The sequence below is a fragment of the Rhamphochromis sp. 'chilingali' genome, assembly GCF_963969265.1.
Source record: "Rhamphochromis sp. 'chilingali' genome assembly, chromosome: 7".
Lineage (NCBI taxonomy): Eukaryota > Metazoa > Chordata > Actinopteri > Cichliformes > Cichlidae > Rhamphochromis > Rhamphochromis sp. 'chilingali'.
In genome coordinates, this window is record NC_137934.1 from 41090665 (window position 1) to 41161470 (window position 70806).

The 70806-nt window shown below is 44.8% G+C and overlaps 4 protein-coding genes across 9 annotated transcripts in view; 2 read left to right on the forward strand and 2 right to left on the reverse strand.

Annotated features, from left to right (window-relative positions):
• Positions 1-3361, forward strand: part of sbf1 (SET binding factor 1) — a 56219-nt gene extending 52858 nt beyond the window's left edge. For all 4 annotated transcript variants that reach the window (XM_080886713.1, XM_080886714.1, XM_080886715.1 and 1 more), the window contains 4 exons: positions 223-428; positions 573-660; positions 738-869; positions 1246-3361. In XM_080886713.1, coding sequence (XP_080742839.1) covers positions 223-428; positions 573-660; positions 738-869; positions 1246-1344 — 525 coding nt within the window. In that variant the 3' untranslated portion in view covers positions 1345-3361. The remainder of the gene's footprint in view (positions 1-222; positions 429-572; positions 661-737; positions 870-1245) is intronic.
• Positions 3362-8659: 5298 nt separating this feature from the next.
• ppp6r2a (protein phosphatase 6, regulatory subunit 2a) lies at positions 8660-27503 on the reverse strand. Of its 2 annotated transcripts, none has more exons than XM_080886871.1 (24): positions 27061-27503; positions 23564-23733; positions 22753-23007; positions 21998-22184; positions 21543-21680; positions 21390-21455; positions 21171-21283; positions 20701-20814; positions 20392-20518; positions 19776-19928; positions 19257-19481; positions 19099-19163; positions 18895-19010; positions 18730-18815; positions 17024-17104; positions 16821-16918; positions 16493-16550; positions 16191-16318; positions 15966-16090; positions 15741-15885; positions 15572-15660; positions 15263-15437; positions 14586-14693; positions 8660-10028 (listed from the first exon to the last, which is right to left on the reverse strand). In XM_080886871.1, exons 3-24 carry the CDS (start codon positions 22977-22979, stop codon positions 9980-9982), a joined length of 2673 nt encoding a protein of 890 aa, XP_080742997.1. In that variant the 5' UTR covers positions 22980-23007; positions 23564-23733; positions 27061-27503; the 3' UTR covers positions 8660-9979. The 2 variants fall into 2 exon arrangements, with proteins under 2 accessions (XP_080742997.1, XP_080742998.1); XM_080886872.1 differs by having other exon boundaries at positions 15263-15434; positions 27061-27502.
• Positions 27504-30478: 2975 nt separating this feature from the next.
• On the forward strand, positions 30479-39140 carry cbll1 (Cbl proto-oncogene-like 1, E3 ubiquitin protein ligase). The gene is made up of 7 exons (XM_080886873.1): positions 30479-31476; positions 31853-32017; positions 34043-34075; positions 34274-34380; positions 34552-34635; positions 34716-34789; positions 37684-39140. Exons 1-7 carry the CDS (start codon positions 31365-31367, stop codon positions 38690-38692), a joined length of 1584 nt encoding a protein of 527 aa, XP_080742999.1. The 5' UTR covers positions 30479-31364; the 3' UTR covers positions 38693-39140.
• Positions 39141-53711: 14571 nt separating this feature from the next.
• LOC308399625 (chloride anion exchanger-like) lies at positions 53712-69098 on the reverse strand. 2 transcript variants are annotated; one of them, XM_080886991.1, is made up of 21 exons: positions 69051-69098; positions 68606-68768; positions 66679-66818; positions 66079-66189; positions 65835-65995; positions 64239-64403; positions 64014-64166; positions 63639-63721; positions 62634-62781; positions 62438-62551; positions 61770-61847; positions 61599-61694; positions 61385-61491; positions 61070-61139; positions 59497-59589; positions 59218-59313; positions 55593-55820; positions 55468-55522; positions 55201-55346; positions 54949-55008; positions 53712-54002 (listed from the first exon to the last, which is right to left on the reverse strand). In XM_080886991.1, the coding sequence occupies exons 2-21, from the start codon at positions 68737-68739 to the stop codon at positions 53976-53978; spliced, it is 2265 nt and encodes a 754-aa protein (XP_080743117.1). In that variant the 5' UTR covers positions 68740-68768; positions 69051-69098; the 3' UTR covers positions 53712-53975. The 2 variants fall into 2 exon arrangements, with proteins under 2 accessions (XP_080743117.1, XP_080743116.1); XM_080886990.1 differs by lacking the exons at positions 53712-54002; positions 54949-55008 and having other exon boundaries at positions 55029-55346.
• Positions 69099-70806: the final 1708 nt, after the last annotated feature.

Here is a 70806-nt window from a genome sequence, read left to right on the forward strand (position 1 = left end):
CACGCACACACACACACACAGACACACACAGACACACACACGCACACACACACACAGACACACACACAGACACACACACGCACAGACACACACGCACGCACACAGACGCACGCACACACACACAGACACACACACAGACACGCACACACACACACGCACGCACACAGACGCACGCACACAGGTAGCTCAGTGTGTGTGCACTGATGTTTTCTGCCTCTGCAGCCTTCCTTCTCCAGCTCCCTGCTGATGTCATCCAACCTGAGCCATCAGCGGCGTTCTCAGGGCGTTTACCTTCAGGAGAGCGGTGTAGGATCCTCCATCAACCTGGCTCTGGACTGCGAAGCCAGCGCCACGTCTACGCCCGTCCCCGGTCGGCCGAGCACCAGCACCCTCTACAGCCAGTTCCAGAGCAGCGAGAGCGAGAACAGGTCTGTACCTGCCAGCGGGGCGTCGTACTGAACAGCGACTCCTCCCAGCTCTGCTGCCGTGTCACAGGCCTGTAGATAAACTGTGCAGCGTAGTGGTGGCAGAGAACAGCTCAAGCATGTCTCTACTTGTGTTTTGGCCTCCAGGAGTTTTGAAGGCATTCTCTTCAAGAGAGGGGCGTTGTTGAAACCATGGAAACCGCGGTGGTTTGTGCTGGATAAGACCAAACACCAGGTAAGACGGAGCAGAGGAGGCTTTGTCTCCAGGAGACCGTTGCTGGTTTAATGGCGCCTCTCTCCCTCCCTCTGCAGCTCAGATACTACGAGAGCAGGCAGGACAAGGAGTGCAAAGGAGTGATCGATCTGGCTGAGGTGGAGTCTGTCACCGCGGGAACGCCCACCATGGGAGCGCCAAAAAACATTGACGAGAAAGCCTTCTTTGATGTGAGTGAGCTCCCTCGCCGCGTTGCTCCAGGATCGTTTCTGACAGGAAGTGAGCCTGGATTGGCTGAAGCTCCCCCGTAGCGTTCATGGGGAGGCAGAGACCACACCCTCCCTAAGCGCTGGTGCACACACAGTAGTTTAAACAGACACACACTCCTCCCAGGAGGCTTTCAAGGCTAAAGAGTCAGAGACGATTCTCTTCTTGGCCTTAGTTTCAGCATTACATGAAACTGTAGGTTATAGCAGCGAGCTGAGCGCCGACTGCAGAGAGCCCCTCCCCCTGCTCCTGCAGCCTTTCTGAGTCCGTGCACGAACGAGACCCCGCTGTTATCAGTCTATGTTTAACGATCCTGATTCGTCTCTCTGCTTCTTTCAGCTCAAGACGACCAAACGAGTGTACAACTTCTGTGCCCAGGACAGCCTGAACGCACAGCTGTGGATGGACAGTGTTCAGAGCTGCCTGTCAGACGCGTAGAGGCGAGCGGCGAAGGGAGGAGCCTGTGACCACCGTGCTCTGTTCTGTGTTGAACGTTTCCATGTTTTTGTTATGAAAAGAAAAAACCACAAAGTCGCTGTCGTAGCTGCAGCATGAAGATCCTTCCAGCCCTGTAAACCGCCCTCCTCCCCTCCTACTAACCTCACTGCCCGGCCGCACACTCGGGGGAGGAATGACGGAGGAGCTGCAGTCGGCCCGGCCTCGTTCAGACTTCGAGGGTCCGACGGCTCGTCGGTCGGCAGACGTTCTTCCTCTTTGCCTTCCACTGCCCGACGCAGCGCTCACGGCGCGTTCAAAGGAAGTTCAAGAGGAAGCGGCTGCAACGAGGGGGCTCGTCAGCGGTTCATGAAGGATTTCCTTTCAGTTTTTTTTGTTTTTGCTTTTTAAAAATCTCAAATTTGTTCCAGGAGGAGGTCAGCGCTCCTCCACGTGTGGCAACGACACACTGCGAACGCCATGAACCGCTCGCAGAGATCAAAGAGCCCAGCAGGTGTTGAGAGTGTCGGTGGACTCGTCGCCGACAGTGTTTACAGAGGACCCTCACTACGCTGTGCGCTAACATTCACACTCTGAAGGACAGGCACTGCTGTATGAAACGGGGAGGAGACCCCGGTGTGTAGAGGCACACCGAGTGTGGGAGAGGAAAACTCCGTATTTCTTTAACCGCTCAAATGGTCTCGTTTCGCCATGAGTCGCTTTGTTCTCTGATTCCCATCCTAGTTTACGTATCGAGCTTCCTCCGCTACGACTGAGCGAAGCAGGTAAATGCAGACGCGGTGACATCGCCGCCTGCAGGTGCAGGCTTTGAAATGACTCGTGTGGCGTACGCCAGGACCGATTCAACTGAACATTGTTAAAAGACCACAACTTTTTCTCCATGTTGTTGTTGGCAGAAGTTCCAAATTTAAAACGTCAGCAGACACGAGACCGTAAGAGCTGTAAGTGAAATACTGTCGTTTCCTCCGACGACGGCGGGGTGGTGAAGGTCACACAGGCGTGTGTGAGCGCTGCTCGCGAGTTTCCACGCTGTTGTGTTTAGACGTGAACGATGCAGCACGAGCGGCGTGGCCCTGGGAGCGCGGGCGGAGGTTTCAAACATCTGTGTCTGTCCTCCACGAGCACCCGAACCCTGCTCTGTAAATTATGTCCTCCTGCTGTCTTTGAACACAGGCTTTTGTGCTGATAACTCTTTTGTACATACTACTCCAGATTTGTATGTAATGTTTATGCTAGTAATTTATTTAACTTGTCTCCTCAGTAAAGTTCCTCAAGCACCACTTTATTTTGAAATTAGGAATTCAACGTGCCATTTGTTTCTGTATTAATGTGACTAATGCTTCTTGCAAATGTACACCCTTAGTGTCTTTTTTCTTTGTGTAAACACAGTTGTCCTTAAACATGAACCATTAACAGTAGAGTGGAAGGGGAAGCCTCTTCACCGCGCTGCTCGCCCACAGCGACGGGACGATGTGGACTAACAAAGGTCAGAGGTCAGGTGTTCCTGGTGCATCGTTGTGAGATTGACGATAACAAACACGTAGAAATATTCATACTGATTGACGCTGATCCTGTGAATAAATTATTCTAATAAAATCCTTTTTTTTTTTTTTCGTATCCAGTCTGTTTGGTTGCCGTCTTCTTGCTTAATATTCTGATGCTCAGTTCATTTCAGTAGGATTTGCTGGTATTAGCGGTGCGAGCATGATGAAACCTATAAACGTCTGCAGGCTCCTCACGGTCAAAGGTCAAACAACCTGATGGTTTGGGTGAGGAACAGAACGCTCGCTGCGTCCTCGGGTCAGCCCCGGCTCACCTTTTTCACTCTCGTTTACTCATCTCTCAACGGCTGCATCGCCCCAACAATATGACATAATCACTTTTATTTATTTGTTGTTTTTTATTAAATTAGAAACGACCTTCTGAGCCGGGTTATGTTGTCAATCATGTCGATATCGAGTTTTTAGAATCCAAATAAAAAACTGTGGGTTTAAAGGTTCACGTGTCCGTGTCTGTCTGCAAACTGCTGCACCACAGTCAACAGCTGCTCTGCAGCGCTCAACCTGCATCACCTGCATCACCTGTTTTCCTATAAGAAGAGCAAACCAAATACCTGCTGTTACCCTTGTGTTGTCCTTGGGACATTTTTGTCCTCTAAAGAAATCTTCTGCTATCAAAAATGTGTTTTTATTAATCAAATGGTCTGAAAACAAGTTGTTCAGTACTATGCTGTGCATGATTGGAATAAGTTTGAAGTAATTTGATGTATTTATGGGGTTTTATTGGACTTTATAACGTCTGTTGTCCTTGGGGACAAAAACGTCCACAAAGTGTTGCAAAGGGCCACATTTTCACACACTGCTGTCAAACATCTCAGATCACTGATGTGTGGGGTCAAGCAACGGTCATAACCACCACAACAGGCAGCACAAAGAGGAGGCAGGCGCTCCACATTCAACGGTATTTACACAGCGCCGAATCACAACAGTCGCATCAAGGTGCTTCGTATTGTAAGGTCGACCCTACGTACACAGAAAGCAGCTCACAGGCCTCCACTGCTCTGGAGGCTTGTGAGCTAATTTTTTTACCATGTTGTGCAAAGCAATGAGCAGTAGGACAAAGCACATATTGTCCTCTAGGTCAGCGGTCTCCAACCTCTTTTGCGCTACAGGCCGGTTTATGGCCGACAATGTTTTCACGGCCCGGCCTTTAAGGTGTCGCGGATAAATACAACAAAATAAAACCAGTACCGGTACCGAAAAGAAGATTTATTCATAACACACGTGAAAAGACCCAGGAAAACCGCGTAAACGATAAAAACGATAACAAAATAACACCGAAAACCGATAAAAACCCTGAAAACCAGACATTTCACACCTGAGCCTCAACTCTCGCGGCCCGGTACCGGTCCGAGGCCCGGGGGTTGGGGACCGCTGTCCTAGTATAATGAGGAGGGAGAATCAATGTTCAGGAAGATCCAGGGTTAGAAGATATAGAAAATATTGTCAATATTTAGAGCACATGCTACCCTTTCTCTGAAAAAGCACATCAGCCACCTGCAGAAGTGGAAGAAGGCTATGAAGTGAAGAAAAGTGATGAAGAATCTGAACTATGTTCAAGTAGGTTCTCAGGCATCCAGGACATGGTAGTCTGAGGAGCTTGGAGAGAAAGTGACTGGGCTTCTTGAAGTTTCTTGAATTTTCAGAATGTGAAACTGAAATAGAAGATGTGTCAGAGGACTACACATCATCCATTTCAATTATGATGAAGACAAAGAATCAAGCAGGAAAGAGGAATCAGCTGAGACAGAGGAATATTTGCAGTAACGTGAGGAAACACTGATCTGGTCTTCTAACCTTCCCAGTGACAGACGATGCATGACTCTCTCATGTGCCTCAGAGAAAGATGATCTACCACAGTCCAAGCACATGTGCCAGGTCCCATACTCCTTCAGTGGCTTTTCTACTCGAGTACTGAAAGCATTATACACAGTGTATTCTGCTTGTATTCTGCTTTTTAACGTTCACATGCCAATGGATGCATCAGAGACCAAGTTGGGGTTCAGTAACTTGCCCAAGGACACCTTGGTAAGAACTCCAGACTAGAGCACACAGAGATTGAACCAACAACCATCCAATTAGCAGATGACCTGCTCTACAGCCAACTCAATGATGAACAAGGAGGGACAACAAGAGAGGAAGAAAAATGGACCGAATGCAGCTGTAGGCATATGTGGGTGTGTTGATTCTTACTGCCGTGCATCCAGTAGAGTCGCTACGGCCAGTTTATGACATCCTGAGTCTGGTAGAGAAGTTTTCATGCTGACACAAGATTAAGCATAGAAGCACAAAAAGGACATAATTTCTTGATAAAGACACAATAGATGATCGTCGTTCATGACACAAACGTGCTCCCATTTGAGGTGTATGATGTGTGTTGGTGTTGACTTGACTTGAAACACAAGTGGGTGTTCCTCCTGCTGTGATGTAAGATCCTGGTACTGATGTGACTGTATGAGCACCAAGTCCCCTTCAGAGGACTCTGTCCCCTCCAACAGAACATCCAAGTAAACCAGGGAACTTTGAGACAAAAACATGGGCAGCATGTGATGCAGGTCCAGCTGTACATGGAACATGCTCGTGTGCGATGGCAAACCGTCTGTCCTGCAGTCAGGACACGAGTTGTCCCTAACATTGCAGGTTTCCAAAAGAAAACAATCACCTGTAACAGCTTGTTTACTGTATATGCCCCTTGGCCTGCAACTGCAGAAAGAATGCTGTCCATGATGGGACCAGTGCAGAGGAATAAACCTGAGCTTCCTCCTGCACTTGGGTCAAATATGGACACGCCTTTGTCCTCATGAAAGTTTGCCTTCACTCAGACTCATGCCCTCCTACCATGCCAAAATATAGAAAACTGTCAGGCAATGATAAATATAAACACTCAAACGAGACGGGGTCATTTTGGACCCCTGAGGACAACAGGTGTGATTATGTGCTGCCAGTAAAAAACTTGAAGTAGTTTAAAAACAGCTTTCTAAATTAACGTTGACATAAACCCGTCCGTGATCATCTGTTAAAGCAGCCGACTCTGGTTGAGAAACGATCCTCACGATAACTGATGATTTAATTTATTTTTTACCCGAAAACAAAGAAAAAATTCATTTTTATGAGGTTTTATCAGACTTAAATTTGAAATGGAAAAGAGAAATTGTGTCAAAATGTTTGAATTAAGTTTTAATTAAAAGTGGGGAAAAATCCACTTCATATTAATTATCAATCAAACCAGATGGGGACATTTTTGACCCCTGAGGACCACAGGTGTGATTATGTGCTGCCATTTAAAATTTATAAACGCTTGAAAACAAACAAAACAAAAAAAATTCTCACTAAAGTTCAACATACAGCACTCTGCAGTCAGATAGTCAAAATAATCTAAACATTTAAATATTTTATTGTCTCATTTTATTTCCGCTCAAAAACAGAGTGTACTTTATGTAAACAAGGGCTGGTGAAAGGTAGATTTTGTGGTAATATGCTAGTCTCAAGTAAACGTGGTGTAACACTGGATTGATGAAGAGTCGCAGCAGAACTCTGCACACATCAGAAGCCTGAACGAGGCTGTGAACTATTACTGAGCAAATACAGGGCCGTGTGCCGCGGTCTGAGGTGATCGTGGATTCACTGAATCACAATCCATCTTCATGACCACCTGTGATGGTTGATTTCCACTGAAGGTTAACCGAACATAACGAACATTTCTTGACAGGGCTGTCCTGGTTGACACGCCTCTGCAATGTTGCGTGGAGATCAGGGGCAGTACCTGTGGCCTGGCAGACCAGGGTGGTGGTCCCCATCTTTAAGAAGGGGGACCGGAGGGTGTGTTCCAACTACAGGGGGATCACACTCCTCAGCCTCCCTGGGAAAGTCTATGCCAGGGTGCTGGAAAGGAGAGTTCGTCCGTTAGTCGAACCTCGGATACAGGAGGAACAATGCGGTTTTTGTCCTGGTCGCGGAACACTGGACCAGCTCTTTATCCTCTCCAGGATACTTGAGGGTGCATGGGAGTTTGCCCAACCAGTCTACATGTGTTTTGTGGACTTGGAGAAGGCATTCGACCGTGTCCCTCGGGGTGTCCTGTGGGAGGTGTTGCGGGAATATGGGGTGTCTGGCCCATTGCTACGGGCCATTCGATCCCTATACAACCGTTGCAAGAGCTTGGTTCGCATTGCCGGCAATAAGTCGGACTCGTTCCCGGTGGGTGATGGGCTCCGCCAGGGCTGCCCTTTGTCTCCGGTTCTGTTCATAATTTTTATGGACAGGATTTCTAGGCGCAGCCAAGTGGCGGAGGGCTTTCGCTTTGGTGGCCTCAGAATCTCATCTCTGCTTTTTGCAGATGATGTGGTTCTGTTGGCTTCATCGGGTGAGGGCCTCCAGCTCGCACTGGAACGGTTCGCAGCCGAGTGTGAAGCAGCGGGAATGAGGATCAGCACCTCCAAATCTGAGGCCATGGTTCTCAGCCGGAAAAGGGTGGAGTGCCCACTCCGGGTCAGGGACGAGACCCTGTCCCAAGTGGAGGAGTTCAAGTATCTCGGGGTCTTGTTCGTGAGTGATGGGAGGAGGGAGCCGGAGATCAACAGACGATCTACATCCCTGCCCTCACCTATGGCCACGAGCTGTGGGTAGTGACCGAAAGAACGAGATCGTGGATACAAGCGGCGGAAATTAACTTCCTCCAAAGGGTGGCTGGCCTCTCCCTTAGAGATAGGGTGAGAAGTTCGAAAGGAGCCTCACCCAGGAGGCGCCCCCTGGGTGAGGGGGGTCTGGGCTTCTCTGCTTGGGCTGCTGAAGCTGAAGAAGATGGACGGATGGAGAGTTCCTGACATTTTGAAAGCACAGCCGGGCTTTCTAAGCATTAGCTGGTTGGACTAAACCTGCAGCCCTCAGAGACGCCCTCTCTGCTCACCAACAAAACTATTCTGCCCCGAACAACACAGATGAACGTTGCCTACTCCAAACAGAGATGACGAAAAAAAAAGATAAAATGCATTGTTTGGAAAATCATTTTCATGCAGAGTAACCTCAGTGCTGCTGTTGATTTCTAACATCACAGCTGCACATTAGAACCCTCAGAGTGGATCTGTCCCAGTGGGGCAACACTGCACTTTACATGCTGAAAAGAATGAATGAAAATCTTAAACCAACACACCTCTCATGACCAGGTTATTTAGGAAGGAAAAGACCAACAAAACCAAGCAGAGGGGGAGGAGCAAAGTGTGCACGCCACATGTGCAGCAGTGGTGTTTGCACAGACATGTCGGAGGGAAAACTGAAAACGAACGTGTTCAGGCCCTGAGTGGCTGCGGACTCCGAAGCAATTTTGGCCACATTGATGAGCTGATCACATGATTTCTGAACATCCCCTCATTGGAGGGAGTTTGTGCTCCCCCCATAAAGTCACGCTAGTGTTTCTACACCACTCTGCATTAGTTATTATTCATCTCTGGCTCTCTCCCACAGCGTGTCTTTTGTCCCGCGTCCTTCCCTTCAAACCCAACCGGTCGCAGCAGATGGCCCCGCCCCTCCCTGAGCCTGGTTCTGCTGGAGGTTACTTCCTGGTAAAAGAGTTTTTCCGTCCCAGTGTCGCTTGCTCATAGAGGTTGGTCTTTTTGTGGGGTCTTAACCCTGCACTATAAAACATCATGAGGTGTCGTGTGGAACTGCGTGTGGACGAGGTCTCTGAAAACAAAACGTACTGCACCAGTGCAAAGATGACACCAGACCAGCAAAGCAGAGCCTTTGGTATTAATGTGGTCAGCCAGACACTTTTAATTTGAATTTTTTAACAATAATCATAGAACCTGATCGCTGTCAAATGATTTAAGTACACCAAAGAGGCCTGTAGCTCTGCAGAACTCAGACCTGCTCTCCCTCCAATTCTGCTGCTCAGAAACAAAATAAAATTAACCTTAAAAAAAAATTAATAATAATAATAATAATAGGGGGGTGGGGGGCATACAGCGTCACTCTTACCAAATGTCACTCTCCCCCTGTGAGTAAGTGCTTGGTGGAAAGAGAGAAAAGGAACAGACAAAAATAGTAATCTCAAGGTTGCTTGTAAAATTACTTATAAATGTAGATAATATTTGTATATAGGTAGATAAAGTTTGGTTGATTTAAGGGGGATAGCAAGAACGTAAAGGTCAATACAATCAGAAGGTCTTAGCTCACTAGCTAGGTCAACAGAGAACCGGTTATACATGCACTAAAGTAAAAGAAGAGAAAATTGAGATCATATCCAAATCTGAAACTACCCAATGAGTCTCTGATGCCAGATTTTTTCTTTTTAAATAAAATGGCTAATTGACATTATTGCACATGAGCAAAAGACAGTAATACTATTAGAGCTCTGTTCATTGACCCGCTTCTCCTCCTCTTCAACAGAGCGTCCTGAAGCACTTCAAAACATTCAGAAACCTGGTGACGTACGATGGTGAGGATGTTTCATCAACAGCGACCAAAACCAAAAAAACCCAAACACTGGATAAAACCTTGATGTGAGGACAGAGGAGACAACCAGCAGAGATGAAGGTACAACACTTACATCATTGTGCTATAATGTACAGTAAATGGCTGCATAAGTGCTTTTTCTTAAGCTTGAAGGAAAAACAACGTATTTATTGTTGAGGCATCATTTAAAGTTGGCCTGTGCTATCCATTCGGGGTGCCCATGTAAAATCCCAAAGGGTGGGAAGCGGGAGAGTAATGTTTGAGGACATAAAAAAATAGCGGTGACGATGTTACCCCTCGGACTCTGTCGTTTCAAAGATCGCTGCTACATTAAAACTGCACGGGATCATGTGCAACATCAGGAAAAGGCTTTGAAGAAGATTCCTCTGCACTCTGCTCCGTCTCGCTTTTTCTTTTTTTGTGTGGGGGGGTTGTTTTTTTACATGTCCTGCCGCCTCGTTATTGGTGTCGATTGGCAGTGTCCAGGTCCAATAACATGGCAGAGTGATTCAGTAAAAACACCGTAGTTGCAGTGAGGTTATTTAGGGGAGTCACTCTGGAGGAGGCTGACAGTCTGCGTCTCTCAGGGGCTGCGGCGCCCATCGCGCTCACACGGGCCCGTTGACCGACACTTCCTGGGGCGGTGGCGTTTCCTCTCTGTTGGGACGACAAAGGAAACAGTCAGCTGCGTGCAGGAGACACGATGCACGTCCAGCACTACATGCTGTTAGACTGCAGTCTGTCTGCTGCCTCCGTATGGAACAGGCTGCTGCTGCTCCAAGTACAAAGTTTTGCCTCATTGTGTGAGTAGCATTTCCTCGTTTCCCATTTCAACCACAAAGCTGAACCGATAACCCCGAGCTCCACTTCTGAGAGTGGCGTCTCCCATTATTCCCCCAAATGCACAAACTTTGACACATTCACCTCCACTAACATGAATGCAGTGCTTTACATTTAGTGTGAATGCAGCAACTAAATATTCTCCTGGTATACAAACATACTTTAACAACTAAACGTACTTAACAAAGATGTGTTTTTAAATCAGAAAGTGTAACCCGAGTTAACTGATTTCATGATTCTATGAAGGCTATGTGTCTGCTTTAGACAACAACATGTTACAAGCAGCAGCAGTGGCCTCTGCAGGCACTCAGCAGACTCCTCCCCCCCGCTGGAGTCTACATGATTCAAAGTGTGCAGCCCACTGCTGAACAGCGTCAGCTCGTCTGTGAGCGTGTATGAGCGACTTGGCTTTCACATATACAATCATGCTGTGTGCTAAAGCATTATTTACTATTGCATATAGCACCATATTTACTGCATTTCTTTGCATTACATGCAAAGAAATGCACTAGGAGCCGTTTCATCTTTCTACCCCTCCTTGAATCGCTACCTTATCGTGGTGGAGGGGTTTGTGTGTCACAGGGATCCCAGGGGCTATGTTGTCTGGGGGCTTTTGCCCCCTGGTAGGGTCTCCCATGGCAAATTGGCCCTGGGTGAGGGACCAGACAAAGAGCGATTCATAAGACCCTTATGAAAAGGACATCGAGGGAACAGTTTACCCTGCCCGGGATAGGGTTACCGGGGCTCCGCCCTGGAGCCAGGCCCGGGGAGGGTGCCCGAGGGCGAGCGTCTGGTGGCCGGGCCTTAGTCCATGGGCCCATCCTCCCGCAGGCCCACCACCCGCAGGAGGCGCCATAGGGGTCGGGTGCATTGTGTGCCGGGTGGCGGCCAGGAGCGGAGGCCCTGGCGGACTGACCCCCGGCTGCCAAGACTGGCAATAGGGACATGGAATGTCACCTCTCTGGTGGGGAAGGAGCCTGAGTTAGTGCGTGAGGTTGAGAGGTACCGGCTAGATATAGTCGGGCTCACCTCTACACATGGCTTGGGCTCTGGAACCTGTCTCAGTCTGGAGTTGCCCCTGGTGAGAGGCGGCGGGCTGGGGTGGGTATTCTAATATCCCCTCGGCTTGCTGCCGGTACGTTGGGGTTTTTCCCGGTGGACGAGAGGGTTTGTTCCCTGAACGGGTCCTGACTGTCATCTGCGCTTATGCGCCGAGTGGCAGTTCAGAGTACCCAGCCTTCTTAGAGTCCCTGGGGGGGGGGGGGGGGGGGGGGGGGGTGCTGGAGGGGGGGGGGGGGGGGTGCTGGAGGGTGCTCCACCTGGAGACTCTGTTGTCCTGCTGGGAGACTTCAATGCTCACGTGGGTAATGACAGCGAGACCTGGAGGGGCGTGATTGGGAGGAACGGCCTCCCTGATCTGAACCCGAGCGGTGCTTTGTTATTGGACTTCTGTGCTAATCACAGTTTGGCCATAACGAACACCCTGTTCGAACATAAGAGTGTCCATAAGTGCACGTGGCACCAGGACGCTCTAGGCCGTAGGTCGATGATCGATTTTGTAATCGTATCAGCAGACCTGCGACCATATGTTCTGGACACTCGGGTAAAGAGAGGGGCTGAGCTGTCAACTGATCACCACCTGGTGGTGAGTTGGATCAGGTGGCGGGGGAGGACGCTGGACAGACCTGGTGCACCTAAACGCGTAGTGAGGGTGTGCTGGGAACGTCTAGCAGAGGCCCCAGTCCGCGAGATCTTCAACGCACACCTCCGGCAGAGCTTCAACAGCATTCCGAGGGAGACTGGGGACATTGAGTCCGAATGGACCATGTTCAGCGTCTCCATTGCCGAAGCTGCTGCATTGAGCTGCGGCCGCAAGGTGGTTGGTGCCTGCCGTGGTGGTAATCCCCGAACCAAATGGTGGACACCAGAGGTGAAGGGAGCCACCAGGCTGAAGAAGGAGTCCTATCGGGCTTGGTTAGCCTGTGGGACTCCGGAGGCAGCCGACAGGTATCGACAGGCCAAGCGGAATGCGGCTCGGGCAGTGGCTGAAGCAAAAACTCGGGTGTGGGAGGAGTTCGGAGAGGCCATGGAAAAAGACTTTCGGACTGCCTCGAAGAGATTCTAGCAAACCGTCAGACGTCTCAGGAGGAGAAAGCGGTGCTCTACCTGCACTGTGTATAGTGCTGGCGGAGCGCTGCTGACGTCGACTGAGAAAATTGTCGGGCGGTGGAAGGAATACTTCGAGGACCTCCTTAATCCCACTGACACGTCTTCCGAGGAGGAAGCAGAGTCTGGGGATGAGGGGAATGACCCGCCAATTTCCGGGGGGGAGGTCACTGAGGCAGTTAAACAACTCCTTGGTGGCAGAGCCCCTGGTGTTGATGAGGTCCGCCCCGAGTTCCTGAAGGCTCTGGACGTTGTAGGGCTGTCCTGGTTGACACGCCTCTGCAATGTTGCGTGGAGATCAGGGGCAGTACCTGTGGCCTGGCAGACCGGGGTGGTGGTCCCCATCTTTAAGAAAGGGGACCGGAGGGTGTGTTCCAACTACAGGGGGATCACACTCCTCAGCCTCCCTGGGAAAGTCTATGCCAGGGTGCTGGAAAGGAGAGTTCGTCCGTTAGTCGAACCTCGGATACAGGAGGAACAATGCGGTTTTCGTCCTGGTCGCGGAACACTGGACCAGCTCTTTATCCTCTCCAGGATACTTGAGGGTGCATGGGAGTTTGCCCAACCAGTCTACATGTGTTTTGTGGACTTGGAGAAGGCATTCGACCGTGTCGCTCGGGGTGTCCTGTGGGAGGTGTTGCGGGAATATGGGGTGTCTGGCCCATTGCTACGGGCCATTCGATCCCTATATAACCGTTGCAAGAGCTTGGTTCGCATTGCCGGCAATAAGTCGGACTCGTTCCCGGTGGGTGATGGGCTCCGCCAGGGCTGCCCTTTGTCTCCGGTTCTGTTCATAATTTTTATGGACAGGATTTCTAGGCGCAGCCAAGTGGCGGAGGGCTTTCGCTTTGGTGGCCTCAGAATCTCATCTCTGCTTTTTGCAGATGATGTGGTTCTGTTGGCTTCATCGGGTGAGGGCCTCCAGCTCGCACTGGAACGGTTCGCAGGCGAGTGTGAAGCAGCGGGAATTAGGATCAGCACCTCCAAATCTGAGGCCATGGTTCTCAGCCGGAAAAGGGTGGAGTGCCCACTCTGGGTCGGGGATGAGTTCCTGCCCCAAGTGGAGGAGTTCAAGTATCTCGGGGTCTTGTTCGCGAGTGATGGGAGAAGGGAGCCGGAGATCGACAGACGGATTGGGGCTGCAGCTGCAGTAATGCAGACGCTGCACCGGTCCGTCGTGGTGAAGAGGGAGCTGAGTGTAAAAGCGAAGCTCTCAATTTACCGGTCGATCTACGTCCCTACCCTCACCTATGGCCACGAGCTGTGGGTAGTGACCGAAAGAACGAGATCGCGGATACAAGCGGCAGAAATGAGCTTCCTCCAAAGGGTGGCTGGCCTCTCCCTTAGAGATAGGGTGAGAAGTTCGGCTATCCGGGAGGGGCTCAGAGTAGAGCAGCTGCTGCTCCACATTGAAAGGAGCCAGCTGAGGTGGTTCGGGCATCTGACAAGGATGCCCCCTGGGCGCCTCCTGGGTGAGGTGTTCCAGGCATGTCCCACCGGGAGGAGGCCCCGGGGCAGACCCAGGACACGCTGGAGAGATTATATCTCTCGGCTGGCCTGGGAACGCCTTGGTATTCCCCCGGATAAGCTGGAGGAGGTGGCTGGGGAGAGGGAGGTCTGGGCCTCTTTGCTTAGGCTGCTGCCCCCGCGACCCGGCCCTGGATAAAGCGGATGAAGATGGATGGATGGACCATATTTACTGACCTGCTTTACTTCGTGACTACTGTTGTGCAGCGTCACATTTTCTTAGCAAACCCATGATGCATTGCACTGCAAATGCAGGATAATTGTGCAGTTTTACATGCAAAGAAATGCACTAGGAGCCGTTTCATCTTTCTACCAAACTACATCTGCTAACACTGTGCAGAAGGAAGTGTGACGAGAGGCTGATGCTCGAGGCAGCAGGAAGGATGGAAATACTCATGTCTCTCCAGCTGAGCTGACATGCTTATTAATCTGTCTCTCTTCAACAGCATGTCTTTATCCTGTCTTCCTTCTCTCACCCCAACCAATCACAGCAGATGGCCCCGCCCCTCCCTGAGCCTGGTTCTGCTGGAGGTTTCTTCCTGTTAAAAGGGAGTTTTTCCTTCCCACTGTCACCAAAGTGCTGCTCACAGGGGGTCATATGATTGTTGTCTGCATGCATTATTGTAGGGTCTACCTTACAACATAAAGCACCTCGAGGTGCTTTACTTCCTGGCTACTTACTTCCTGTCAGTCTGCGTGTTTACAGGTAGATCCTCAGCAGGCTGCTGCTCTGAAGCTGTAGGAGGATCTGACAGGGAGAGCTTCTCCAGAGACACCGGACACTCCTCACTGCAGAACACACACACACGTATAAATGTAACATTTATTATGCTTTTAGTTGTAAAACCAACCTGGGAGACCAGCAGAGGGAAACAAGCTCAGAACAGCTACGCTCATGGACACTCGTGCAGAATGCATCATTTTTGAACGTGAAGACGGCCAGCTGTCCATTTAGTTTGGAGCATGTGGAAATGAAGGCTGAGTGGTCAGATCCACTAGTGGCATACAAAATGCTCATGATCTGTGTGGAGCTCAGCTGGCTCCGTGTTAACATGACAAACTTTAGCTCCGGGGTGAACTGTACTTAGAAAGGCGAAGCTCAACTGAATGCATGCAGCAATTTCAAATTCCAGCGCGCTCTATAATTACATCAATGTGGTAATTATGTTTCAAATATAGATGTTTGCACACACACAGAGGTTGTGTGTGTGCAGCGTGGACAGTCTCAGGACGTTACCCCAAAGTGACGTTTGTTTTTCGGCGCTCATGCTTTACTCGCCGGATACGTTTCACTGAGCTTTAAACGCCCAACTGCTTTCACTGATATGACACATTCTGAAAGACGTGACGACGCACACCTTTTGAGGTCCGCCGTCTTGTTGCCCGGGGCACTGGCTGTTTCTAAGGTGGGAGGAGCACCAGCATTTTTGTCATCCTCCTCGCTGTCAGAGCCTCCGGAGGAGCTGCTGTCTGAGGCCACGAGTGGAGCCTTTCTTCCTTCTCCTGCTGGACCAGGGGAGGTACTAACATCTGCTGACAGACACGTGCAGAAAAATACTGTTATTACACTTTTCTTCATTTATTGCTCCAATTAAGAACCGGTGTTCCTGAGTTGGACATGAGTTTAGGAGAGGATCTGCCGGCCGGAGCGGTGACGTGTGACTCACCGCTCTTCTCGTGGTTTTGTTTGGCTTGTTTATCGACATCACTGCTGCCCGTTTCCACAGGAGAGCTGCACCTGGGATCTGTCTTTGTACTGTGGGAAACCAGGAAGAGAGCATTGAGCATTGCGTTCCTATGAAAACCGTCACCAGTGCGGTCTGTGTGACTGCTCACCCAGAGAAAGGCTGGAACTCAGTGAAGTTAGCCCAGCCAGTCTGCTGTGTCTCGGTCGCGCTCCCTGCTGAGCTCTCCCACCCGGGGGAGGTTTGGGATGCTGCGTTCTCTCCAGAATCCCTGAAATTTGCTGTCCAGCCAGGACCTGGAGATGACACCAAACACTTTTAAGACCTGAGAGGCTGTTCACAGGTCAGTGCGACATTTGGCTGCATTCCCATCTACCCGAATCTGACGTGTTCTGCTCAGAGTCTTCGTCCTCATCCGATTCAGATGCACGGTCCCGCTCCCGACCTCCGTTTTCCATGCTGCTCCTGGAGCTTCCCTCTGAGGTTTGAGAGACCCCGAACCTGGAAGAAAGGGAGAAGCTCATTAAGTTAAAGGTTTAATGAAACAAATCCACGGCATGCAACAAAGTGCAGTGAGGATGAAACACGGCATCAGCTTGACCTTGTTCTGGATTTAGCTTGAGTTGCATAGTTGATCTCCTTATCGTCCCAGATATCCTCCTCCTCTTCAGCATCATCAAACTGGCGTATCCTCTCTTTGCAGCAGGCTTCAAATGCAGCTGCGTTGGCCTGTGAACAATGAAAGGAGAGCTTTCAGTGGGTTAAACATCGTAACATCGTGGACATATTTATGAAGGAGCGTGTTGTGACTAATTAGCAGTGATGCGGTCCTTTCACTGCACAGCAGAAACACGCAGCTCACGCCCATCACTGGACGAGTTTTAAAGAATCACACACACTTACACTGTTATCATCAGCATCTAGATTGAAGTTTATTTCGGCGATTCTGTCAAACGTAGCGCTGAGGAGGGAGAACACACACAGAAGCAACAACACACACATTACATGTTTGGGACATTTCGATAAACTCTGCGACAGCTCAAGCCGCCTCCTCCTGTGACACCTGGAGGGCCAAACTATCTGAACAAAGACACCAAAGCTATCCTATGTCGCTGTAAGCCAGCAGTCAAACATGCTGGCCGCTGTTGCACTACACACATGATGCCAAAAGAATCCCTGGGAACTACAGATCAGGATGAAAACTCTGAACTCCTTTCCTTAGAAGACTTACTTGATATTTTCATCATGTTCGCTAAACTCCTCGTCGTTGAAGCCAAACTGATCCACAAAGCTGGCAGTCATCTGTTGGATCTGATAGTCTGAGAAAGCCTGTGAAGTTCAAGCACAACTGGTGAGCTCATACTTTTGTTCCTGGTGTCATCGTGAGTGGTGCGGCAGCGTGTTAAGATTTGCTTCTGAGCGCGGCTGCGATACCTGTTGGAGCGACAGGTCGTTGGGGAAGGGGCTCTCCATGTCATCGTCCTCACTGGACGAGTGCATATTGTGAGTGCTTACCTGCAGGACAGAGTGCAGAACAAGCTCAGTGTAACAGCGCTATGAGGTGTGTCAGTGTATTGAATGTACATAGGTCATGTAGGTCAAGACACTTCGGAGTTGTTGCTGCTGATATTTTTTATTTATTCGATAAATCATCTCAAAGCCCAAATTTGCTGAGAAGGTTGTCTGCTCTGCTGTGGGCTGCACGCTCCTGTCCTGATTAACTGCTGCTGCAGGACGCAGAGCTGGACTTAACGTGGGGGAAGAAGAGGAAGAAGAGGAAATGAGACTTACAGCACTGTGCAAAAGTTTTAGGCGGGTGTGGAAAAAATGCTGCAAACACAGAAAGTTTCAGAAATATAAATGACTGTTTATTGGCCCCTAATGTATTCTGCAGCAGGACAACCAGACCAGACAGCCAAAGTGATGAAGAACTATCCTCAGCATAAAGAAGAACAAGTACTGAAGTGATGGTCCGGCCCCCACAGAGCCCTGATCAACATCGAGTGTGTCTGAGATTACATGAAGAGACAGAAGGATGTGCTTAGTTCACTGAGATGTTTGGAACGAGCTACCAGCCGAGTTCCTTCAACAACTGTGTGCACGTGTACGTAGCAGAAGGCAACGGCTGCTCACACCTAGCGATGGGCACCGGTATCGGTTCTGACATAAACGGTAGTAACGGTAGCTTTATTTTCCTGAGATGTCAGACACTTTGGATTCTAGCCAATCATTTTACCTTTGCGAGCGTAGTAGGCGGGGCCAGGTACGTAAGTTCTTTTAGAGCAGAGCTACAGATTAAAAATGCCCAAGGAGGACCGGTCAAATTCTTCACAGCAAAAGATGCAAACTCAGCAGCAACAAGTGCTTTAAGCTGATACTGTGATACTGTCAAAGGAGGTAACACCTCGAATCCGATGAAACACCTGGCGACGCATAGCGTTTTTTTTAAAAGCCGAGAAATGCGCCGTATTTGATAGCTTGCTGCGAGACCTCACACCGAGCACATCTACTGCGGGTGTGGTGCCTGTTATCGGACCCGGAGCAACATCCCCCAAAAACCCGAAGAGGAGAGTCCTGGCCCCTAGCCCTGCCAGTGTAGCAGAAATGATGAGGATGATGATGCAGCAGCAGCCGTTCTTCTCTGCGTGAGTAGCTTAATGTTGTTCGTGTGTAATTTACGTTGAGTAGGCTAACCACGTTATTACATTAATGCATGTAAGGTGAACTAGCAAACACCGTCATAGCTACATGCGGCTGTCTTCTTGTTTGATGGCAGATACTCCCTTCACCCTGGCCAAAAAGGCTAAAATGACCAAAGAAAAAGTGGAAAACAGCTGAACATGAGAGGTTTAGGACAAAGTTTGTGTTTTCCGTTCTTTAAGCACTGGTTCGAGCACCGTTTAAGCACCAGTTTGGTACTGGTATCGGCTAAAACCTAAACGATACCCATCCCTACTCACACCAAACGTTGATGTGATTTAGATTTCTCTTTTGTTCACTCACTGCATTTTGTTGACTGATGAGAATAAATGGTTAACACTCCCAGTTTTGAAAGCATCCCTTGTTTACAGCATTTTCTCACCTGCCTCAGACTTCTGCACAGTGCTGTACCTGCCAGGTATTTGGTGGGAGGGACTCACCAGTTCTACGGTATTCCTCCTGTTAGTTTCTCTCAGGGTCTCGTCCACAAAGCTCTCCCAGCGACCTCTGCAGTCTTCTGGCAGCTCTGCAAAAGCAAACACTGGTCAGTGATTTTCAGTTAAAATGGAAGATTTAATAGTCACACTGGACAACTGTATAAATACCTCTGATGAGGTCAGAGATCTGGGTCTGTACTGGTCCTTTCTCCAGGTTCTGGACCACCATGTTGGCTATTCTAGTCAGGTGACCCATGTTGCCTCTCCTGGTACCACCATCAGCCCTGACAGTCACAGACACAGTTATTACCTTCAACTCAAAGCACTGATTGTAAGAAAAAAAACACAGGAACCTACAGAAGGAAGACTTACTGTATTCTATCGTTCTCCTCCCAGGCATCAAGGATCCTTTGAAGCAGTCGACACTTCTGGAAGAGCTAAGAGTTTAAAACAGCAACATGTGAGCGCTGTGATTCTGTGGAAATGTTTCAATGTCGTGTGATGAGGGCGGGACGTGCATAACCACTTACATGTGCCACGAGCGCACCGTGGATGCAGGTCTGTGGGTCGCTCGTCCCATCCGTTGTCGCGTCCTCCTCTTGCGCCTGAGGGCTGGACGCTGTAGCGCTCTCTTCGTGGTTCTGCAGGCCTAGGCCTGGCCGCTCCTCTGAGGAAGGATGGTTCAGGATAGAGGCCACACACAGCTCCACTTGGAAGTGCAAAAAGTTATTCCAGGAGTATTTGAAGAACAGATCCTACAGGAGGCAGACACAGGATTTCCAGTACGTGCATTTCATTTTAAACATTTTAGCAAGTTACTGAGAAAAAACATGAACAGCTGATTCTGTGCCCTTTAACACGTGCTGGTAATATTGGAGCCTTACCAGTGACCGTGAACCAGTACAGCAGGGCAGGGTTATTTGAACCTGCTTTCACAGATGGGTAAAGAGTGCTTCCCAACCTTTTGACTAACGTCGTACAAATCCCATGCAATTTCCCAAAACACTGTACAATATACAAACGGCATCTTCTAGAAAGGTTAGCCTTACCAGTAGCAGGTCCATGGTGGCCAGGTTACAGAGCTCCTGGCAGATATTGGGTGCATTGGTCTGGAGCAGGGCAGCCACCAGCCGGGCCACATGAAGGCGAGCATTCCCCAGTGGCTGATCTAGAAGGCCAAAGGTCGTCAATATTGCACTTTTCTGAGGAAAGAGTGAAAGTAGCATATGGACATTGTTTTTTAATAATAATAATAATAATAATAATAATAATGATGTATACTTTATTGATCCCCGTGGAGAAATTACTCTCTGCATTTGACCCATTCACTCAGTGAAGCAGTGGGCAGCCACTAAGCAGGCGCACCGGGGAGCAGTGTGTAGGGACGGTACCTCGCTCAGGCGTACCAGGGGGTAGCCGTTCGGTAGATTCGAACCCCCAACCTTCCGATCACGGGGCAACCACTCTACCTACTGAGCTATCCCTGCCCCAAATCAAGTCAAAACTATAACATGACATTTAACAGCAGCGTCAGCTGTACAATACTGGAAAATGAGACCAGCGCTGAAAAGTGCAGTACCATTACAAACATGCAGCTGAGTGACTCCAGTGTTCAAAGGCTGCACCATGCTCATGCTTACACTCTGATTACACTGCAGTCTTTACCTTGGGGGGATCCTGAAGAAGCTGCTGGAAGTCCTTTAAATGGGGCTCAATGGCATTTAAAATACTGCTGTTGACAGTGTAAGACCTTTCATAACCCTGAGAATACAGATCCATCAGCCCTTCCAACCTGACAGACACAAGCAGAGACAATCAGCATATCAGCTCAGTGACTGTGACGGGTTTTTTCTACTGTCTCGACTGAGAGGCGAGTAAAATACAAATTTACTACATGACGTCACTTAAGAGTCAGGAAGACACCAAAATTAGCACAATTTACATCCTGAATGATTAAGAACTGGAGGGACTCACCCAGACCTCCTGGTCTCCAGTAAGGTAAGTAGCACTTGAGTTCCATTAACGATGGAGGCCTCGCTCCTCTCCCCCTCAAACATGTTCTTGAGAAGCCCCGCCACGCTCTCCTGCCTGGAACACATTTATGCACCATTAACAGGCCAGCTAGCAACAATGTTTTAGCTTCTGATGCAAAAGGAAGCATTTTCAAAAGGCACAAAGTCAACCTCACACACACCCACACAAAATCAAAGCTGCAGTCAAACAGGCTCTGCCAGCAGGTCTGTGTGTACACATGCTACAACCTGAGGTTTTTAATGCCTCTCCATTTCAGGTCAAGAACTAAGCAAACAACAGTCAACAATGACGCTGGTGTGTGGTGTGGACAGAGCAGGAAGAGCAGGCATGAGTGATGTGGGAAAGCTATCCCCACAGTTCCTACAGAGAGTTGTACGTTACTACAAACATACAAGCGTCCGCAGACTTACGATTCTAGCACAGCCAATAGTGGGTCGGCTTCTACGTTCTCCTGCATCTGACTGGCCTGATCTCGGCTAAGGCGGATGATGTCACACAGCGTTTGGGACGCATTTGATTGTCTCTGAAAAATAAATAATCCAATTAAATTATTGGAACCCATCAATAAAAATGATTAGGAAACATCGAGACGACACTCGGCCAGCACAGCGAGCGCTGCACCCACTCACCTCCTCATCTTTGCCAGCATGGATGAGCTCTGTGAGTCTCTGAACCAACGTTTCCTCGTTTAACCACTAGGATTCAAAAGAAACAGATCACTTAAAAGCATGCGACAGGTTCGAGCTTACTCACAGGACATACGAGCCATTTCGGTCGCTTACATGCAGAACATCCTGTCTCAAAGGGGCAGGCTCCACACAACTGATGAGGCGAAGCAGCAGGTCCATCATGGCAGAGGCGTCAATGTGTTTCAGCACCAGACCAATAAAGCCTTCTTTTTTCTTTAAAAAGGTAATAACCTGGAAAATGACACAATGTGAAAGACTGTGGATTTTAACAGACAGCTTATGTCAATCTTAGATTTTCACATTTGAGGGTTTTTATGCTCTCTAGGCATGTTTTCACTGGACTCTTCCTCCGGGACTAGGAACCTTTGGAGGAACAGACTGACTTTCCAAAGTGGGGACGAGCATTTCTATTGAGTCCCAGGAAACTCAGCAGACCCCACAAAACGCCCTGCTCCAGTTGCTATTACTCTCTGAAACTTTGGTGTGTGGAAATGTTCCTAAATGATTCGCTTAATCTGAGAGGAATTCATATCTTGTTTACTAGTTACCTGTTCGGTTTTCCTGGCAATGAGATTGCCGATGGTTTTGCTGAAGAAGCTGGCTAGTAGAGGATTGAGAGGTGGGTCCTGTTCCAGGAAGTGGTAGAGCATCTCGAGGAGAGACTCGTCTCCACCCAGCTTATCGTTTATAATGGAAACATCTGAGGTCAGAAGCTCACAAGCAACATTGGGAAACCTTGCAGAGGGAAAAACACAACAGACTGACGTTAAGATCAGATCTCTGTGTCAAACTAAAGATTTCAAAGTATCACTGCAAGTATGAGTGAAGGAAAAATGAAGGTGATGGGGTTACAGGTTCAACGTGTGTGAGGATTTAATCACAGCAGCAAAACGTGGATATATGCAAAAAGCTGGAAGTTTCTTTTTGCTGCGTTCCTTTCAAACAACAGTGCATATAAACTTCAGCATTTAATCTAAAAATACCAGCGCGTGCATATCAAACAACAACAGCATTTTCCTGGTAAAGTTCATAAATCCTAAATAAATCCTGTGTATGTGGAGAGAGTTAGATTGCTTTATTATGTGACCCATGAGCTGAATTATTAACTGAACAAGTGAGTTAACTGTGGTGCTTGTATCTAATTGACATCAAGGCAAATCAATTCAACTCAGGCTCAACATCTGTCTTTGGAAATAGGTGCATGTTCCACTTCGTGTTCGTCTTGCTCCCAGTCTTCTAATCTAACTCTTAAGTAATGTCTCCACTCTCCCAGCAGTCTCTAAGAGTCAGTGTGGGCTCTCACTTAAAGCGGCTTCGCTCCTCCAGATCAGCAGGTGGCTCTGTGGTGATGAGGCTGACCAGCTCCTGCATGCAGTGGTCCTGGGAAAGGAAGAGGAGCAGCCGACGGTTTTGGGCCTTGCACTCCTGCAGGACGTCATCCTCCTCCATCAGCTCTCTCAGCGTCACGTCCTCCCTGTCCAGCAGCTGGTCAATGTGGGAGGTGGTGTGCAGGTCAAACTTCCAAAACATGGTGGCCGCTGGGAGGGGGGACACAGCCCTGGGCCGACAGAGCGAGGAGAGAGGAGTAGGACAGTTAAGAGTGAAAGGTTGGGATGAGGAAGCAGGGGCTCCAAGCTGACGTAAACAAACAAGAGGATTAGTACAGCACTAGTACTTCTATCCTTTTATACCAAAGACAATGTTCACAGCAACGGTAATATTCTGGGATTAACTTTAATCTGTCCTGTAAACAGCATTCTCTCACGGGCCTAATGTGACTCGGGTGATCAAAGTAAGATCTGGCCAACTGTAGTCACAATGTTGCAATAATGTAGAGCACATCATACAGCCTGCACTGAATTTTTCATAGGTTTATGAGACAGAAACATATGGTCTTGTCAGTGTTCGTGCTAAGCTGCGAGACATCAGGCAGTGTCGATGGCTGCAGAAGTTCAAACCTGGACCGTAACTGACGCTCTAACGTAACATGGAGGTGATATCAGTTAAGACAGAAAACGTTGTCATGATTTAAACGCACATTGGTCCAAGTAAACACAGTCATAGTGTAACTAGAAAAAGACACAAATGCCTGACAGTAAAGTGTTCACACATACCAGTGGATGAAATGTGGATATCTTTAATCAGACCTCCCCCACGGGCAGGCAGGCATTTGTGTTTGTGCAGACGACAGAGAGTGTGGCGAGGCCTGGCATTTATCAGCATGGGTCTCCTTTTAAAACGCGGGCCTCTTTAGGAGACGGGTCGCTGAGAGGCTCACCATACCCTGCACAACATGAAGGTTGATTATTAACTGACAAAAGGTACCAGGAGTCAATTCTTTTAGTAATCAGGTAACCTATTGCTTATTACATCCATTAATTGGATAAGAAATACTTTTGTCTTATTAATGAGAAATAATACATAATAATAATTTACATCATGTATCGTGTTCAAAAGACAAAAAACCCCACTGTAGTTTTTATAATGGAAACCAACGTTTTTAATATTCTGACTGCACACAACGTCTGCGCAGGCAGGTAAGCGCTCGCACTGCACGCACCTGCCATAAAAAACTTATTCTCTTTAAAGAATAAATAATCAAAAGTACAGTAAGTAAGTCACACAAACTACTGAAACCTAAGGCACGAAGTAAAACTGCCTCTACCCTTCTTGGAGGGCATTTTGTGTAAGTGGGCTAGTGAATGAGTGTGCATGTGTGAAAGAAACACATGCAATGAAGAAAAGCAAGAATATCAGGATTCTCTGAGGTTTGCCCCGACGTTGGATGCAACATTTCCTGCTCTAAAAAAACAGACGTTCTGATGGCGTTTTCGCACCTTGAGCAACTGTTGTTGGCTCTATATAAATAAAATACAACTGAACGGTAAAAATGTTAATGACTGATGTTAACACATCATAGAACATATTAACTTCAGTGTCCTGCCTAAAAGACCCAAGTCAGTCACCCATGTGTACTTTTACTGTCTTAGAAAAAAACAAATATATATGTAATACAATATGTTTCACTGAAGCCTTGACATAAATATGGTCTAGTACACCCCTTGCCCCCCTTTATACTCACTCCTTCTTGTTACAGGTATCACTGCCATATAAAGCAGGGCGGTTGGTAACAAGCTGCCTGAATTAAACATCATATCAGACTAATTTAACGGTTCATCTGCATATTTTATTTTGACTGCGTAAAACAAATTGTGGCGTCTGGCAGCAGCTACAAAGTTAGCCTTTCTTCACGTTGGAGCTTCCTGAAAGTGTTTTTTCACTCAAAACTGACTTTTTCCAAGTAAAGACGTTTCTCAATATAAACACGAGACATTCTTTATTTGAACTGAAGAAGTGAGTTACCGTATCTCTTTTGCTTTTGACCAGTGAGAATTACAATTAAGTTTATTAGATACTTATGTTAGCTAAAATATTGCTGTATAAAGTTGTTATTACGTTCAACTTCTGAGAGAAAATGACTAATATTTAAACTAAAATGAATCCTATATTATCACCAAGAGTAAAAAGAAGGCTTTAAGCTTTACGTTGTGCATAAATAGTGATTTATATCAATACCAACTGACAGGGAACAGCGTGAGATATTGTTATAAGATTATTTTCCATCTCGCCCAGCTCTACTTGTACCACAGTTGACCTCGTTATTTGAAGACTTCTCCATGGCTATCTGGCAATCCACCACTTTGACTTTCTATATATGACAGGGTAACACCTTGTACAAATGCTATGTGCAAGCTCATTACTCTACACATTGACTGCTTAGGTCAACTTCCCCCTCTTCTCTGGTGTAACAGCTCAATGTAACATATTGTTAGAATCCGTTAAAAAAGAGAAAAGTAATAATAAAGTACAAAATGCTTTTGTGACCAGGCTGTTTGTTTTGTTTTTCCCCCATGCAGTTACTGTGGTAGCTAATCTAGACAACCTAACACACCAGCAGAGACACGAAACAGCTACATCTGCTGACTTTGTCAAAGCCAAAGTGTCTCAGCGGGCAGTGCAACAGATCTAACTGTTGACCATGGAAGTAAAACTACAGGAGGAAATCAAAGTGCTTCCCCTTTTTTCTTTTCCCATTTTCCTGAGGAGGATCTTTGCACATGCAGCAGCAGCGTCCATCTGGCATGCATTTACAGAGTACACAAGCGCAATAATAACCCGCTGAATGCTCCCTGTGGACACCGAGCAGGAAAGCAAATGCTTGACTTTACATCCAAAATAGAACAAACCAGAGGCAACCTCAACAAAAACAGTCTTCTGGCACATGTAAGAGATGATGGGGAAAAAAAGGAACAATGGCACACAAAGGGCACACATGTGGATAATGCGAGCCAACAGCAGCCTGTAATTAGGAGAGTTAAAAAAAGCTGTACAATCAAGCGAAAGGGAATCCCACCTGTCTGTTGCCATGAACTCTCCTTTTACTCACTGTGAATGTAAATAACAGTCCAGCTGATAGCGAACCAGTGTTCACTGGGTTGTACTAGAAACCTTGTGACACCAGCTACCAAATGATTAACCAATCCGCACACTTCAGAGGGCAAACAGAAGCTGCAGTTTTTGCAGTTTGCTGCTTAATTGCATTTTAAAGCACTGAAGCTGTAAAAAATGTTTTACGTTTAAAGCACTGAAGCTGTAAAAAATGTTTTACGTTGACCAGACATATCTAAGACAGGCGATGGTCCCAAAATATTTTAAGTTAACATTATGGAGTACCTTTGTCAGCCATCAACCATGATATGGCTTCAGACTTTGATCACATGATGGGGATTTGGTAACGCGTCACACTTTATAAACTGTTGTAACTGAAGTGATTTCTTAAGATTGTTTGACAATAAGAGACACTGGTGTGTAACTGAAGACATGTAAGCTGAGCTTCCACAGCACTGGCATGATCAACATGCACATCAACTGACTGACGGTGGGGGCTCAGATTTCTGTTTACTTTAACTCCAGAGGAGGGCACAAATGCCCAAATGATACCAGACTAACATGGGATCGATGCTACAGCACATACACTGCTGAAGTCACCAGTAACTCCAACATGAAAGATAAAACTACCACTTCACCTACAGAGTGTGTAGTTACTTCCAGCTCAGTAAGTCTGCGTTGCTGGCCTCAGCCGACTCCGAACACCCCTAAAGTAACGTTGGCTCTTTAGTTACCGAGCTATAAAAAACACATGCAGCATTTAAAGAGACGTATCGGTCAGAAAATGAGTTCTGTTAACGTCGACGGGACTAAACATTAACAGTTAACGACTATGTTACATTAACATCGATTAAGTAATCCAACAGCCATTACTGAGTCCTTGTGCGAAGTTAGCCGATAGACCAGCACTGGTATCTCGATCAGTGTTAATTCACGATATTTAGACACCAACTTCTAAAGTTGGGGAACAACTCAGCTAAGGTTAGTTCCTCCTTTTCTCTGATTAGCACATAAGCTAATTAGCTACCAACGGTTAACGTGTACTGAGCGGCCAACTTAAATAGCTCTCTAACTTGGGTTTAACTTTGTCGCTGCTGCAGCAGCAGGGTTAAGATTAGCTCTACGCTCAAACTCACGATAAGAATTCCCGGTTAAAACGTACCTTTGGTTGAATGTCCGCTGCGAGTAATTCCGTGTGATCCGAGTTGTTGCTGTTTTTCGTTAAGCAGCCAGCTACTAAATCACGAGCTGTCCAGCTACTGTTAGCTAGCCGTATGAGCTAACATACGTTAGCCTGTGAGCGAATAGTGATTTGTTTTGAAGAAGGGGTCAGTCTGCGACAGCACAGACCGCCGTTAGCTAGCTCAACTTAGCTAACGATAGTCAAATGTGGCTAAGAAGACTACAAAATAAACTGTTCCCCCGCGTGAATGACTACGTGGTGTTAATAACAATCCGAGTTATTTCAATGCAAAGTGTATGATACGTACTCGCACACAAAGTAATTCAAACGCGGGGCTAAGTTTAGCACGCAAAGCAGGAAAAACTCAGTCATATTTTTCGAATCAAAATGGCGACATGGTTGCGGGCACGCGCGTCGGGGACGTGCCTCGACTTGAGACCGTGCACCGAGCTCTCCAAAACATCTTAAAGCGCTGAGTGATGCAACGCTGCTATCACACATCAAACTGTCCTCGTTTTCACATGAGATACATATTATTTCAAAACCTGCAGCTATAAACCTGCTGTCTGAAGAGTGCCGTTTATATTTAATTGCATTTTAACTAATAAACATTTACAGGCAAGATCATTCTGTAATTTTAAAACAATCGGTGGAAAATGCACAATAAAGACTTGACACCAGTCGGGTTTTCTGCTTTGTAGTGTACCATGGCTGCAGTTCGGAGTCTCACTTCGTTTATTTACGTTTTGCTTCCAGTGCACCTGAGACATGCACAATGGCACTGTTAGATTTACCTCCCAAGAAATCAACATTATCGAAGCAGCCTGAGACTATCTTGTTAGAGAATGGAACAAAAAGTGGCCAACATTCACAGAAGAGTGCTTTTCCTTTATTTTAATGACATGGACTAATTATGTCTGAAATAAAATAAGATCCATGATCTTCCTGGACAAGAAAACTGCTTAAAAGAGCAACAGCCTGTGCTGAAGAAGGTGCTCATACCTGATACTGACTTGCAAGGTTTTCAGAATTGTACAATCTGTACTCTCTACTACTTTCATTTTACACAGCATGTGTCTGGCCCCACACATGCCAAAGGACACACACCTCGTTTTTTCTTTAGGCTTAACCATTGACTTTATCTGAGTGTCCTTACCTGAGCTGGTCAAATTAGTTGATTCAATGAACCCGTCCTCCTGCCCTCTTGATGTTTTATCTGGACCTTTGTTTAGAAAGGTCTTTCAGTCCACTGGTCCTAGTGTGCTTACAATCATCAACGCCTCTCTGCTTTCTGGTCAGGTGCCTGTTTTTTGTAAAAGTGCTGTTAAAAACCCCGAACTTGATGCTTCTCTGTTTATCAACTATAGACCTATCTCAAAATTACCATTTATCGCCAAGATTTTAGAGAATGTTGTGGCCAAGCAACTCACAGCGGTTCTTGATCAACATAACATTCTTGATCATTTCCAATCTGGTTTACGTAGAGCTCATTCCACTGAAACTGCACTTCTTAGAGTGTCCAGTGATATACTGATGAATTATGATGCTGAGTGCACTGCTCTACTGTTGTTGGACCCGACCTCTGCCTTCGATACTGTCGACCATCATATTCTGTTAGATAGACTAAAACACTGGGTGGGTATATCAGGAACGGCCTTGGAGTGGTTTAAATCTATGTGATCCTTCTCTGTGGCTTCCTCCAAGCTCAGGTCCTCTCTCACCTCTCTTGGTGTGCCACAGGTTCTGTCCTGGGACCTGTACTGTTTTTGTTATATTTACTCCCTCTTCAGGAACTTCTCAGCACTTTTAAGGACATTTCGTATCATTGCTATGCAGGTGATTTTCAGCTATATATCTGCTTTAAGCCACATGATGTTTCTAAACTTCTAATCTTGCAGAGATGCTTAGATTCTATCAGAGGTTGGAATGCAGAAGATTATCTTCAACTTAATGCTGAGAAATCTGAAGTCCTTGTCTTTGCTCCTGATAAATTTGTACCTTTGGTATTAAAACATTTAGGCCCCCTCGCTTTTGTTTAATCTTCTATTAGGAAGATTGGTGTTACAGCTCTGTCCTTGGATATTCATGTTAAGCAGATTCATGCCTCCTTGGAACGTGTGCAGGGTGTTCAAAATGCTGCTGCAAGGCTGTTGACCAAGGCTTCCAGTTTCCCCATAATATAATCCTGACCCTCAGGACTGCATGGACTGGCTCCAATTTACAGCAGTGATCTTCCTCATCCTGATATTCCCAGCAGGTCCCTGAGGGCTTGCTGGTTGTCCAGCACACTAGATTAAAAACAAAAGGTGACAGAGCTTTTGTTTCTGTGGCTCCCAGACTCTGGGACTCTCTTCCACTCAGATCTGTAGACTCTGTCAGTTCTTTTAAAAAACAGTTAAAACCCTTCTTTTTAAACTTGCCTTTGGTTGATGTTGTTTTATGTTCTAGCTTCTGTGAAACACTTTGTGATTTTATCTTGAAAGGTGCTATACAAATACAATTTTACTTACTTTTATTTTACTTACTAGCAAAATAAAACCCATATGGGCAGACTCAGGACTTTTGCCTGAGTGTGCAGCAGTTTACAATGAAAGTCAAAATGCAACCTTCTTTCTGTGTTTGATGACATTCATTTTAGACAAAGTATGTATTAGAAACTCTATGAAACAATGTGAATTAGTTCAGCTGTGAAACAAGCTTCATTCTAAGTAAATATGCATGGATAGCACATGTTGGATGATCTAACAAGTGTTTAAACTATGGCAGCAGATATTTTTTTATTAAGGATACATCCATCCATCCATCCATCCATCTTCATCCGCTTTGTCCGGGGCCGGGTCGCGGGGGCAGCAGCCTAAGCAAAGGATACAATTAGCTTTTTTTCTGCTAAAACAATGTAAATAGTGGATAAATAATAACCTGAACTTTACAGCAACATGTTTATGAAATATGATAGAAAGTCCAAGCCTTCAGATTTTCCAGTCACTCTCATGACTGACAGGATGTGACCTGTGGCAGGTAGTAGCGTAAAACGTAAAGGAGGAACTGCGTCGATACAGAAAACAAATGGACGGTCGTTTCTGTTAAATATCACAACGACGTCCTGTCTTTACTTTCAGTATTGTTACCCAGCCATTTAGGCCAACTGTACACGGGCATAATAAACGCACGGCTGTTTTTCTTTGTTGGTTTTAACGTGAACTAACTACAGTTTATTTTTAGCTCTTAATTTTTTAACCCTGTTTGCGTCGTCCTTCTTTCGCTTCCTTCTTTCCTATCCTCATTCCTTCCCTTTCACTTCACCTCCTCTCCTCGTCAGTTTCTCGTATCCCACAATGCATTGCGATCACTCGTTGGATCATGGACCAAAGCGGTAAGCAAAATGCAAAGTAGGGCCGAGACGTTAGCAGAACTTGTTATTCATGCTATATATTTTTTAACCTGCGTAGCCGTTTTCATACCAGCTCTAAGAGCTAACGTGACTACAAAGCCCCTTCGTGGAAAGTGGTTTTGCTAAGCTAACCCGTAATCTCCCAGGGGAACATTAAAGCTTGAATGGTGCGGGCTAGCCAAAAAAGGCTTGAGTACTTCTCGCCAAAAGTTAACGTTACGCCCTAAGTTGGTCTGGAGGGTTACACGAAATGTTCCACCAGAGTTTATGCAATTATTAAACTCAACTGCAAACTATATATTCTCACATGTTAGTGGGTTTACGGCTAGCTGCGATTTAGTTGGGGCGCGAATGCGGCTTGATTGTTAGCATATGCTAACCACTTAGCTGTATAAAGAAACTATCTTATAACGAGTCTCTTGACTGTTAACCCACATACACGAGCCCTTTTTTGCTGATAGTATTAAGGGCGAAACGCTAACGTTGTTAATCTAATTTCCAATTGTTTATATTACTGAAGTGTCACTAAAGTGATAAACCATTGCCAACTATAAATATCTGCGGCTCTGAGCTCCTCCTCGCTTGTTGTGGCTTTGCTAAGGGACAGGTACAAGTTTCTGTGTCGTAGGCGACATTGTGAGAGTGGGTGCAGGTGGAAGGTATCACGCCTGGAAAGGTTGTGTGTGAATGAAGCGTGTGGAAAGGTGAAGATGAGTATACGTAATGAAGGTGGATGAGTTGTATATTTGGGGTCAGCCATCCAAAGCAACGGGCAATACACAAGAATGGCAAAGAGTCCATGCAGGGTAGAGATGAGTGTCAAAGATGATTTGTTACTGAATAATAATGGCGCGAGTGAAAGGAAGAGTTACAAGATGGTAGTCCACTAAAGATGTTAACATTTTCATTGGGAGTGACCAACACGTACAGCATTAGATGTCTCATATTGAGCAGTTTGGAGACAAAGGCAAGGCTGGGACAGAAGATGGAGCTGCCAGGCAGAGGTTGGTGTGATAGAAGATGGGGATTGGATGAGACGGAGGCAGATGATCTACTGTGGAACCCAAAAAGAAGCATCCTGTTTAACCTATGAGTCACTGAGTTTCACCATAAAGTCTAATTCCAGAATGAAATTATTTGTAATCTATGTAACCAATGTAAACAGGCAAGGGACTCTGTTACAAGCACTGTCACAATCCAGTGACGTCCTAAAGGCTTTAAAAACAACTCTTTGTAGATGGATATGTGTAACTGTTAAATTTTGGTGTGGCTCTTGAGTCCACCACATGAGGTATCCCTCACTAACTCTGTAACTGTCCAATGTACAGCGCAGAACATATAGCAGTCTGTTTCAGTTGATATACTCTTTTTCTTCCACAGACAATGATCTTCAAGGAAGCGATGGCTCTGGGAGTTTGGGAGGCCCGGATGTTCGCAGACGAATCCCCATCAAACTTCTGTCCAAGCAGCCAATAAGGAGCAAACCTCAGCAGCGCCCCCAGAGACCTGTCAGCAGAACTTGTAAAAGTGAGCCTGGAGAAGATGGTAGGCACACTATGTGGTACAAAATGCTCATTAGCACTAATGTTTTTATGATGTCACACTGTATAGGCAAAAGTATTGGGCCACACCTCTTAATCAAAACTTTTTCAATCCTATTGCCACTGTATATAAATTTGAATAGCTGGCTGCCTTTACAAACATGGGTCATTCACTGAATTCAAGAGTGGAGCTGTAAAATATTGTGGCAGTTGAAATAAGTCAATTCATGAAATGTTTCTTACATTTGCAGCCCACATAAAGCTACAAAGCAGTGCCAAGGTGCATGGTTTGTAAAAATTGCCAATGCAGAGTTCCATTCACACCAGCACAAACTCTGCACTGTGGGTTTTGTGGCTGAGCACCTATAATATGTAGGTAGCCTAGTACGTTTGCCTGTAAAGTATATAAACATAGCATGCTTAATGATATTCAACTCTTTGTTGGTTAGTTTTTAAAGTAGCTAATGCATTGTTGTTGGTGTCTTTCAGCTGGTGTTTGTAAAGGTCAACCTTTCCTCTTTTCAAAATAATGGAGTTCCTTTTCTGCAATATAAGTTTTGAGATAGGGCTGTTTGATATAACGATATATATGACGATATATAAACATCTATTGTTTCATTTTACGCTGTCGTTTGTTTCGTGGTGTCGCAAAATAAACTGTTTACAGCAATATTTTTTCATGGTTCTGATGGTCGCTGTAGTTATTATTAATTTCTTAAAGTTCTCTATTTCTCTTATATTTAATATAACCACACTACGGATGGACAAGCGCCTGTTTTTATATGTGTGTCCGCTTGTTTATGTTCCACATAAACCTTTCACAATAAAGCTCAAGATCCTGTTGAGACTTTTCAAAATAAACTGAATCACGTGAAAGATGCAGAGTATTTACGGATGAGAAGTAAAAAAAGAGCCGCCAAAGTGCTAAAAAATAAACCTTAGACTCAAACGTTAGAACAGGCAGGAAACACTTCACCAAGTCGAGCTGCCCGAGATTCACAGACTTTACAGAAAATGTAACATTTTTGTGATTTATATCGTTATCGGACGATAGATGTCTTATATCGGGAGATGAGATTTTGGTCATATCGCACAGCCCTATTTTGAGATGTTCCTTTTTCATATCATTGTCACATTTCACTGGGATATATGTGCAGGATATGGAGTAGACGTTTCTTTCATCCCCACTCCAGTGGGTTGGGCTGCACACTTGATTTGGCTGCCCACAGTGTGCTTTGTCTCTCCTCCTGGCCCTGAACCACGAATGTTTCACAAGTTAGGCAAATGTAAAAAACATTACACAACGGAGCCACCATGCAGTATATTAAGTATCTCTGTGGAGGGAGAAAAAACGTTCATTTTTTCTTCTGGTGGTAGGAGTCATTGTAGACTCGATGACGTGTTACACAGGTATCAGCGACGTACTCGTGGGCTGAACAGAGATGATGTGCCAGTGGTAGCAACAGACTTACAGGTTGACATGTGGGCATCTTTCTTTACCAGTTGTTGTGCAGTGACACTTGCAGTGGTAGTTTGAACGTTTCTTTGGGCAGATAGAGCTCACAGTTCATCCATATTTGCTGGCTCATCTTTGTTATTTGGACTTGATACAAAATACTCAAAAAAAGGATCTCAAGCATTTTTGTATGTTGTTGTACTTTTGTACAGCTGTCTCTGTCGCTCACAGCCGTCATTTATTCTTGGCCTGACCTGTCGTGGCGTATCAATTACAATACATCATAACAGTATCAGTTTAACAGAAAGTGTAACACTTGTATTATTGATGCTTTTACAGTCATCCAGTCTGGAATCATAATACGTTGGCACACAGTAGCACTGTGACAGCCTACTGCCATATGTCATCATGCTGTTTAAGGATTAACTGCGGCACTTGCACACAGTACAGAAGATGGATGTCCTTTTTATTATTTTCCTCATAAATTCAGTTTAGATGTTATTAAATGTTATTTATGTGAAGTTTCTGTTGTTGCCATACCGATGCTGATTCTTTTTTCTTTTTTTAACAAAGTAATCATGAAGTCGATGATGAGGACAGCATCAAGTAAGCGTTTTAGATTTTATTTGTACCTTTCATTTTAGTTTCCATGTACATGTAATTGTCTTATACACACAGAATATTTTAAGCTCCTTTGGATAGTGACACTGTGCTATGTTCTTGCCCTCCTCTTTGGGAAAAGTGTCAGGTTTTTTTAAATACTGTTTTATTAATGCTACTCTTGTTTTTTTCTTTCTACTACAGATAACTTTGGCTTTAAGCAAGAGGACAGGTTTGACTGTGGAACTAAAGCTGGTGATGTGTTTGCAAGTCAGAGGAGATTTCCACAACCGTTGTTCTGGGACTATAAGGTACGTCTGCTGTGTGAGGGGAAACAATATTAATGATTAAGTAGCATCATTACCAGCATCTGGCACGCCAGTAAGACGTGTAGTATTGGAATTAAAGAAAAAGTATACAATGATCTGGTTTTAGTGGTCATTACATGCGTGTCATATTTTTGTGTCCTCTTATTTCAACAGTTAAACTTGATTGGAGAAAAGGATGACGTTCCGATTCACTTCTGTGACAAATGCGGTCTCCCTATTCAGCTGTATGGACGGATGGTACATGTTTTATTGCTGTGTCTCTGCACAACATCTCAGAGTCATGTTACTGTCTAACTCTTGCCAATTTGACTCCTCAGATTCCCTGCAAACATGTTTTCTGTTATGACTGTGCTCTACTTCATGAGAAGAAAGGAGAGAAGATGTGCCCAGGGTGAGACTATTTAACTTTGGTACATGGCAATGAGGGTAAAATAAGGATGGCTGGATGCCAGAAAAGTCGACTCCTGCAAGTACTTTGAGCAGCAGGGGCATAAAATCACTACAGTATAAAGCCACTAAGATGTCCCTGATTTAGGCTCCGGCCACACTAATGTGTTTTTGTTTGAAAACGCATCGTTTTCTTTCCGTTTTGGCCTCCCGTCAACACTGAAACGGCGGTTTTGCTCAAGGAAAACGCAGCGTATTCAAAACGATTTCGAAAACGCACACATTTGAAAACGGTGCTTTTGCGTCGCAGTGTGGACAGCGAAAACAGACTTTCAAAAACGATGATGCGTGTTAGAGCTGGGCGATATGAGATTTTTTCATATCATGATATGTTTTTTTCATTTCAGGCGATAACGATATCTATCACGATATCAGCCAAATAACTATATTTGTAAGATTTAAATGTGCCGTTGCTCACAAGTAAAATGTGAAATAATCAGCAGCTTGTTTTGATTTAAATATTTATTTCCCATAATAAGTTCAACAGGGTAGATGTACTTAAGGAACATGAGACTTTTTCAGATAAATAAAGGCAAATATTGCAAACTACACAAAAGGCAGCCGCTAAAGCGTTTAAGTTTCAAAATAGAACAAACGAAACAGACTAAACTGTCAATTCCACTTAGAAACAAAATATTAATTCTAAAAATAAATCTTAGTTTGTTTTACAGAAGAACAGACAAAACTGACTAACTTTTGTCAACATCAAATAAAGTGAGAACTAAAAGGAAATTCTCAATCTCTCCTTGTTGTATAGCTGAGCTTTTCAAACAGTTGTAACAGTTACTTCAGTCTGACAAAAGCCGAATGACGAATCAGCGCTTCCAGTCAGAGACTGAGCATGCACCAGTTTATTGTATTTCCAGACTTGCTTTCGGCACATTTACAGTGCAGCTACTCTGTTTTTGTCAGACTTGAAATAGCAGAAATACCTTCACACTACGGAGCTTCTGTGGCTCTTCCGTTCGACAATCTCTCCGGCGTTGGAACCATCATCTGTTTTCTCTTCGGTAACCTTCGGTCACGCTCGGTTGATGTTTCTAGTCGGCACACTCCTTTCCTCCGTTACCTGGGCAGTACGGCGGCTGGCTGCTTCCCAAACAAATACACATGTGCGGCTTGGCACTTGTGCTGTACGCAACAAGTCACGCGACGTGACGCTGCGGCTGTGATTGGTTCGGCTCTGCGCTACGTAATTTGGATTGGCTGTTCTTTTTTTTTTTAAAGAGGACAAGAGCGGCGAGGTCTATCGCGACAGTTTAATTTTTCTATCGAGAAAAAGTTATTTCGCAACACATATCGTTATCGTTATATTTCCCAGCTGTAGTGTTAGTCATGTGATGCAGTCATGTGACCAATTAAACACAGATAGCGGAGGGTATTATACAGCAGCTGTTCTGTTTGACAGCCCTGTTAAAGATGAATATCAGTCTGTAGATGCTTCAGAGAGCTTTTCTTCAAATTCTTTAACTCTCACTCGCTTTTGCAACTTTGTACTTTTGTGTTACTCACAGCAACGACTCCACGTCATCGTTAGTCTATTTAAAGAACTCGCTGCTTTTCATCGACATTCTGCCGCCACGTTTCAAAGAGCCGGAGAGTAAATAAGCGGCAGACGGAAATGAGGCAGGTCGAATCTTCACGCATGCGCAGGACTGGAACGTAAGCGTTTTCAGACGTTTCAATGTGGACGCACAACTCTGTGAGAACGACTGAAAACACTAGTGTGGACGCGGAGCGTTTTCAAATCTATCCAGGCCAGTGTGGACGTAGCCTTAGTGACGTGAGGAATGGGACCTCAAGAAAATCTGAAGCCAACATCTGAAGTCTTTTGTCCTGTAAAAGTGAAACGGGAACCTGAATAATCTGTTAAAACCTGCAGTCGTGTAGATTGACACCCACGCTGCCAGGTGCACGAAGCACTCTGAATCATTCTCTCTGACAGTTAAAGTCTTTCCACCTACCTCCTCAACCAGATTGAAGACAGTTCTTTGTGTTAGGCCAATATTTTACTTGCTGAGCTCGTAGAAATACTGCCTACTGAGCATTCTGATAGCAAGGAAAACTAAAGGCAGCACTTACAGCATCCACTTCAGGATTGTAGGGAGGCTGGAGCCCATGCAGGCTGTGATAGGCTGAACAGAGTACACCCTGGACAGGGCTAATAGAGATGGTATCTACTCAGCTCCACTCAACTCGACTGTGTTTTGGTCTTTTTCTATTACAACCGAGTCGCACCTCAGTGTACATAGGGTTGTTGTAGCAATGTGTCCGAAACTCTGACTTTGTTTGTTTGAGACACAAATACAGCTCAGTAATTGCAATGGTATACCTCAGCCTGTGGCTTCTTGTCAGGCTTAAGGGCCATGAAGTCGGTTTTCACGAGCCTTCATAATGTTGGCAGGTTTCAAAAATGGCAGCTTTGATTTTTCTGATGGAGTTGCTCCTCTAACTCAGCGAGTGACGCCGTAGACTGGACAGTCAGTGGCATGCAATCTGCTGAGGTCACAGAGGTTTTTGCATTGACCCCGCTCACTGCAACCCCGGCTGAGCAGGGACTAAAAAAGCACCTGGTACAACCACCTAATGGAAAACCGAGTCGAGGTGAGTAGGTACCAGTGGAAAGGGCCACATTGACCAGTTGGGGCGGTATGGTGTTGGAGCTGTGGTCTCATGAAAAAAGGTCCTGCGGTTTAAGCCACGAACAGGCTGTGTGGAGTTTGCATATTGTCTGTGAGTACTGTGAAGTCCCCCAGTCCAAAAATAGGTTGATTAGATCAACAGCGAACTTGTCCAACTAAATAACTGAGCTGTTTGACTTTGTCTGTGTTTCTTCAGCCTGACCCTCTATAACTGCACAGACCCGGTTCAGCGCATTGAACAGTGCCAACGTGGTTCCCTCTACATGTGCAGCATTGTAGCAGGATGCAAGCGCACCTACCTGTCTCAGCGTGACCTCCAGGCCCACGTCAACCACCGCCACATGAGGGCTGCCAAGTCTTCTGCAGGCCGCCAGGAGCCCGTGCACCTGCCCCCTGCTTCTGATGTATCTGAGCGTTTCCGCCTGCCTCCACCTCACTTACCCAAGAACCATGTCCATCTCACCAACCCGCTCCAGCACGGGAGCCACGATCCTTACAGTCAGCCGCCACCTCCCTCCGCTCACGAAGGCCCGCCCCCGACTCCTTCTCTGGGTCCTGAGACATTCCGCATTGCCACGGTAACAACTCGTAAGCACAGTAATCTCATCACTGTGCCCATTCAAGACGACTCCTCTTCCTCTCGCGAGCCCCTCTCTGCTGGGCCAGGCCCTGGCCAGCCACCCCACCACCACCCCGGGGACTATCCTGGCCAGCCTCCCGTAGTGTCGCACTCTCACCATATGATGGCACCACCTCAACAGCATTTTGGTCCCCCACCTCCCCCGCCGCCTCCCATTACCCACCCAATGCAGCATCCTCCCCAGGCCTCTGGGACACCACACATGGTGTACAACCAGGCCCCTCCTCCCCCAATGTCCACAGCGCCCCCACCTATTACTCCTCCACCAACGCACATGATACCCCCTTACATGAATCACCCACCCCCAGGACCTCCACCACAGCATAGCGGCCCTCCTGTTAATGCCCCACCACCTCATCATTATAACCCGAACTCCATGCAGCAGTTCCCTGAAGACCAGGGTACCCTCAGTCCCCCCTTCACCCAGCCAGGAGGGCTCAGTCCTGGGATGTGGCCCGCCCCAAGAGGACCCCCACCTCCACGAATGCAGGGACCCCCTCCCCAGGGCCAAATGCCTGGTCCGCACCATCCGGATCAGGGCCGGTATCGGCCCTATTATCAGTAAACTACCACCGAAATGGGTCTGTCATTCTGTTCCATACTGCTTGTCTGAGTAATGTGATAGTAAACCTCAGGGTTCCAGGTTGTAGACATTGATTTCCATAAAACTGCCCAAAGCAAATGTGTATGTGGTGCACACTCAAGTTAACTGTGCTAAACCTTCCACTGAACATACTTTTGACTTGGAAGAGAGCAGGAGTGTCCTGTTTTTGAAACAACATATGGTAAACATGTCTGTATATATGTTAGCTGATGCCACACATGTACATTTAAAGATGTTGAGTCAATAAATTTTTAACAGCACATTTCTATCCTTTTGTTTGACATGATGTGATGTAGTACAATGTCAGCTGGTTTCTTTAACAGAAGTTACTGAAAACTACATTTATCACTTGGTCTGACTGACGAGGTCTTCAGTATTTCTCATTAAAAATATATTGTGGAAAAATGAAGCTATGCTTTGTCTGGTGATCTGTTTGGGTTTGGCCCCTTTTAGGAAGAACGATGTACCTGCAGTGTCACGTCATGAAAAGACCATACAGCAAGCTACTTTAAGCAAAGCGCTGTCATTTCCCCTGAAGGCTGTGATTAAGAGCAGGAGTTGCACTTTTAGTTGGAGGTTCTATAAATCTATTTCCATGCATGCTGGTGAAGGTGAAGAATTGGCTGTTGTCTCTTTGATGTCAGTGTGATTTATTGCAGTTTTTCAGATTCAAAAACTTTATTGTCAATACAACAATATACACAGTATACAGTGTATCGAGATGCTGTTTCTCCCCGAGTCCCCCTGGTGCATTTATAAGAGTATAAATGATATATCTCCAAGAGATAAAAACTAGGAATTACAAATGATTGATAAAAAGGTACTATTACTAACTTTATCCATGTAGAATAAACAGACAGGGCAGAGACAATATGGAGTGGATTGTGCAGCAGGTACTAAATACCAGGTTCAAGTTATGAGTCAGGATATTTTAGACGAGAACGGACGAAGACGTGCAAGAGACAAAATGTGCAAATATATTTGAGATGTGTTCAGTAACTATGTGACTGAGTGTGCAAATAAGCAGATTGTTCCCAGGTCCAGTTTGTAGTGCATTTGTGGAAGTTTGTGTTGTGTTTGAGTCTTTTGGTGAGTACTGTAAGGTGTTTGTGTTTATCAGTCTGGTGGTAGTGAGTTGAGGGCTTTGACTGCTTGGGGGGAAAAGCTCTTGCAGTGTCTGGTCGTTACAGTTTTGAAGGCGTCCTTCACTATGCTGCATTTGCAAGGGGATACCGCAGCAGCGCAACAAGGCCTGTAACAACAAACGTGATAAACGGGGTTTTATGTAATTTGATTGGATGATCCAGGAGACGGTCTTCTAGAGCCAAGTTTCCTGTATTTGCTAAACAAATAACCGAAGCATTAAAGCATCATCACCAAGCTTATTGTCACAGACCCTCTCTGGGGCTATACTGGTGGTCAAATTAGAGTGGCTAGTTGAGTTATAGTCATCTTTTGACACCTACTGATTGTACAGGATGTACATTTTTTATGACTATTTTCCAACCTCTGCTTGTATTGTCTGTGCTTTTCAAGTACGTGTAGCGTGGCATCATGGAGGGTTGGGCCTGTGCACCTGCCCCCTGCGAACATACAGCTGTGCAGCTTTTCCAACATGTAAGCTGTAAACAGCATGATGTATATATATTTGTATTTGTGCTTCTCAATAACCTGTGTACAATTACTGGCCTTTAGTTTCTAGCTCAAATTTACAGTTTACTTGAAGATGCGGACACCGTTGTCCACCTCCATGACGTGCTTTTTAAAAGGATGCTGTATATGCTATTTGTCAATATGAATAAACTCTTTGAGTGCTTGTGGACACAAGCAGCAGTAAACAATAGGTTAATGAGTGCATGGATATATATTCTCAGCCATAAGCTTTTGGTTATTTAGTGACTCCTCCCACTGATGGACATGATCAATATCACAGTGTAGAAAGAAGTAAAAGTTCTTCATGTAAAAGGTTAGCTGACTAGTGGGGCTGGATAATTGGAAACACTAACTTGCCCATAGTTGTGAATGGTTGTCTGTGTCTGTGTGTTGGCCCTGTGACAGACGGGCGACCTGTCCAGGGTGGACCCCGCCTCTCGCCCTAAGACAGCTGGGATAGGCTCCACGCCCCCTGCGACCCTGAAAAGGAGAAGCAGAAGCGAATGGATAGATGGATAAAGCAAGAAATGCTGAAATGATCAAAAGGACTAGTTAGAAGAATTTCCTATTTAAGAACTGTGAAAATTACATTATTAATTTCATATTTTGGATGCATGACTTTGAAAGGTCATTGGCTTGTCTGTGGACAGCATATTTTCTCTCAAAGATACTTTTATTAAATTAAAACAAAGAAAAACAGATACACACAGAATTGTTCAACAACATCAGTTTATCAGTTTACCCCCTACCCATACCACATAGTAGCCCTTTCCCTCAGGCCAGGTAGAGAAATAAACAAACAAAAAACAGAAAAAACCCAACAAAAAAATCCCATTGCAAATACAACAGGACAAAGCAGAACAAAATAAAACAAACACAAAGAACTAAAGAAAGAAGAAAAAAAGAAGGGGGAGGATTTACTGAGTAATGCTGGAAGTTAGGCTTGCAACCTGAAGGCTGGAAAAGTATTTCAGGAATTGCCCCCTACAAGGGAGGCGAAAGAGAGCGTGCAACGGTCAGGCGTGCATCAGCCTCCCCAGTGGTGCCAAAAAGCACAAATAATGGATTAGGATCCATATTATATCCAAGAATTAGGGACAAGGTTTGAAATATATCTCTCCAGAATCCTTCAAGGCTAGGGCGCGTCCAGAACATATGGATAGGGAAGCCTCCGCACTCCCACACTTATCACAAGTGGGGTCTACATTCAGATACATACGAGATAGTTTGACTTTGGAGAGATGGACCCGGTGCACAACCCTAAATTGTAAAAGACAGTGGCAGGAACATAGGGATGTGCAGTTAACTGTACCATGTGGGCGATCGTGGCTCAAGAGTTGGGAGTTCGCCTTGTAATCAGAAGGTTGCCGGTTCGAGCCCCGGCTTGGACAGTCTCAGTTGTTGTGTCCTTGGGCAAGACACTTCACCCGTTGCCTACTGGTGGTGGTCAGAGGGCCCGGTGGCGCCAGTGTCCAGCAGCCTCGCCTCTGTCAGTGCGCCCCAGGGTGGCTGTGGCTACAATGTAGCTGCCATCACCAGTGTGTGGATGTGTGTGTGGATGACTGGATATGTAAAGCGCTTTGGAGTCCTTAGGGACTAGTAAAGCGCTATATAAATACAGGCCATTTACCATTTACCATGTATCCATAGACAATGACTGATTTAAATCTTGTTCCCAGCCTGTTTTAATCAAATCTATTGAAGATCGTACGGTTACGGTGAAACCTTGGTTCTCTTCGTGAGAGACTATCTCTCCACACCGTTACATATTCCATATGTACGCGGTACGACCCCCTTTGGTCATGGCGTGTGGAGATTTCTTTAAGACACTCCGGCACGCCCGGCTACGCCCCACAGCTCACGTATAAAACAGCTGTGCAGACGGGACACCGGTGATCGTTTGATCGGAACGCGTCGCTGAGCGGCCTGATGGTGGAGAGATAGTCTCTCACTAAGAGAACCAGAGGTGGGTCGAGTATCCAAAAATTGTACTCAAGTAAGAGTAGCATTACTTTAAAACATTATTACTCAAGTAAAAGTGAAAAGTAGTCATCAAAAAAGTTACTCAAGTAAGAGTAAAAAAGTACTACTACTCAAGTAGCGAGTAACTGTTTGAAATGTCCAATTTATTTTTTAAATAAATGCTATCAGACAAACAAAAATAAATAAATACACAAATTTTACTATTTTCAAAAGGAATATATGTAAAAACAACAAAATAAGGCACAACAATTCTAATTTCCAGGTTTCAGTTTTTCACAACATAAAGCTTTTTTCACCAATACCTGCAGTAAATAATATAAATATATAAACAGTGCAAACAATTTCCAGTGACAAGATATGCTGTAAACTTTATATTCATCTTTGCTCCAAATGGCACAGCAGCCTCAGAGAAAACAGAACGAGGCATCTTCAACGTATGTTCATACAAGGCAGCTCAGTTTACCATAAGTTGTATGGGTGTGCATCTGTTTCTGCATATTCAGCAAAAATGTGCCATTTCTTCACTCAGTGAGGTGATGGTTCAGCTTCAGCAGCAGTTTGCTCTCAAGGTTCTTTCTGTGAAGCTGTGACTGTTCAGCAGTGAACAGGAGTCCTGCATGACTGAGAAGTCCTTCACAAGCTCCAGATGCAGGAAGAGCTGTACTGACTTTGATCGCAGCTTCTTGATGTGAGGAACGCCATGCAATAGAGCCACACCTCCAGTGAATGGACATGAAAGGTACCTCTCCAGCCCTGCTTCTGGCTTTCCTGACCCCATGGATCCATCATCTTCGTTGGTTAGGCTGCTGTTTGTGCTGGTCTCATCCAGCTCTGTGTCTATGTGATGTCTGATGAAGTGGAGACCTGTGGAAAGATGTAAGGTTTTCAAAAGAATCAGGTCTGATCATTATAGTGCTGTATACACTGCCAAGCTGTGGATGTTTGCTTGGAGCTAGCCTCCAAAAGCTGCCCATACACTGTGTGATTTTTGGCCCATTTTGAGCCGATTTTTCAGTCGCGCAACAGTTTTGGGGATCGGCCGTGTTTTGCCTTAATCGTGTGTGCATCGTGTCGTATACATGGGGTAACGAAAAGCAGTTAACGACCAGCTCCCAATCATCAATCGTTTGGTCGCATGATAATCAAACCTGTTTGAAATCCTGTCGCCCCTCAACGCAGCCTCTCACACTGCGCACGCACAAACACAGAAATGAAAGAAAAGGAGGAGCAGCACAGCAGTGCAGCGTGTGATCTGGACACAAGAGATGGAGGCACAACTTGTAGGATGAAGCAAGCTCATCTGAGTACGTAAGTGTAGAGCTGCCACCCAGGCAAAAGAAAAATAGAGCTATGTCACGTTATAACGTGAAACGTTTATTGTTCTAACAATATACTTTTCATGTTTGAACAATATAATATCACGTTCGTACAATATAATATTTATATTGTACGAACGTGATATTATATTGTTCAAACGTGAAAGGTATATTGTTAGAACAATAAACTTTTCAGCTCTATTTTTCTTTTGCCTGGGTGGCAGCTCTACACTTCCGTATCTGAGGCTTTTCAATGTGGCCTCACAAAATTATCACGACTACAGCAACCATGAAAAGAGTTGGATGGACATTCCTGCTCAATCACAGCTGCCTGGTCAATGTTTGTCATTAGCAATTTAGCAAAGTTGATGGTGGTGTGTGTGTGTGTCTGTAAGACAGAGAGAGGGAGAGCGAGGGACAGATTTTGTATGATAAGCTTCATGTTATAAACGCACAGTTTGAGCATCAGGTCGCATCAGAGCATCAGGCTGTATAGTGTGAGACCCTGTACAGTTTGAGCAGGAGCTGAATAACGTGACTGAAAAAAATCGCACAGTGTTTGCCCAGCTTAATGCAGACTGTTTAAACTGAACAAGCTTCACATAATAAACCCTGCCAGCCGCAGTATTGCCTCTGTTTTAACAGTTAAAGCAGTAGAGACGAGCTGTTTGCATGTGCGTGGAACTCTAGCGTCATTAACCAGGCTAGCTGTTAGCTTATAGGCTAACCAGAGAGCAGTTAACAGGACAGCCGAAGCTGCACAAAACACCCACAAACTTATCTCACTACAACGTAGTGCCGAAAATATGACTTGCAGCTCGACCTCGACACAGCGTCTGTAACATAAGACTGACATCCAGCTAACCACAGCTAAAAGATATTTAGAGACCGTTTCCTCAGGTTACACGAGCTGAGTTTTTTCACACTGAAAAGTTGTTGTTTTGGCTCTCACTGAAGACACCGACACTGCAGACATAGCTGTTCTTTTGTACTGCTTTTAAGCGAGCAGCCTAGCCTGCGTAAGTGGAGGGCAAAGCAAGGCGATGACCCAAAGGTCCACCCCCAGCACCGTCATCACGTGCCTGTCCATAGACAGAGGAGCCTCAAGAGTGAACTCGCAACAAGACACTCGAGGTGAGACACAAAGTCCCGGCTACTGGGCGTCCCCATGCTGGCCGTGTAAGTCTGTGACACACAGGCAAAGCACCAACAGGGAGCCAGCATCGCAGGCTGGGGACCTCTCACTCATTGGCCGAATTGTCAGACACAGCAAGGTCTGATAAGCTCATGCGGTTGGAGCAACGGAATGCCAGAAGCACGGGCGGTCGGCTAGGACGAGCCCGTGCGTACGCTCCCCAAGGATCTCCAGCTGGAGCCTCCGGTTTCAGGACCCGAACCTGAAATCCCAGGAACAGAGAGAGGAGAGGAAGCGTAGCTCACTGAGCCGCTGAGAGGAGACCCTACTCGTTATCTGCAAGAAGCGGGCAACGCCAGACGGACCCATCGCTGCAGGCTGGGGAAAACTCACTCGCTGGTTGAGGCATCAGACACAGCGAGGACCAACTGGCGTAAGCCGGCGAATGCGGGCAACACGCCAGGGGAACACAGCAAGCAGCTGTAGTGAAGCCGCTGGAGAGGAGCTCCAAGCCAGGGATGCGACCCACAGGTCGTCCCAGGGCCAAGCGGCACAACACACTCGCTGGCTGGCTTATCAGACACAGCGAGGCCCGGCTAATGTGTAATGGGTGAACCACCTGCAGGGAGCCTGGCGCTGCAGGCTGGAGAACATCACTCGCTGGCTGAGCATCAGACACAGCGAGGTCCAGCTGGTGCGTAAACCGGCGAAACGCGGGCAATACGCCAGGGGAACACAGTCTGCAGCTGCAGCAGCAGCAGCGGCGGGGGCTTAAGCCGCAGTCAGAGCCGAGAAGCCGCCCTACTCGAGCAATGACAGGAGCCCTGCTGGCCGTGTGAACCACGCACTGCGGGCAACACGCCAGACAAAACAGGCTACACTAGACTGGAGAACACTCACTCGCTGGCTGAGCATCAGACACAGCAAGGTCCAGCTGGCACGTAAACCGGCAAAGCGCGGGCAATACGCCAGGGAAACAGCCTGCAGCTGCAGCAGTAGCAGCAGCAGCAGCAGCAGCCGGCCACCCGCAACATTTGGGCAATGTGCCAGACAGAGAGCCAGCGCCGCAGACCGGAGAACTGTCAACCGCTGACCGAGCGGTCAGATGCAGCGAGGTCCGACTGGCGTATGAAACCGGCGAAGCGCGGGCAACAGGCCAGGGGAACACAGCCTGCAGCAGAGCTGGCCACCAGGCCCAACTCAAGAGTGTCAGGAGGGAGGAGGGCGGCTGGAGGACAGCTGAGCCTAGGCTCCGAGTCCTCCCAACCTCAACTGAACACGGCCGTCTCCGCACGCCGGCATAGATCCCTCAGTTCTTCTCAGGGTAGACAGGCAGTTCCATCAGGCAACCCTGGTCGTCTGTCCGGAGCCAAGCATCATAAACATCAACCTCCTGACAATCAAACCTCCACCAGCCCAGGCCTCAAGGAGGCGGGGCCATGGGAGGGAATGCTGTGGGAGGGGCCCGGAATCAGGTGAACCAGACATGGGTTCACCCGTCCGGGCCCCACTCCAGTGGTAGCCAGAGGGGATGGAAGTTCTTCAACATCCACCGCACGATAAGCAACATCCACCGGCCCGGGCCTCACAGAGGCGGGGCCATGGGAGGGAATGCTGTGGGAGGGTCCCAGAACCAGGGAACCCAGACATGGGTTCACCCGTTCGGACCCTACCCCAGTGACAGCCAGAGGGGATGGAAGCTTCTTCAACATCCACCTCACGATAATCAACCTCCACCGGCCCAGGCCTTGCAGAGGCGGGGCCCTGGGAGGGAACGCTGCAGCCATCATCCTCATTTAGCCTGAGAGGCACAGGATTGGGTAGGCTCTCCATGCCCAGCCCGCCTGCAGCTGTCGTGTCAAGCTCCATCCATAGAGGGAGTGACAAAATGGCCACCAGCAGGGCATAAGTAACCCTCACGCCCCTGTCAGGGCATGCCGCCCTGCAAAGGGAAGGCCTGAAGAGGCAACTAGGGACCGGGGGGCTAACGGGGGAGGGGCCAAAGGCAACTACTCCCGCCATGCACGGCAGCAACCAACTGCGGGCAGGGGACCATAAATGCTGGGAGGCAGGGCACTCACTGCCTGCAACCAGTCCAACCAGGCAGCAACGGCACCTTAGGCAGTAGGTGCTGAGGCTGCGTGATAGCAACAACCTTGAGGTCCACTCTGCTAGATGGGACCTCAGGAAGGGCTAATTCCCACACCCGGAATGCTCCAATCAAGAGCTGAAGGGACCCATCTCGCCCGACACTGTGCCCGGGGACCAGCAGGGGGCAGTCCAGGGACAGGTGGGCAACACTGGAGGAGAGGATGGAAGCTTCTTCAACATCTGCCACCTGACAGTCAACCTCCACAAGCCCAGGCCTCACAGAGGTGGAGCCATGGGAGGGATACTGTGGGAGGGGCCAGCAGTAAATCAGCAACAGGTGTGGGAGGGGACCCAGCCCATGGCCTGCCCAACTGGAGTCACAGCAGTGGCAGCCATGTACCTCATAGTAGCCTGCTCTCCTATTTTTGGAGGCAGAAGGTGGAGGGGCGGGCCATTTAATGCTTTCAGAAACCAAGCACGGTCTGCCTAGTCCACGCTGGCAACAAAGCAGTGGATGCAAGCATCAGCTACTTTAGCCAGCACAGCATGCTCTAGGCTGCTTTTATGTAGTCATATATCTTTCCTTTTTCACCCAGGCACAGCCACACTGCTCGTGCCTATCATAAAAAGGCAAAAATGCCATACACACAGATGTTTGGGACATGTGGGCTGCCATACTTCTGCTACCAAGCAAGGGGGCGGGGGCACACGCTAACCAGGAAGTGCTAACAGGTAGCCGGCGCTAGCCGCAACTTGAATTCCCCTTCACATTTTATTCTGACAGGTAAAAGTATATGCTTGGAACACATTTCCCCAATGTAGCCGAGCTACGAGAGGCGCCCTGCTGGTCGCGTTAACCCGCAAGCTGCGGGCGACACGCCAGACAGGCCAACCAGCTGGAATGCTACTCGCAGGCCGGCTAACGATTAGCTGGCACGAACCGTAGCATAATTCCCCGCTGTTTATTCCCCACAGTGTTAAGCAGGCCAACAGCGAACGCCTGGGACGCTGAAGCCGTATCCCCTCTGTGTTAACACACATAGCAGCCGAGCTGCACAGCTATATACACGTATATAATAACCTTATCCATGAAATAAATTTCGATCCAAAATTGAATTTATCTAGAATTGTGAATAAGTATTTCCACTCGACCCGATCGAACGCCCTCTCCGCGTCTAAGGAGAGAATGCACTCAGGACTCTGGCCGGAAGGGGTGTATAATGTATCCAATAGTCGGCGGATATTGGAATAAGAGTAACGTTTCTTAATGAAGCCTGTTTGATCTTCGGATATAATTGAGGGCAAAATATTTTCCAGTCTGCATTGCCAAAACTTCGAGCCAAAATTTGAGCATTGACATTTACCCTCCTTAGACCCGAACTCTTTCATGGCACGCATTTTGAAATTTTCTTTGCTATTTGGGCTGATTGGGACCTGATGAATTTGTTTTGTTTTTACCTAATTTTTGTTTCTGAGAAAAATGAGATCCACATATGAGGACATTCGTTTTAAATTTTGATAGAACAGTGGCAGCATAATGTCCTTGTAAGTGGATATCAGGCACTTGTAGAGAAAAATTTACTATTTTGGTCTAGACATCCCAAAATGTGATGTCCACATATGTGGATGCCAGGTCCTAGGAGGTTAATAGAGAGATTGGCCTGTAGGATGAGCATTCCACTGGATCCTTACCTTTCTTTCGGACAAGAGCGATACTTGCCCCGTAAAAGGATGGCGGAAGTTTACCACGCTTCCATGAGTAGGAGAGGGTTAAATGTAATTGAGATAAAAGCAAGGGGGAAAATGCTTTGAAAAATTCTACAGGAAAGCCGTCAGGACCAGGGGATTTTCCAGGCTGCAGTGAAGAAATGGCTGCACCCAGCTCCTCTGGCGTGATGGGTTTGTCTAATCTGTTTTTACTATCAGAGGAAAGCATAGGTACATTCAAAGGCTTTAAAAAGTTATCCATTAAGGTGCTTTCCTGCGGTGATTCAGAGGTGTAAAGTTGAGAGTAAAAAAGTCCTAAATGTATCATTAATTTTGGAAGGATCCGAAGTGATATTACCATTAGCCATTCTAACCTTTGTGATGTGTTGTTTTGCCTGGAAGCCCCTTAACTGGCTGGCAAGCATCCTACCCGCTTTGTCACTATGAATATAAAACAAACTCTTACTCTTCAGGAGCTGACGTTCAGTTGAGTGCGTTGAGAGGAGATCGAATTTAGTCTGAAGCTCCACGCGCTTATTGTATAAATCTGGGCTTTTTACCTTCGCATAGAGCAGGTCTACTTCTTTGATTCGGTTGACTAAATCGAGTCGTTCTATACAGGCCTTTTTCTTCATATTAGCAGTGTAGGAAATAACTTGCCCCCTGAGAAAGGCTTTCAAGATTCAAGAAGTGTTTATTGTCATGTGTCACAAGGGAAAAGGCATTTCTCTGTGCAATGAAATCTTTCTTTGCTGTCCACCCACAGATGCCGATTAATATATACAATAGAAATAGAACATATAAATACAGTGTATAGAATTTCAGTATAAACCCAAATTATTAAGCTAGAAGTTTCTCCTGTGGTATTTGTTTTAAGAAACAAGGTTATTTGTTCTTTCATGAATTCCAGGAAGTTTACATCTGCCAGGAGAGTCGAATTAAAACACCCGTGTCGTCTGGATTGAGGGACGTCTGGGAAACTCATTGATAGCACAACAGGGCTTTGGTCTGATATTACTATGGTCTGATATTCACAGGATTGGACCCATGGAGTCAGCTGATTATCAACGAGAAAATAATCAATCCTAGAATAAGTGTGGTGTACCTGTGGAAAAAAAGAGTGCTCTCTTCTGTGGGGGCGTAAACAGCGCCAAACATCAGAGACACCACAGTTAGATAAAAAGGATCGAATGAAACGAGCAGATTTACTGACAGTGCAGGGATTCAGGGAGGATCGGTCGAACACAGGGTCCAGCCAGCAGTTGAGGTCACCACCAAGTATGAGAGAGTATGAGCTCAGATCAGGCAGCAATGAGAAAGCACGCTGAAAGAAATCTACATTATCAATATTGGGGCATATATGTTGGCCAACACTACTTTTAAATGATAAAGTTTACCCGAAACAAAAACATACCGGCCACTCGTATCAGAAATTACATTATGTTTCTCAAAGGGAACATTTTGGTCAATTAGAATAGAAACACCTCTGGCCTTAGCCTGAAAAGTGGAATGAAAATGCTGCCCTGCCCATCAGGATATAAGATGAGAGTTTTCCGAATCACGGAGATGTGTAGATGGAGACGTGTAGAAAGACAACAGCTGCTTTATACTGCTTTATGTGTGAGAGCCAGGGCTGCACATAAGTGGTCCGCAGGTGCGCATTCACTGTCAAAATAAAAGACGCACCAGATAAGAAGTTGCAACGCGTGTTTGCGTACATAAGATTTTCTGGAGGAGGACAGATGTTTGTTCAGAACTCTTAAAGATGTCGAAGAAGCTCCTTTACTTTGGTGTTCCTCCACCTCCAAAGAAATGTCAGGAGGAGTCCGAACCACAAAAGAAGCACGTGTTCTCAGAAACGTGGTTGCAGGAGGTGAGCTGGCTTCAAACAAATGGCAAACGGCACATTCTGCACCACATCTCTGTGCGTTCGTCATTTGTTTGAAGCCAGCTCACCTCCTGCAACCACTTTTCCAAGAATACTGAACTTTACTGAACTATGTTCTATGTGCTGTTGGGTAACTTTTGAATGTTATTTAATAAATTACAGTTTGCATTATTAATCCGACTCTTAACTAAATCTTTAAAATAAACTGTAGAAAAGTGTGATGACGAGATGAAGTTAGTTAAATGAGGGCTGGGCCACAATGTTGTACCACAAGATGGGGTAGCAAGTCAGCGTAGCCACCACCAGTCTGTCCAACACTAGAGGAGCAGAAGTAAAGACACTGCATTAGGTGGTACTCTAATAAACTTGTTAAGCACTGTTTCCTCCTTCCTGGCAGCTCCACGTTCAACACTCTTTCCCCAGTACATCCCCTTTCCCCCTCTGAACCTGTCCAGACCATCTCAGCTGACACAGTATGACCCTCATTTTATTGTTTTAATGTCATGTGCTGATTTTATTGTTTTAAATGTAATTCTAATTATCATTTTATACTATTTTATTTTTTGCTATTTGTGCTAATTTATTATTTTAAATGTCATTTTAATTAGCATCTTATTTATTTTTATCTTTATCTTTATTTTATTTATTTATTTATTTTAACTTATTTAATGTATCATTTCTGGCGTGTCCAGTGTCCAGCACTTTGTGTTCAGCTGAGAGTTGTTCTGAAAGTGCTATATAAATAAATTGCCTGCTTGCTTGCAAATCACAATTGCCGTACAATAATACAAAGGAAACAGAGAAAGCCCAATAATCTTATGACCCCCACCCCATGAACAAGTGCCTTGGCGACAGCGGGAAGGAAAAACTCCCTTTAAACAGGAAGAAACCTCCAGCAGAACCAGGCTCAATGAGGGGCGGGCAGACCTCTATGCAAACCGATAGACCTAAAGTTAAATAACTTGCTATGAAGACACCTCCATAAACCTGCAACATTACTTACATAGCTCATAATCTATTAAAAAAGTCCCCATGAGGAATGTCACAGAGGAGGCCACTGGGACTCTTTTGTGGTCATCACTAAGACCCTCAGGATCTGTGACCAGGCCCATCGCCACAGCCATCAGGCTCAAGACAGGAAGAAACCTGCAGAGAGTGGGTGGAAAGAAACTGTTAAGCTATATAACATTCAATCTTATCTCTGCTTGTGAAAATGATAAGATCCACATACCTACACTGATATGTCTTCATGCACCCAGAAAGCGGTACGTTAGCATGGGGGGAAAAGCTGTGTAGAGGTCATTCAATTCAATTCAATTCAATTTTATTTATATAGCGCCAAATCACAACAAAAATCGCCTCAAGGCGCTTCATAGGTTGGAGGAAGCTCTGCCAGCTGAGCGAAGGCACGTCCTAAATAAGGACGCAGGTTTCAGAATGAGATTATGAAAAACACACTGCACTAGTGAAGTGCTAAGTTTAATTTAGATATGAATGCTGTGTGTAAGTTAGCCAGAACTTGCTAATGTGAGCCAAACTTTAAGACTGCCATGTTAGCCTATTAGCATGCTAGCATCTGCTCAGAGGTTAGACTATAGCTGAGAGGCATGTGTAGGTTTCTCCTACATCTGTCTCATTGTCCATACATTGTTTAGTAGATGCTTATGTCATCCTTTATCAAAGTAAGTTCTATTATGCTGACGCACATTTTCTTGTTGCTTGTTGTTATGACTCTTATGTATGATCAATAACTTTAAAAAGTCTTATCTAGTGCCAGATTACAACAGGACAATTAGAGATTTTATTTGATGTGGCAAGAAGCCATTCCAGGATTTTCTGGTTAAACTGTGAAAAGACCGGCGAGGTGAAGGTCAGCGAGTCGGTCTGTATTATCTTTTATGAGTCATCATTATTATCATTATCATTTTTTATGATTGACAACACTTTCCATTATGTTGAGTAAAAACAAGATTCATACCTTTTTACAATACCTCAGTGCGTCTGTGTCACAGAGACTCCCAGGTGCTCCCCTGTCAACTCAGCTTAACACTCTGTTATACTACACGACTTTAATGTCATCTGATATTAGCTGTGCTGATTTGTCTCAATGTGGGAAGGTATTTTAATTGTTTTTTGTTTGATTTGTTGAACATTTTTCTCATGGGTTATTCCATCTCAAATCAGCCAGTTCGTACAACAATTACTGCTTGACTGTCAATAGTTTGCATAAAAGTTTTATGGTGCAAAATTTCAACATTTATAACTGCCATGAAATTTTAGTTTTATATATCAAATACTTAAAACTGATATTTTTATTGGTCTTTTTTGCCATCAGAATCTTTAATTTGGGACAAATGCATTCGAAATGTCAAACAACGGAATAATTAAAATATTTTGAGCATACATAAATTATAATCAGATTGAAAACGGCGGCTATGATTTCATTACATAATACTGTAAAATAAATAATGTAAAAGAACCTTTGATGTGAGACTCAAAGTCACAAAATGAAAAACAAAACAGATTCTTCAAACAACCTTTGTCTGCTGTATCTAATCTGAGATCAGTCTCATCACTCTGTTGGTTTTATCTTTGTTCAAATCAATCATTAACACAAACAGATTTTTATTCACCTGCAGTTATTGCAGGATGACAGGCACGAGGATTTCTCACATGTTTGCTCATTCAGCGACACACCCATACAAACCTTTGCTGCATGTGCTGAAATTCACTTTTCACAGTTATTCTAGAAACGATGAATGAGAGAAATATTTCTTACATTTCCTATTTTAGAACTCAATTTAACATCAACAACGTGAAACAGCTAAAAGGACCAACGTGAACCTTTGATAGTCCTTAGAGGATAAAGTATAGAAATAATTGGAGACAATATATATAAATAATTGAATTTTCTGTGATGTGTTTTGTTACAATATGAAGAATTTACAGCTAAATTATAGAGTTTGTTTATTGAGGCAAAGTATGCAGTAGTCATGGTAACAAAAGTAGCATGTTGTCCAGAGCAATACTGTGGCTTTAATCATTTCTGGATAACAGTAAAGCTAACAGTAACAGTTAAGATACTTATAACCATGCCCACTGCACTTTTAATGCATGTTATCTTTTGATGTTAACATGTAACAAAGTTAATGGATTAAAAAAGGCAACAAACAGCATTATTTAGAGAGTAAAAAATTTATTCCAGCATTTCAGTCAGTTTTAACTCTTGAAAGTAATGTTACCATTGCAAAGACATTCATCCTCACCATCATGAAAATGAAAATAAACATGTCAAATAAATTATACAGTAATTGTCTACAAATCTATATGATGTATACGATAAAAAAGCAATAGAATCAATGCAGTTTCATGCATTGCATTAAAAGCCACACACACACACACACACACACACGGTTGATAGGTTCATCTTCCTCGTCTTTGGTCGTCGTCCTCATCATCGTCACTCTGAAGTTATAACTTTGTTTGTGTGGGTGAAGCCTGTGGGAGAAGAAGGAGCTGACGTTCAGTCACGTTCAGTCAATCTCATCTGTCATCAAAGCGACTTCCTGTCACAGTCCTGGGCCATTGTGACCCAGTGTTTTGAGTTTATTTTTATGTTTAAGTCCTTTAATTTTTCGAAGTTTATTTCTATCATTAGGTTGTCATTCTAGTTCTTTGTTATTAGATTCCCTTTGTGTCTTCACCCCTCTGTTACGTCTCCCTTGCCCGTCATGTGTTTCGTGTCTGCATGTCTTGTGTTGTCAAGTTCATGTTGTCATCTCTGTGTCTCATTATGTTTCCTGTTTTATTTTGGAGAGGTCTTGTGTTCCTGTGTTCATTGTGTTTAGTTTTTCTCTTCCACTGTGACGTCATTATGTTCATTGGTGTCAGCTGTTTCCCCATGTGTTTCCACTGACAGATCACATGACCGTTGTCCTCCATGATTTTTCTTCTTTATCTTGCAGCATCAAATTGAGGACCCCTATTATTTCGGGCTGTGTATTAGTTTTGGGGCGTACTTAGTTTTTCACAGTAGTTGTATAGTCCTGTGGAAACTTTCTTTTTCATGGGACTGCATGTGTTAGAAAGCTTATCAGTTATTAAATCAAAGACTTGTCTTGGTCATCAGGCTGCTGAAATGAGTTTTTATATATATATTTTTTAAATGACCAAGTTTAACTCATTCACTGCCATTGACGTCTATAGCCGTCAATGGCAGTGAATGAGTCAATGGGTTTAACTCATTCACTGCCAATGGCTGGCAGTGAATGAGTTAAAGAAATAATAAAATTCTGTGGGGGTTTTTTCGTTTCAGAAGTTGGAAATAAATCATCGGATTTTATTTTTCTGCTTTTGGCTTCTGTATTGTAACCAGTAAAATAGATGAAAGTTATTTCTCAAAAACCACAAACACTGAAAAGCACAGTTTGAGACTGATACCTACATTTCTGTCTCTGCTCCTCAAATTGCCGGGCAGATGATGAATAGTGACTCCTGTCATTATCTGTAAAACAACATAAAGAACGTCAGATTCAATTTAGTTTCTTTTTTAAAATGTATTTATGGTCACAGCACAGTCGCCTCAAGGTGCTTTATGCTGTAAAAACCCTACATGTGTGTAATAGTATTGTGTACATATTTCCAACAGTAAGATGTCAAATACTCCCTGAATATTGTGTTTGTTGCTCTTCTTTACCTTCTCATAATCAGACTTTTTTGGAATAGGCTCCGGATGTTTCTCCAGGATGTGCAGCATGGCGTCATGCAGTGTCAGGTAGAACATTGAAGACTGAACTTCATCATCAAAGAAGCTACAATCATGGAGTTTCTCCAGGATGTAAGCTGCAGCAGAAGGTCCAAATATGGTAGACAAACATACAGCTGAGTATGTGGCAGGTGTTTAGGTTAGCATGGTAGGCTAACATGATTACTAAACTAATACAGACAATACGCTAGTACTTACGGTCACAGGCCACAATGTAGACCTCAACCTCAACTCGGATCAGCTCTTTCAGCAGCTGCAAAGAGAAATGAATTAAACAGAGCCAGAGCGAAACATCTGCTGCTGCTGCATGAATACAAACGCACTGCTCTGAGTCCCTTCAGTCCAGAGATGTCTAAGAAGGAGACGGCGGCAAAGTCCAGGACCAGGCTGTGAATCTCAACTCTGGGAACCGCAATGTTGGCCGGAAGCTCGGCGTTCCAGTCGATCCGGGCAGGAAAGTCTTTGAAGTCAGTCGGTTGGTCCAGCTCTTCCATGTTGCTCTCGTCCTCTGATTCATTTATGGGTCCACACGAGGTATTCAGGAGGCCGATCTGTAACAGCGAAATATGTTTTCTATGTCAGACTTCACCACACGGGAACACATTCCAGATGATGAATCCATAATGAGCCTTTCTGCTCTCGCACAAGACTCTCATGTTGTGACTGATCGAGCGAAGTTGTAGACGCGCTTTAAACCAGAGACAAACTCACACATTACAAAGCCGTATAAATATTAAACACGCTGTGTCCACTGGGCTGTTTCGTTTGTTAATGCTGTTTGTCGAGTTTTCGTTAACAATTTTTGTCGTCGTTTTATCTTTCGTTCGCACTCCTACGTATAGTGTGTAGCAAGAGCATGTGCTGCTGTCAGCTCCTCCTCCTATGCTCCTTCCAACCACACGATTGGTTCAGTATAATTGTTGTTGCCTTTCATGTTGTCCGTCGAAACATGGATGCAATGAGCTTACTGACTTTATATTGAACATATTTTATATCACAGTCGAGGAACATTTTTGCACAATATTCATTTTTATTGTTTTATCACCAGGCTCTACCTCGTATCATATTCATGCAATCGCTCATGTCTCAGATAAGTGATGCTGGACCTTGTACTGTTTGTTGTACAAATGACACTGTCATTTTTCTCCACCAATTTTATATCATACCACTGCCAATACAACAGTCCTTTAATACCTCAGTGTGTGAAGAGGACTCTCCATTTACATGCACAAACTGGAGTCTATTAGATAGATATGATACAAACCACTGCAGCACAGTACCTGTAATACCTACAGCATGTTCTAATCGCTCTAATAGGATATTATGGTCGACAGTATCGAACGCTGCACTGAGGTCTAGCAGGACAAGCACAGAGATGAGTCCACTGTCAGAGGCCATAAGAAGATCATTTGTAACCTTCACTAAAGCTGTTTCTGTGCTGTGATGAGCTCTGAAACCTGACTGAAACTCTTCAAATAAACCTCTGCAGATGATCTGTTAGCTGTTTGACAACTACTCTTTCAAGGATGTTTGATATGAAAGGAAGGTTGGAGATTGGCCTATAATTAGCTAAGACTGCTGGGTCTAGAGATGCTTTTTGAGTAAAGGTTTAACTACAGCCAGCTTGAAGGCCTGTGGTACATAGCCGATCATTAGAGATAGGTTGATCATATTTAAGATTGAAGCATTAATTAATGGCAGGACTTCTTTGAGCAGTTTTGTAGGAATGGGGTCTAAAAGACACGTTGATGGTTTGGAGGAAGTAATTATTGAAGTTAACTCAGAAAGATCAATTAGAGAAAAAGAGTCTAACTTAACCCTCCTGCCATCCTTTAAAAAACTCACACCCATCACCCTAGGGACCATTCTCAGCCACGCCATAAAAAGACCATATATCCATATTTTATTCCACTTTAAATTAGCCAACCTTGTAAAACTACTTCTCCCTGAAATATTCATGTAAAGTTTTAATTATATTTTCGTTGTTTTAACCCTTCAAATCCCAGTGTTATTACATGAGCGCCCTGTGTTATAAGCCCCAAAAACCAAAAAACGAAACTAAATATTTCCACAAAAAACCAGTTGAAGTAATATGTGATTGTCATTATAAGTAGGCCTTTAGATGGACCAAAGATTGGCACCAACATACATTTTGACCTGCCATTATTTTTTTTGCATTTTTTTTGCAATTTAAAAATTAAAACTTCAAGGCCCTGAGTCTTCATTGACATCCAAGAAAAGAAGAAAAAATAAAATCATATGATGATAATTTGGGGTTGAAAAATAGCGTTTATAATGGAAGTCAATGGGCAGAAAATGGTCCCCAGGGTGATGGGTGTGGGGATTTCTGCTGCTCAGCCATTTTAGGCTGATTTAAGGAATTCACACTGGAATATTAACATTGACAGGTAAAAACTATCCTGTGGCAAGTTTGGTTATATTCCACTGAACACAGTGGAAATGGCAGCCATTTAACACATAGCAGTGGCACAAAAAGGTCCCAAGAAGGCAGGAAGGTTAACATCAATGGTACTAAGAGTAGCTGTAGATAATATTACATCTGTGGGATGATTATTGGTAATTTTTTCTCTAATGATAAGAATTTTATTTGTGAAGAAGTTCATGAAGTCATTACTAGTTAACGTTAAAGGGATGGTTGGCTCAACAGAGCTCTGACTGTTTGTCAGCCTGGCTACAGAGCTGAAGAGAAACCTAGGGTTGTTCTTATTTTCTTCAATCAGTGATGAATAGTAAGATGTTCTGGCTTTGTGGAGGGCTTTCTTATAAAGCAGCAAACTATTTCTCCAGGCTAAATGATGATCCTCTAAATTTGTGACACGCCATTTCCTCTCCAGATTACGAGTCATCTGCTTTAGGCTACGTGTTTGAGAATTATACCACGGAGTCAGGTAGATGATAACAAGTAAGACTGGTTTCTGAGTTTTACAGCTGGGGTGGACGAGGCTAAGCATCAGGCTTTCAAATGAATTAAAAGTCTGTCTGGGTCTTTGGTTGATTAATAGGCCGGTGTGAAAAATTGCTGCCACACCGCCCCCTCGGCCTGTGCTTCGAGGTTTCTGGTAGTTAGAATGACTCGGGGGTGTTGATTCATTTAAACTAACATAATCATCCTGCTGCAACCAGGTTTCTGTAAGACAGAGTAAATCAATTTGTTGATCAATTATTAAGTCATGTACTAACAGAGACTTGGAGGAGAGAGACCTAATATTTAATAATCCACATTTCACTGTTTTACTCTGTGGTTCAGATGTGGATGCTGTATTGTAGGGCTGGGTATCGTCACTGATTTCTAGAATCGATTTGATTACGATTAGATTTGAATCGGGGAAATTTTTGCCTCAGACAGTCAGAAATATTATAATTCAATCAGCGCAAAAAGGACGTAAACACAAAGCGCCCACTGACGCTTCAGAATCAGCGAGCTGTCGGCTTTCAGCCCCGACCGTGTCCGTGCCGTCGGGTGAGCTCGCTGATTCGGATGCGTTGGCTCCGCACTTTGTGTTTACGTCTTTGTGCAGAATCCGTGTTCCTGCTCTAAATCGTTTTGTTGCTGGTTTTTAGTTTGTTTTTTGTCTGTTTGGGAGCTGACACAGTCTCTATGGAGATGGGTTTTTGGGGGGGTAGCAGGAGGAGAGAAGCTGCAGAGAGGCGTGTAAGACTGCAACTCTGCTTCCTGGTCCCAACTCTGGATAGTCATATTTTGGGGGGTTTAATAAATGTGTCTATATTTCTAGAAATGAGAGCTGCTGTTTTCTGTACATTTCTAAACATGCAGATTTACGGTGTTTACCTAAATTGAGTTGAAAGAGATGAGCAAGAAGCAAATGTTAATATTAAAAATGAGTAAATGAGGCTTCGTTGCCTTGTTAATGTGTCGACACAGGCAACATTTGTGCCGTTACTATCGAACCAAGCTCAGATACTCACAGATGTCCACTGCAACTTGCCCTTCTTCAGAAGTTTCCGTATCATCCTCACTGCTTTATTTCTCTTTCTCAACACCCGTAATGGGTTAAAGCCGACCTGGGAAGACATACAGTAAGTGTGTCATTTATCACAAGTAATCATAGGAGATAGTATCAGAGATGAGATTTTACTCCATCTATTTTATTGTCCTGTGAAGAATATGATGCTTTTTAAAAACTAAATTATCCAAACTGATGCTTTTATTCTTTAACAGCTCCATTAAAGGCAGATGTGACTTACAGCTTCCACCAGCTTGTTCCTGAAGAACTCAATGTTGGCAAAGAAGATTGGAGATGGGATCCTGAAGATCTTCACTCCTTCTGGCTCGTATATCTGCAAAGAGTTTTAAAGTACTGCAAAATCAAAATCAATGACTAGTTGTTCAAATCTCAATTTGAAAATCAGCTGGTAAACTGTCAGGTACATTTAGTATCAAAGCATCCACAAAAAGACCTTGCTTCTGCATTATTGGAGGACATAAATATCCAAACTTGGAAATACTCAAGAGCAAGAGCAGATGAAGGGGGACTCCATGGATTTTTCGATCGGGGCGCTCTGCACTCGGTCAGGTGGGTCCCAGCATCTTTGAGTTTATTTGGTGAGGTTGCTTTCCTATGTTAAACTCATGTTAAACTCATGTGTCATTTTAAAGTTAAGGGTGTAGTTGACTTATTTTGTATTACTTGTGAGATGTGTTAAGTTCTAGTATGATTATTAGTTTCTCTTGGTTGAGTTTTTAGTCAGGTTTGTGTTTCCTTTATGGGTCATTACTGTCTATGTAGGTTCTCCTGGTGCTCCGTGTTGTCAGGTGTACGTCCTTTCCTTGTTCCTGTTTTATTTAGTCTTGTGTTCCATGTTCAGTGTGTTTAGTTTAGTCTTCCTGTGGCGTTCAGCTGTGTTTCCAGGTGTTTCTACTTCCCTCATTACCCTTCTGTGTATTTAAGTCCTCTGTCTCTCTGTGTTCATTGTCGGGTCGTCTGTTTATCTCGTCAGGTCAGGTGTTTCATTGAGTTTAGTTTTGCTTTGCCTTGTTTTCTGTTTTGGCTATCAGCCTCAATAAAAGCCTCGCCTTTTGTTACAGCTCGTTCTCTCTCCCGTGCCTGCTTTTGGCTCCACACCGCAAACACGCCGGCCTGCCTGGCCCTGACACACTCTGAGGGAATGTAACTGCAATGTCTCCTAGCAGGCTGGCTATGAGATAATAAGGCATAAGCACTTCCTGTGAAAAGTTTGTTGTTTTTTAGTTGTAATTAGTAATACCGCTGCTTTTGTATTGGTCATTTTCAAGACAGTCAAGTGCTTAGTTATTACGTATCCTTTACGTTATATTTAAAAACAACACTCATTCACAGATACAGTGTAAATGAGGGTAAAGTCTCTCTCAGCACCTTTAATCGCCACTGCTTTCTCTGACTCTTATAGAGCTTGAAATCACATGAAACTTGCTGAGTATGTACATTTTGTAAGTGAGCTGATTGCTCTACATGCATCATAGCCTCTAATAAAAGCCTCTGCACATTACAAATGTGCATTTGTCCTTTACATAAACATTCATTCAGAGTAAGGAAGGACTCACTGTGTTCATCATAAAATCATGACCCTCTGTATTTTATTCTTTAATAGCCTACTTAAAAGACCTGGTCACAGGTTTTCACCTCTAGTTTGATCATTATTTTAATTTGTATAATTACAAAACCATACATTTTGTTGTGGCCTGTAGAACTAATCCAAATGCCTGAGATAATATCCCAACAGCTGTGTAAATATTTGAAAGGTAAACTGAAGCCACCTGAGGGGCCACACGCTAACTCACGCTGATGTAGTCCTTTCGGTCTTTGTAGATATCGGTGCCCCTGATGTTGGCCAGCAGACTGCAGCGAGGACTGAAGCAAACAAGCAAACATGACATGCTAACACGCTCACAATGATGATGATACAACGATGACAGGTTTGATGTAAACTACTGTATCATTTACAAGAATCAGCGTCACGTGTTTGTACTCGCTGTCGGGGTCATTTATCTAACAGCTGACAGAAGAAAAGCCATCACTTTGAACCTCGTGACAATAGCGTGATGAAAGAACAACAGTAATCAGTTACATGATCACATTGTACACCAAATACTCACAACTGAGTCCTGAGGATGACACTGATCAGCTCCACACCGAGGCCGACAGCCAGTCCCAGATCTAGCCCCAGCAAGAAGGCACCGATGCAGCTAGCCAGCCACACCACCTTGTTGTGGTAAGAAACATGTTGTTTACTAACAAGGAGGCCACGTGTCCTTTCTTACAACATATAAACATGGTCTTTAAGAGTACTGAAAGTTTGTGAGGTCTTACACAGTCGGCTTTGTCCCTCCTCCACAGATATGGGATCTCTCTGAACTGCATCAGACTGCCCTTCAGGTTGACGATGATCACGGCGCCCAGCACGGACTGTTAAAGCAGAGGGCCAGAGATCGGCTTTCAGAGTATAGACAGCATGTCAGAGGCACAGGGAGGGGTACATACCTTTGGTAGGGGCTCCAGTAGGAATCCAATAGCCAATGTGACGATCATCACTATGACAGCTGACAGTAAACCAGCTACCTGGAAACAACAGAAGAGGCAGAGGATTGAAAAACCAACATGATGGAAATCAGATTCTGTTTGTGCTGATTTAAAAAGGACTTTATCAGATCAGTTGATTGATACACTTTCTCCTCTAAACACTAGAGGTCACTGTTGGCTGGCCTTTCTATTGGTCACTCGCTGTGAATTTAATGCATTTGTGCGACTGTATGTCAGAGCGACGAGCCGCAGTGTCACAGGAACTGCTGTCAATTCATTTGCAGTTAATCACAGAGTCTCTATGAACGTGTATAAACAGAAGAGAATGACTGATTCTGTGACCTGATCTCATGCAGTTGGTCATATTTAAATGTTTTCCAGGGATTCAACAAATGAATTGTAGTGAAAAAGCAAAGATTTCATTATAAAGATTTTCATTGTAAAGATACTTCAAACGTTTGTGTCACGAAACTGGACTTCAGTTTCAATATTATTCAATACAGCTTTATTTATACAGCACCAAATCACAACAACAGTCACCTCACGGTGCTTTGTACTGTAAGGTCGACCCTACAATAATACAGAAAACCCTGCCTGACATGGACAGATCCGGGATCAGCTTAGTTTACCTGAGTTTTCCCTCCTGTGCTCTCCTGAACTGCACTCCTAGAAAGAGCCGTACTCGCTGCAAAAGACCTGAAGGAAGCTCCAAAGATGTTGCTGACTCCAAAGGCTATCAGCTCCTGTAGCCGGGTCACAGAGATAAGAAATCACACTGACGTCCTGACGCGACGTTAACCTACATGTGGCTGAGTTGTTACCCACCTGGTTTCCATCTATGGTGTAATCGTGTTTTATAGAATAAACCTTGGCCACAGAGAAGGCCACAGCAAAACCCACGATGGCTATAGGAAACGCTTCCACTGCCGTTTCTTGGAAGATCTGCGGGTTTGGGGCGACTGGCGCCTCGTACCTGAAACGGTACAAGTCTGTCAGATCATTGTGCCTCTAAACATGGACACGCTCAGGTGGATCAGCCACAAGTGATAAGAGGAACAATTCAGAGCCAGAACCCTTAGCTAAAGCGTAACATTATGTTACTGTTTCAAAATACAGGCTGATGGTTCTGGGTCACTGTGACCCAGCATTTTGACCTTCTTGTATTCTGGTAATATTTTGTATTATGGCTGATGTTCAGGGTCATTCATGGTCGTAGTTATTCTGAGTGTTCTTGTTTAGTTCTCGGACTATTCGGTTCCCCTTGTGTCTTTGTCCTCTGTGTCTCTCTCTCGTGTTCATGTCTGGCTTGTCTCGGCTGTGTTCACTGTGTGTTTTCTCTTCTCTGGACGTTGTGCTGTGTATTTAAGCCTGTTTAGTTCCATTACAAGTTTAGTTATTTTTGTATTTTCTGATGTTCAGCAATAAAGCTACCTGTTGAGTTTCTGTCTCGCCTCCACGAGTCTGCGTTTGGGTCCTCAAATCAAAAACATATTTAACTTTGGCCAAAGCATTAAGAGACATAACACGTGTAAAGTTTGCATGTTGCATTTTAGAACTATGATGTTGTGGAAGTGGTTTGACCTCTCTTTGACTGCCTTTCTGATTTCACACTTTTACAGGCTCCAAAACAAACTGTTAGCTTTTAGCTATTATCACCTTATAAACGTCTTATGTACTTGTGAGTTATGCACAGTGTCAGGATATTAAAACCACAGTATAATATTACAGGGGAAGTTTGTCATTGATAACTCCTGCTGCTGATGTTCTGACTCTTTTCCAGCAAAGATAAAACAATCGACAGGTTTCACTGTGAGCTTGATGTATTCTTACCCTTTTGGTATATAACCAACAACATCAATGCCATATCTTGTCTTAAAGTCGAATGCATATGAAACTCCACATGCAATAACAGTCTGTGAAAGAAATGACAAATGATTATTCACAGCTATTTACTCTTTTAAATACAAAAGTCAGAGAGCATTTATTAACTGCAGGTGTCAACCTGTGACCGGTATCTCTCGCTGAAATCTTTTTCCGGCCCATAAATGAACATTACTCACTTTAATGAGTGTTATTCACCTGCTGAGTGCAGTCGTTACAGTGAAGAGCCAAAACCAGCGTAATAAATATCAGTGTTGTTGTTTGTGGAACCAACAAGCCTTCAAAGAGATGCAAAAATGTCAGGAGTCGTGCAGTGTTGCTCACCATGACGACCTCTATGGGGATCGGCACAGGCAGCTTGGATTTAAATCGCTCATTTATCTCCTTTACGATGAACACCACCACCATGATCACGATGGAGATCACCACATCACACACATTGGTGGAGGTGATCTTGTTAAAGATGATCTCCAAGGTCTGAAGAATGAAACCAGCAGATGAACAACCTGTTGGATGAACAGAGCAAGCTTCAAGCTGGCCTGTACTTACATATATGAGTGACAGAGGCCCGCTGATCCCTGGAACTTCCAGCCCCAACACAAACTTGAGCTGCGACACCAGAATGTGGATCGCAGCAGCTGTGGTGAAACCTGACACAAGTGTGTCGGAAAGGTACATGACAACGAAGCCCACCTGCAGAACGCCCATCGCAAGCTGCCAGAGACAGGAGTCACAAACAGATTCAGTCATTGAGGCTGAAAAACCCAACATGATAAACAAAATAGTGTATTATTAAACTGCGAGTTACCAGAAAAAGAAAAACGGTTTTTTGAATTTCTTTTAGGAATGAAAACCCTGTGACGTCCCTCTGTGTACGACTACATCAAGGTTAACAACAGCTGTTCATCTGAATGTGCTGCTTTGATTAGCAGACAGCAGCATATATGTCATGATCTGGTTTTCACATCCGTAACATAAATAGCTAAACACAGTAAAAGTACCTCTCTGTGTGATTAGTATTACAAAAATACCCTTAAAGTACCGATAAGAGTCCACGTGGGACCAATGAATGTTTACATTGTCAACTGCAGTCCTCTCAACAGTTATAAAAGCAACTGCCAGTTTTCTGTAAATCACATAATTGATGAAGTGATCTACTAAGCATCATACTTTACATATAACTTTCCCTAAAGCACAGCTGTCAGAGCACACAGCAGGAAACAGCGAGGGAGTGCGAGCCTCTGCCTGCTCACTCTCTGGGCAGTTTGCTTTCAAGAGAATAATGCTGTATTTTTCATTTATAACTGTAGTTTGTAGTGCAGTGAAAAATCAGATTTTGTGTAGCATGACAGATCCTGTCTTTGATTACACAATTGTTGCGCAGGAGTAACATGAATAACTTGAGTTTATTACATAACTACTTTCTAACTACTGTAACTGGGCTGCTTATTGTTCCTGCCATCACTTTCTCTAAAGACTTGAAAGAAAGGCGGACGTGAAATGTAAGAGTGAGATTCTAGGTCAAATATGACATGATCATATATCCTCATTGCTCTGTGACTCTCGCTGCAGGTAATAACTGCTCTTGTATGGAGCTCATCTTATCCCACCTCAGTCCAAAGCTAACAAACCCAAACGTAGTAAGTCCATCTATGAGCGCCTCTCATGCTCACTGACTGGGATTTAGGTTTGTTTCACCTATTCCAAAAAAAGAGCACAGCCTTCTTGGTGCGTCCAGCTAACCTTCGCCTTAAACGGATAAATGTGAGAGTACAGTCAATATTCTCATGACTTTTAAAATGTCAACCTACTTTTCAGTCCGTCAGTGTTTTCATGCTAACACTATTATGCTACATTTGCTGCTCAATAGTATTTTTTGATGGAAAGATGGAGCGAAGTGTGCTCCTTTGAAAGCCAGAGCTCACAAATGAAGTTGTGATGAACGGCTCTCAAGGAGCCTTATTAAGAAGGACGAAACACAACATCTGTTTTCTGTCAAGGACACAAAGCTTTTTGTTGTTTCCACATCACAAACGTATGTTTGAGATCCTACAGGTTTGTGTTTGATCCTCAGAAAGCATGCTTGTTGACAAGGTGACTCAGTGTCGACTAGAGCAACTTATTGGCTGTGGCGAGCCGATTCACCTGCATGACGCCGGCAAGGAAGGTGACAGAAGAGGCCACCAGCACTCTCTGCTCGTCTCTGGTCAGGCCTTCAAACCCCGTGATGTTGAACGCCGGCCCCTTGTCTGGGACCAGCCTGGTGACCGCCGAGCCAATCATCAGACAGAGCACTGGAAACGGACCTTCGGGGAGACAGGAGGATGGCAGATATACTTACACTCTAACATTTAGAGAGCAGCTACATAGAAATGGACGATGGCCTTACCCACTGAGATGTGTCTGGAGGTGCCGAGGAAAAAGTAGATGATAACAGGGAAGAAGGCGGAGAAGAGCCCATACCAGGGTGGCAGAGAGGCCAACAAACAGTAGGCCAGCCCTGCAAGACAGAAACACCAGTTGAGTAAATCTCTGGGCTCTCAATAAGTAAGTAAAGTACACAAAGGTTAAAGAACCCGTCCTCCTAATTTCTTTTTACATCTATACTGTTACGATGTCACCTCCACTCACCTGCTGCTGAGGAGCAGCCAATTAAAAGAAAGCTGCTAAAGGTTTCAAAGGGCTGCACCAACATGCAAATTGATCTATAAATTTAATGTTTTCCTTTTTCTGAACGTTTTAGATGATATTGTGTCTCCATTAAAATGAGCAAAATCATCAAGCGATGAAATGGTTATTTCCTCATTTCCAAGCTGCTGTTAAGCACACTCACTATTGTTTAAACAGCTCAGATAAGAGCGCAGAGGTTCTCACAGCTGTCTGTTATCACAGGTTATCACAGTTAGTCAGATAGGGCCCAAGCTGCACAGTCATTATTGTTATCATTACTTCACAGAGTTCAGAGGCTGTAACTTTCTGTGATACTCACCTTGCAGCACAGCCACCAGTCCAGTGCTGACACCGGACACGATGTCACCCAGCAGCCATTCTTTGAATCGGTACGCTTTCATCCAGCCGATGACTGGGAGAAGAGACAGAGCCGTGCTCTTGGCTCGTTTCGCGTCACATCTGAAACGATAATGAACCAAAACCAGAGTAACCACTTTTTACATTTATGCTTCACAAGATTATTTAAACTGATTAAAGTGTACAAACATCGATCAGTTTAAGTCCTGCGTTTGTTTGTTCTTTTTAAAGATATGAAAAATATATTCTGCACAGCAGGAGAAACGTCTTCAATGAGCTCCACCCTGCCCAATTACGACTTTTGAATTAGTTAATATCACAGAAATACTAATAACTATATAAAGTGAACACATTATTTTTATTTAGATCTGCGCTGTCTTAAGATAAATCCATCCACATAGTTACACCCACATTATCCTGTAGAAAGCACAGGCCTGCCAGCGTTTCACCAAAACACCCGCTACATCTCATTTTTAACGTTTTAGACATCAGTGACAATCTTAATGTCAGACGAGTGCTGATCTGCGTCGCGGCTGGACTGGGACAAAAACATCGACCGTGACATATTTGGTCCGACTGGCCCGACGTGATCACCCAATAAACACATAATGTATTTCTATATAAAGGGAGAGAGAGACTGTCATGGATGCATCATGTACGGATGTAACTCTGTTTAAAACTCGTGCTGTCAACCAGAGGCTGCGAGGGCTGCGTGTTGCTGGTGCAGCAGCACCGACAGCTGACATGTCCGGTAATCTCACACATTCTGCTTTATCTATTTTTACTTAGTTTTTCTCTCTTTGCTTTTCTGCTCAACTTTCTCGCCTCTCGTGTGTGCGCACAGAGGGGAGGGCCCGGCTGCGGTAAGAGGCTCGATTAGCCAATCCGGTGTCGGTGATGAAACTGGACTAACGCTGCCTGTGCGTGTGCGTGTAGGGTCAAAATAATAAGAATCTGGATTTTTCAAAAATGTTCAGACTTGAAACTACAGTAAAATTGATATTGTGTACCTGTGTAGTCTAACGTCACGCTGAGTATCAAAGCATTAAAGCACCATTAATATAAAGATAGACAAACACAGCAAACAGCAGGATTAGGGCCACATTAAGAAAAAAGATTAGTGATCATTTCGAGTTTAAAGATGAAAATCTATTTTGAGATAAAATGGTGAAATGTGGTTGTTTCAAGACAAGCTGCCCTCCACCCTCGGCAAAATGTATACTGTAGACAGTATCACTGAGAGTGAAATCGCACGTCTCTGTTAGCACATGAACACTGTGTGGTGATGGCGCAGGAAAAAGCTCGGAAGGGAAAAACACACAAACTTGGAAGAAAACGAAACAGGTGACAGTGGACCGATGATAGCGGTGGTTACACCCTCGTGCAATAAAGAAGATGCATGTTGTAACACAAGACACGATAAGACAGCTGATCAAGTTCTTTCACAAGACATTTTGTAGATGTTAGAGGAGCTGCGAGTCTCCACATTCCCACCGTTTCCCTCAAAATACTATTTCATGTTTAATCTCAAAATGTTGACTTTAATCTAATAGAGATGAAGCGCCTTGAGGCGACTGTTGTTGCTGTGCTATACAAATACATTTGAATTGAATTCAATCTCAAAATTAAACTTAATACTTGTCTTACATAACACATAATGTTTTTGTATCAGGTAAAGTGTCTCGTCAGACCTTAATCACTATAAACCTAACCTGTGTAAACTGAGCCAAACAAGCTTGAACCTTTGTTGATGGAAATGAGAGCAGCTGCTGCTGAATCACCACAGTTCATCAAACCTTTGCAGAGTCGTCGTTTGGAACGTAGGTTTGCATCCAGTGATCACAGGAACCAAACAGAAAACACAGCAAACAGTCTGACATGTTGCTTACGTGAAATATTGCTTGATGTGGTCCAGCATAGTTTTGCGGTGCCTGTAGATCTTTTCATGGTCCTGAGCGAAGGACTCCTCCGAGTACAGCGGCCTGGTCACTACGTACTGCTGAGCTGCCGGGCGCATCATCATCTCCTTTGCTGCTTCCTCTCTGTGTGGCTCTGAGGTCCATTAATCACATCAGGTTAGCAAAAGGATCCCGTCCTTCCTTTGAACATCACTTATCAAAGCACATTAACAGAAAACAGCAAAGGTCCAGACCCCCAAATACAAGACAGAGCACATAAGGCAGGTCAGAGCGTGCGTCGTCCCAGAGGGTGAGATTGTCAGGTTGAAGAAACACCAGAGAAGTTTGGTTTGAGTGTTAGCAGTCCTCACTTCCCCACAGCTCCCTCTTTACTTTCCAACACGTACGTATATGCAGAGCAGCTCGTCCTACATACCTGAGAGCGTCCCAGTCTGTGTCGAAGCTTCCGCCGTCTCTTCCTCCTGCTCCAGATCCTGGAAATCAACTGGGGTCTCAGACGCTCGTGCCACCAATAAATACCATCTCTCCCACTTATCACAACTGTAATTATTAACAGCAGTGACGATGATGTCATTCTTTCAAGTAGGATTACAAATGCTGGATGTCTGACGTACCCTTGACCTTTGTTCTCACTGATAACCTGCAACTTTTAGTAGCTCGAGGATGTGGACAGCACAAACAGGATAGGATAAAACTCAAGTAGCATGTTAGGAGGGGACACGGCTTTAAAGGTTGTTTGTGCCGTTGTGGAACTGGTGTGTGTGCTGCAGGAAGCAGGTTTGTCAGTATCTAAAAAGTTAAACCACGCCCACACTGTGGCATTAAAGTTAAACATGTTCACATGTGTGCAGCTTTAAGTCAGCAGGGATGGAGAGTCATTATAAACTGGGTTAGAAATTACAATGAAACCGTTTTTCTTCATGAATGTGTGCATGACCAACATGGCTCAGTCCAGTCTTTGTTATGCCACATCATGCTGAATGATCAGCCACAGTACAGTGGTCAAAACCCTCTAAATTACAATCACTTTCCACTCTTTGGGCCTTATTTCTATCAGGAGACAAAACTGAAGAGTCGCCGTTGGTTGTTTAAGTTCACAACCAATGACCACATCGGTTGTGAACATTATAAATTCACATAACGGGTGCAAAGAGTTTTAAGGCGATATTTTAGAAAGTACGACACAGCTGATGTACATGAGTAAAAAACACCACAAAACCTTTCTGCACCTGTTTCTTGTTTTTCAGTCATTAAAGACGCTGAATATTCGTCCCACCACGTAGAAAGAAATCATTGCACTTCATGCTCCTGATTGGTGCATTTCAGCAGGACAATGTGAACTGGGCCTCACAGCAGAAGGGCCTGTGTGCTGATCTGAATCAGACTCATCAAATCAGTTCACAGATGTTTCCTGACTGCTGTTAAAAGAACGCTACGCACTGGTAAACGTGGCCTTGTAACAACTTTTAAAGATGTTTTCCTTCCAGCAAATTCCAAATGACCCTGTGATCTTGTTAAAATGGGACATAAACATTCGACATGTCTTCCATTGTAAATAAAACGGGTTTATTTTTCATTTCCATTTCACACAGCATGTGAACGTCTGTAGAATCGGCGTTGTGGTTTGTTTTAATCGTCAAGTCAAGAAGGTTTGATTTCCTCACACATGTGTCCACGGTATTTCTCAAACTGTGCTAAGCAGTGATGTGTTCTGCTTGTTTCAAATGTCGTTGAATGTCCAGTCATTTATATCATAATTGTGCTGAAAGACAAGCTGTTTCTAATGATGATAAACTAGATTTGTAACTTGTGAAAGAAGAACGTGGTGGAAAAAGTCATAAATGGCCTGCCTGCTGCTTTATGTGCTCCTTATCTGTTGCTTACCACTCATAAGATAACAGCAGCGACAAATAAGGTGTAAATGTTGTGTCAGTCCGGTCTTTGTTGCAGACTCATAGTATTGTCCCACAATAAACAAACACCAGTGAATAAAACACTGTGTGCTTGATTTAGTGCTGCTGATAAAAGATGGAGACGATGTTCATGCAGAGAAAAGGCCTCTGTACTGATTGAAATACTATCATTTTATTTCCTTCATTTAAAAGTCGTATTGATGAGGCCTGACATGCTGCTCTGTGTACAGCTAATGAGCCCTTCTGACTGCAGCTGGC

Coding starts and splice junctions, on each gene's coding strand:
- ppp6r2a (XM_080886871.1), bottom strand. CDS start 22,979: ATGTTTTGGAAGTTTGACCTGCACACCACCTCCCACATTGACCAGCTG. Junction 16,319..16,492: donor TAGATGCTGATGATAACAGT/GTAAGTGTGTGT, acceptor CATTGTTCACAG/GCCAACGCAGCTGCATTTGA. Junction 16,091..16,190: donor CAAGCTAAATCCAGAACAAG/GTCAAGCTGATG, acceptor CCTTTCTTCCAG/GTTCGGGGTCTCTCAAACCT.
- cbll1 (XM_080886873.1), top strand. CDS start 31,365: ATGTTAACATTTTCATTGGGAGTGACCAACACGTACAGCATTAGATGT. Junction 34,381..34,551: donor CGTTGTTCTGGGACTATAAG/GTACGTCTGCTG, acceptor TTATTTCAACAG/TTAAACTTGATTGGAGAAAA. Junction 34,636..34,715: donor TTCAGCTGTATGGACGGATG/GTACATGTTTTA, acceptor TTGACTCCTCAG/ATTCCCTGCAAACATGTTTT.
- LOC308399625 (XM_080886990.1), bottom strand. CDS start 68,739: ATGATGATGCGCCCGGCAGCTCAGCAGTACGTAGTGACCAGGCCGCTG. Junction 65,996..66,078: donor CTCCAGACACATCTCAGTGG/GTAAGGCCATCG, acceptor GTCTCCCCGAAG/GTCCGTTTCCAGTGCTCTGT. Junction 64,404..65,834: donor TCCTTGCCGGCGTCATGCAG/GTGAATCGGCTC, acceptor TGTCTCTGGCAG/CTTGCGATGGGCGTTCTGCA.